The sequence below is a fragment of the Drosophila obscura genome, unplaced genomic scaffold, assembly GCF_018151105.1.
Source record: "Drosophila obscura isolate BZ-5 IFL unplaced genomic scaffold, ASM1815110v1 contig_180, whole genome shotgun sequence".
Taxonomy (NCBI): domain Eukaryota; kingdom Metazoa; phylum Arthropoda; class Insecta; order Diptera; family Drosophilidae; genus Drosophila; species Drosophila obscura.
The window spans coordinates 284,182-356,270 of NW_024542768.1; the positions used below are offsets into that span (position 1 = coordinate 284,182).

The following is a 72,089-nucleotide window of genomic DNA, read 5'->3' on the forward strand; positions in this document are numbered from 1 at the left end:
GGAGTGGGCCAGAGCAGTTAGAACACCTTGAATGGTGCTCTGAAGCTCTTTCAAGGCACGACTAGTCTCGGAACCCACGCGAGGCAGCAATAGCAGGATATTTATCTGGTTGGTCACCAGGAGTCGATTATTTTCATATCGACTACGGAGGGCTGACCATGCTGCCTCGAAACCGTCATTGGTAAGTGGGGACTTCTCTACTATGGCTTTCGGATCGCCACGGGTTTTAGTAGTGAGGTGGTACAGCTTTTCCACCGGGGACAGCCTCGGATTGTTTATATAAATCGCTGTGAATAGGTCGCGGAACGTCGGCCAGCGAACGTAATCCCCTGCGAAAACTTCAATGTCACAGGGGGGCAGCCGACAACCGCCCTGGGAGGTCTGCGGCCCGGGAGGTCTGCGGCCCGGGAGGTCGGAGGTCTGGGCGGTCTATTTGGGCTAGGAGGTCCGCCACGCACCGCTCATAGCCCTCATAGCACTCGCCATACATTTTCTGAATTTCCTCTTGGTCTTCAGGGGCCTCGCCCAGCATTGCCAGCGAACATGCCTCAAATTCAGCATCCACCTTGGCCCACATGTTTTTGAGCTGGCCACGACGGACCTGTGAGACCGCGGAGGATGGGGTGGCGGTCCCTGGAGTGGTGAGAGGTGACAATCGGCTGTGCCATTGGAAGTGTGGAGCGAGGATCGACTAGTTGCGGGTATGGAGGCGAAAGCACCTTAGTCGTGATCGGCGAAGGAAACAGCACCGATTTGGTCGTCGCCGCCGTGGCACTCGTGGAAGCCCTTGGAGTACCTAAGGACCTTGCCCTTTGAGTCCCCGAGGTCGGCGTTGATGGCACGGATGAGCTAGATGGCCTTGATCTACCAGGCGTAGGCACCGACAAAAACTTCTTGTTGTCTTCCACACCTGTTGGCATACTAAGAAGGACCGCACGCAGAAGCACAAATGAACGCCAAATGAGGACTGTGCGGATAAAGCGGAAATGGACACCACACCAGAGGCAGAACAACAAGGAATTCTTTTCCTGTCGAGCACGACTATCAGACGATATTCCTCAAGAAAATTGATATTTTCTTATTGGCAGTGGTTTTAATGCACGAAAAAGTCGAAAACGGAATCAGCACTAGACTACATTATTTGATATATCGGTATTGGATTTTATTTCGTCGTAGTGGGTGATGTGTAAGACGATCTTAGAGCGAAAACGGAAGTGTTCGGGAAAACTATCGGATGATATGACGCACGAAAAAAGGATATTTTTCTTGTTCCCCGCGGTTTTGGCGCACAAAAGAATCACAATCGGGATCCGCACTAGACTACGATATGTTTAAATATCGGTACTGGAATGGATTTAGTCGTAGTGGGCGATGGACAAGGTGATTTGCGAAAAAATATTAACTACTCGATGGATACGAGGCCCGTGAGCGATATTTTTATTTTTGCCACCACTAGGTTTTTTTTTGGTTTGTCACCTCTAGTTTTTTTAGGCAATTTGGAATTTGGCGCGGAAAAATGCAAAAAAGACTGCGGAAATGAGCTGTGCCTCTTGTTGGATGAATTTATCCCGGATGTGGGGGAAATTGCTCGGGCTGTGGGTCACTTTAGGGGCGCCTGGAATGCTTAAATTCTTGGTAATTGCGAAATTTGCATAAGCAGCGGAGTGCTGGCACCGCGTATCGGACGAACGCGTTCGTGCCTACATATACTAAGTGTGGTATGTAGATGTGGAGTAATCGGTATTTTTTAGGTATTTTCCCACCGGGATTAATGAGGTTTATTATTTATGAGAAGTATTGAGTGAAAATAAGATTGTAAGAATATACAATTCGATATACACAATAAACAATAAATACAATAAACAACGCCAATAAATTACTTCGGATGAGTGTTTTATTGGGGGCGGGGTATGTGTGTGCGAATCAGGCACAACATATGCACATGCATATATACATACGTGTCGGACGCCGGTATTGTGGCTGTGTAGCGGATAATTGCTAATAGCTAACGGAAAGTGTTAGTGAGATCGGACAATATGTACATAAGAATATATGTACATATGGATAAGTGGACACTCGGACGTGAATAGTGCGGAACGCCAATCGCGGAAGGAATCGATTGGCGGCACAATATGAGCGTACTTATCTGCAGTTCTCTCTGGAATCCACCGATGCTTGCTGGGACAATCTCGATTCAGCAAGAATCCGGCTCGAAGGACCAATGTTTGTAGTAGGGCGCTTCCTAGTGCTGCAGATAAGCCCTCAGAAGATCCAAAGTGTCCCGCAATGAATAGGCACAGTATGATGGTTAACAAATCGGTTTATTGGGCACTCGAAACGGCGCGGTTGTTTGATTACATGTGTGTATGTATGTGGGTGTGAATATAAACGATTCTATGTATCGACGCGTACCGGAATGTACGGGGGTGGGTAGAATACTAAACTCCCGCTTAGTGAGCTGGCTGCCCGCCAACTCGCTAGCGCCAGGCAAGAGAGAGCGCGCTCCGGCTGTTAACAACAGCCCCCTGCCAACTCGCTGCTGCTACTCTCAACACCCGTCTTGAATCCAGCTAACTATCCTTTCGACTCTGTATCGCTTATTTACTTCACCACAATAAACTGTGAATATATATATTGAACAATCATCGCCTTTTTAATAATATCGCAATACAACGGTACTGAAGAAGCTCAGTAGCTCAACATTTGGTGACCCCGACGTGATATAAACATTAACTCCATAATTTTATCACAAAAAACAATAACATTTGTCGTTCTTTTAATACGCATTGAACCACGGTTTTTTCGGTATTCGGCTGTGCACAAGCAACAAAAACGGTGCTCGCGTCGTCTGCTTTGCGATCTGCTTGCGGTTCTTGCTGCATTTACTGCAAGCGTTCGTTCTTCTTTGCGGTCATCTTCCCGCTAGGAACGTTTTCTAGCGCCTGCGCCGAAATGGGTGCGAGGAACTACGGTGCAGTGACCGCTGCTGGAAACAGTCTGGCTTTCCTAAAGCGGAAAGCACCAGCGTCATTTGAACGGATGAAGCAGCTAAAAGTTGCCTTGGAGAACGCTTCCCTGTTCGACCACTTCATGCTCGTTGGCAGGCTGAAGCAAATCAAGGAGCTGCACGGCACTTTTAAAACCGTGCACAGTGAACTCGAGGAGCTAGACTTCGACGAGATTGGGAGTGAACTCGCCGATGACTTTGAGGAGCTGTTTGTGACGCTCAATGGGATCATTCTCGGAGAGATCACTAAGCGGTCCACTTCCGTAACTCCGCATCCTGCGTTTGGTCACGGAATCACACCGGCCCCATTTCAAGTGGATTCGTGCGCGATTTTGGAGTCAATCGGACTGACCGACAGAAACCAATACCAATCGAAGCATCCGTTTCTTGTGCCGGCTCTTCATGGTGGAGCAGGAGACGAGGAATCCTATTCAAAGTTAGAAGGCGGCCTCGATTGCATCAACACAGGTGGACTTGCGTCGGATGTGGTTCCTGCTCAGCCTACGACATCGTTTACGGACCTTCAGGCCTTGTGGGTTCTCTGCAAACGCTTCGTTCCGGCCGATGTTCAACCGAACGAACCCACGCTTTCTGCTGGCGGACGTAGTTCTGGGCATCGCGCTGGACCTCAAGCTGTGCTGGGCCAAAGACCATCCCGACATTGGCCTATTGGGGGGAGGGCAGAAATTGCTAATCCCTCAGTCATTTCAGGAAATCATGCTGATCTTGACACATCACTTCCAGTGCTTGGTTTGAATGCGCTATTCTTTTTCGCCTCTTCTTTTGTCGCCGAGCATCACATGACATGGCTCAACTTCAACCAATTATATGTCGGACAACGCGTTGCTTCCTTGCAGCGAATCTACAGGTATCGACGGAAGGAAGAACGGCCCCATCAACAACAAGCTTTGTCTGCTGAACCCTGTATGCTGTTAAAGGAAGTTTGTTAAAGACCCGTGATCTTCAACGGGGGGAGTATGTTTGGTTACGCATCCAAATAGTGGCCAAATGCATAGACTATAGCCAGTGGTGCAGCAGTAGAGTAAATCCTTATTATTGTTCGTTGTTTGCACTGCCCACTGTACTAAATTGTCATTTACCTACAAACTCATGCACGCATTCATGCTCCCTCACGGCAGCAGCCTATGCAGCCGTTCTCTTTCGCCTCTTCATCCCGCGCCTTTCTTTCTTTCCTTTGCTTTGCTATCACTCTCTCGATCTGTCGCTCTCTCGCTCGCATTAGGGCACGAGCAATTCGGCCCGCCTGCCCTTTGAATTAGTCTTGATCTTGCAATCACTGCGCATCGTCTTGGAATCGAGCTATTCAATCCGACACCGTCTTGAACCGACCCCCGCATCTTCAATATGACCCCGTCTTGAATCCAGCTAACTATCCTTTCGACTCTGTATCGCTTATTTACTTCACCACAATAGACTGTGAATATATATATTGAACAATCATCGCCTTTTTAATAATATCGCAATACAACGCTACTGAAGAAGCTCAGTAGCTCAACAGAGGTCTCGAGATCAATAACTCGAGAACAAGAAGGCAGTTCCGTTTGAGACTTTCTAACATTGAGTTGGGGAATTCATTATCATATCCTATGTTCTGTTATATAAGTTCGGTTAAATAAAATATCTTTTTAAAAACCTACTTTTGAACTCGGGAATTCTTATTATATATATTTCTTAAGTATTGATAGTTCGTTGTTATGAATATGTCAAGTGCTTAACGTATGTGGGTGTAGGGCATTATGGATATGTTACTCCCCCGGCATTTCTTATAAGCCTGTCTTCACTTTAGGGTATAGGGAGGGAATTTCCTCTATAACTATTGGGGTACTATTTTCTTCTTCTTCTTAATCCATAAAAAAGGATCTATTTCTTGGGCGGCTATATCTCTCTCTAGATATTGTCTTTTAATAATAATTGCATCTGTTCGTGCGTTTTTTTGTTTGTTTGCTTATAGGCCTTTCATCTCAAAAATCTAAAAATGTGTCCTGAGTTTTGGTGTCCGTTGCTTAGTTCAACTTGACAGGGTTTTCTTTGACCGACAAATTCACAAGCTCGCTTTCAAAAGCTATTGATGCTTGTTCAGCATTTGAACACTGCTGGAAATCGTTTTTTTTTAATGGTGGATCCAATATTGTAGCCATTCTGGTTACTGACCGTTGCTCATAAATGGAAAGACGTTTTTTTATGGACTCTAATAAAGTATTTTGCATATTTTTTCCTTGCAAAGTTTTTAGTTGTGGTAGATTTTCAAGTTTGCGGTAGAGTCTATATGCTATCGGTATTATAAGCGAAGTCGTCACATATTTTCCACCAGAAATTTTTTCGCTTGCTTGTTGGAAAAAGGCCAATATTTTTTCGAAATCTTTTAATATAGTGATTTCTTTAGCAGTGCTTTTGTAGTTGATAATAAAACTGTAGCAACGTCATCATTTGTTGCTAATATACGCTGGATCATAAGGTAGAAACTGTTCCACCTTGTTGCGACTTTTTGTAACAAAATATAAGATTAGTCATCTTGTACCATTTTAAATTTCTAACCTGATATGGTGCTGTGCTTAAAAAACCGTACCATGGTCTTACACTTTGTAAACAAAGCTAAACCATCATGAACCACCAGATTCAAAGTATGAGCAAAGCATGGAAGATTTTTAATTTTTAATATTTCACATGCTTTCAGCATTGAGCTGGCATTATCCGTAATAATGCAAACTGTATTTTCGAGGACATTCCAATGATTTAAAACATCTTGCAAAGTGTTTGCAATATTATGCGCCGAATGGTTTGTTGTATCTAATAATTTTATTGTGGCCAATGATGCTGTTTTTAAATTATAATCATAAACAAAGTGACATGTGACGGTCAAAAAACTATCGTTGGCCCTCGATGTCCACAAGTCCCATGTGACTGATATATCCGAAATATCTTCTAGTATCGTTGACAATTTATCAGCAGTTTCTTTGAACATATTAAGCATCAGCACATCTCTCAAATATGTTTTGCTTGGGACCTTACATCTGGGATCCAATACCTGACTGTAGTTTACAAAGCCTTCATTGTCCACTAAATTATAAGGCTGCACATCCTTTGCAATCCTTTCGGTTAAAGCCCTGTTCATGTCATTCTTTCGCTTTGAATTGATTTCGTACAAAACAGTTCTCTTAAAGTAAGATGCTACAGAATGCATACTTGATCTACAACTGCTGCTTGTATATGTGATGTTGTCGGTATCCTTCGAAGTAGCTGCAGCTGGAGTGCTGGAGTTGTAACCTACCCGTAGCTGTAGGGCGTTAAATGTTTTAAAGTACCCAGTGGATTTGAAAGTGTGCGCCATCTAGTGGTCGAGTTGCACATTTTGGTGAAAAGAGACCAAAAGTTGACAGAAAAAGAGTTCGAAAAAGAAAGGCGTGCGGTGTGACTGCCATAATCCCTCCATCCTATTTTGCTGGGAATGTGACAAACGCGGCACACGGACCGTAAATTGCTGCCGCCAAAACACGTCGGGAAACGACATGCGTTCCCAACTGTCGATTGTGGCTTCCGTTGCGTGTCCTCCTATGGCCACCATCGCCACTATCCGGCCGTTGCTTACGTGTAGAGAGTTATTTAGTCGCGGGTTGGGGGAGGCGTCGTTCCAGGCTCACGGGATCTGCCGGGGCATCCAGAAGCTTTATCAGCGCAAACCTCGCCCGGCGCACATCAAGCTGGATCAACGAGAGGTTCAATTCCCGCTCCTGGTCCTGCCAAACATGTTGGGACAAGTTATTGTCGGCATGGACTTCCTAGGTGCCATCGAAACGACGATCCAATGCGGCTCCACGCTGCCCACTGAACCCGTGCTTACTACCATCCACGTACAAGACGCCGAACCCCGATGCCAGAAACCCCAACGAATCGAAACGAACCTACGTCCACGACCTACCACAACGCAATCGGCACCCAATAACGCAACGCAGCACTTGACACCCAAACCAATCGCAACGAATACGAAGCAACGGCACACTACGGAGAACACGAATTCAAGGTCAACACCAGCAAACCACAATCAAGCAATCGGGAAAACGAGTCCCACGGTCACTACGGAGCAACCGCGCCCTAGGCCAACAACACGATCATCTCACACACGAGACAAATACACTTGAACCCGGCGCTCGACACAGGAAGCCCAGGTCCAAGACAAGCAACAGAGCAAGCACGAACAGAATCCACAACGGAAGAATTGAACGCACGGACACCCTCAAAACCGATGATCAGCATCGAAAAAAGACAACGGCAACCACCATCCGACAGCCCAGCAACACGGGAAAAAGCTAACCCCACGCTGGTCGGGGCCCATAATCGAACTGAAATCCACAGAGCCCCACCACGTAGGCCCGGAAACCAGGACGATGACCCCCACGATGCACAGACCGCCGCCCTGTCGTACCCACGGCCGACGCCACACCGATCCTCGCCAACACAATGGAGTACCTTCCGCGTACTGATATATATAGTACAAATAGCGATGTGTCAGCAACTCCGGAAATAAAATAGTCTTAAGCAACGCACACAATTAATTAAGAACTCTCGATCAACAACTCTATACATTCTTGTCCACACAACACTTTAAAACATCCACCTGTCCCACCTCTTGGGACATTTCGCAATCGACGGCCTACATAAGAAATAGCATTTGCGTTATTTCACAATAAGTCAAGCCAGCATAAAATTATCGACTTACCACTCAACTTCAGCGATGCAGAGTTGGCGAAAACCCATTTTTTAAACCAAATACCCAATTCCCAACTGCACCTTCCGGGATGCAGCCTCAGCAAAACCACCCTGACCCACTAAAAATTGTCAACGAAGCACCAAGCTTCGACCTAATTACCACACCCCACAATTATTGTTATCCAATAACCTTAAGTCAGCAAGAATTAATTATTTCCGGGTCTCAGGTGCGATTAAGGGGCTTTTGAGAGTGAGACCCATCGCCTATGTGTTAGGGCGTTTGGGTTCTGCCTGAGTTCGGGTAAATGCCTGCTCAGCAGTTTTGGTAGCTGTCCGATCTGCGTTCAAGTCTTAGATCGTTGCTGTGCAAAAGGAATGTGTAACATAAACATAAGTTGTTTATGTCACTGCTCATATGTATATATGTATTTATATATATAACAGAGTGTTACATATATACATGCATGGGTTCACTACACCTCCCTTTTTAAAAAAAATAACGTAATATATGAAGTTATTTAAAACAATATTTGAATTTTGTGAACTAACATGTATGTTTATGTATATAAAAATATTTTTTTTTATTTATTTATATATTTATATATTTATTGTTTTTATTATTATTTTTTTTTTTTTTTTATTTCCGATGAACTATGTATCATGGTTATATACGTGTGCTTACTTAAGTCATGGTTACCTAAATCATGGCCATGACAGGATAAAATGAAATTATTATGAAATGAAAAGTTTTAATCTATCCTTATGTACTTTTTGTTTTTTGTCTTTTATATTTGATGTTATATTATCATTTTTTCCTATACTATCTACCTTATATGGTCCAGTATATTTAAAATCTAACTTATGACCTGTTTCATTTTTCAATAAAACCTGATCTCCTGTTTTTAATTTGAAATCCAAACAGTTTTTATCATAATTAATTTTTTGTTTCTGTTTATTAGATTCTATCATTAATCTTGCTCTTTTAAAAGCTTGTTCTAGTCTAAATTTTGATTCTTTAGCGTAATCATCTATATTATAAAGAGGATCTATTCTATCTATGCTATTAAAATGTATTGGTAAGTTCGAAGTCTTACCGAAAACTAATTCATATTCAATATACGAAGTATTGTAGCCATACATCCCAATCTGTTTTGTCAATTGAGATGTATGAGCGTATGAACTCATTAAAAGTTCTGTGGCTTCGCTCCACGGTTCCTACAGTCTGGTGATGATGTGCAGTGGATGTTATGTTTTAAATATTTATTGAATTTTTGTATTCCGTTCCCATGTCCGTAATGAACGTCTTCATTGGGCCGTACTTTAGAATAAAATCTTCAAATATAGCTTTAGCTACAGTTTTTGCACTTTTGTTCTTGATTGGTATGGCTACAAGGTATTTTGTCAAGTCACAGACTGACTGCATATTCGTTTCCTTGTTCTGATTTAGGAAGTGGACCGATCGTATCCACAATTACCCTATCAAACGCCATTTGTGGTGTTTCAGTTATAGTCAATGGGGTCTTGGTATGTTTAGTCGTTTTGGACTTTTGGCATTTGGGACACTTTCTCACATAATTTGTAATTTGACGTGTCATGTTTTTCCAATAATAATGCCTTCTTATTTTCGCTAATGTTTTAGCTATACCTGTGTGACCTCCTTGGATTGGATCATCATGGAATGTAGACAGTATCTCTTCTTTTTCTTTACTTTCTTTTATTGTGGTCACCGGCTTGAGTAGCGCTACTCTTAAATTCTTTAATATTTTATTGCCCTTTTCTTAAAAGAATCTATTGACATGTTCTCAAAGATTTCTTCGCTCGGTGCCATTTTAAGTTGGCTGATGTTATTTATACCGGCTTCTTTTTCAACCCTTTGGAAAAATTGACCTAAGTCGAAGGTTCCATTAGTATAAAGGTCGCTAACTTTAATTCTCACAAATATCTTTTTCCCATGTTTAAAGAAACATTTAGTCGAAGATAAATGTAAGGTCACTACTTTTTTAACATCATCATTTTGTATGACGTTGTATATATTGGGCTTTGAAGAGATCGATTGCTTTTGCAATTCTGTGTTTGAACCTGCGCAGGTTTTTTGTCTACTTTGATTTATTGTTGTGACTTTTAATACTGTATTGGTTGTTTGTATATTTTTTAAGTCTGTAATGGTTATTCTTGATAACGCATCTGCTATATGGTTGTCCTTTCCCTTAAGATACTCCACAGTAAAATCATATTCCTCCAAATCTAGTCTCATACGTGTTCATTTTGAGCTGGGGTTAATCATAGAAAATAAATAGGTAAGTGGCCTATGGTCAGTTTTGACAGTGAAATGTTTGCCATAAATGTATGGTCGAAAATGATTTATTGCCCAATGTATTGCAGCTAATTCTTGTTCTGTTGTGTTTTTATTACTTTCTCCCTTTGTAAATGATCTTGATGCATACGCTACTGGTAGCTGAGTTCCATTATAATTTTGTGTTAGAACAGCACCACATGCTTGTTTACTTGCATCCGTTGTTATACAAAATTCTTTGCTAAAATCTGGATATTGCAGTAAGGTTGGTTTCATCAATTGTACTTTTAAATATTCGAATGCTTTCTGACATTTATCTGTCCATTCGAAGTTAACATTCTTTTTACATAATCTTGTTATGTGACATGAATAATCGGAAAAATTTTTAATGAAACGTCTATAATAATTGCAAAATGCAACGAATCTTCTAGCGCTATCTGCGTCCGTTGGGACTGGGTATTTCTCAATAACGTCATATTTCTTGTCGTCTGGTAAAATACCTTTATCAGTACACTTATGACCTAGAAAGGTTACTTCGTGTCTGAAGAATGAGCACTTTTCAGGGTGCAATTTAAGGTTGTGTTTTCTACACATATCAGGAATGCCTGAGAAGGTTCGATACCTGAAAATGCAATTGTCATCATTCTTTGAAAAGAATTGGGCGCTATTTTTAAACCATATGGTAATCGCGTGAAGCGATAGGAGCCATTGTTCGTTGAAAATGAAGTTATATTTCTTGAACTTTCTTCAAGTTCTATTTGATGAAAACCTGACATCAGATCTAGGCATGAAAAGTATTTAGCTCTACCTAATTGATCAAGAATATCATCTATTCTGGGAAGTGGAAATTTGTCTGCTGCAACGCAGCACTTGACACCCAAACCAATCGCAACGAATACGAAGCAACGGCACACTACGGAGAACACGAATTCAAGGTCAACACCAGCAAACCACAATCAAGCAATCGGGAAAACGAGTCCCACGGTCACTACGGAGCAACCGCGCCCTAGGCCAACAACACGATGATCTCACACACGAGACAAATACACTTGAACCCGGGCGCACAACACGGAAGCCCAGGTCCAAGACAAGCAACAGAGCAAGCACGAACAGAATCCACAACGGAAGAATTGAATGCACGGACACCCTCAAACCCCGATGATCAGCATCGAAAAAAGACAACGGCAACCACCATCCGACAGCCCAGCAACACGGGAAAAAGCTAACCCCACGCTGGTCGGGGCCCATAATCGAACTGAAATTCACAGAGCCCCACCACGTAGGCCCGGAAACCAGGACGATGACCCCCACGATGCACAGACCCCCGCCCTGCGGGGTTATTTCACAATAAGTCAAGCCAGCATAAAATTATCGACTTACCACTCAACTTCAGCGATGCAGAGTTGGCGAAAACCCATTTTTTAAACCAAATACCCAATTCCCAACTGCACCTTCCGGGATGCAGCCTCAGCAAAACCACCCTGACCCACTAAAAATTGTCAACGAAGCACCAAGCCTTGGTCTTATTTACCACACCCACAATTATTGTTATCCAATAACCTTAGGTCAGCAAGAATTAATTATTTCCCGGGTCTCAGGTGCGATTAAGGGGCTTTAGGTGAGAGTGAGACCCATCGCCTGTGGTTAGGGCGTTTGGGTTTGCCTGAGTTCGGGTAAATGCCTGCTCAGCAGTTTTGGTAGCTGTCCGATCTGCGTTCAAGTCTTAGATCGTTGCTGTGCAAAAGGAATGTGTAACATAAACATAAGTTGTTTATGTCACTGCTCATATGTATATATGTATTTATATATATAACAGAGTGTTACATATATACATGCATGGGTTCACACCCCCCCCTCCTTTTAAAAAAAATAACGTAATATATGAAGTTATTTAAAACAATATTTGAATTTTGTGAACTAACATGTATGTTTATGTATATAAAAATATTTTTTGTTTTGTATTTTTTTTTTTTTTTTATTTATTTATATATTTATTGTTTTTATTATTATTTTTTTATTTTTTTTATTTCCGATGAACTATGTATCATGGTTATAATGTGCCTTACTTAAGTCATGGTTACCTAAATCATGGCCATGACAGGATAAAAATGAAATTATTATGAAATGAAAAGTTTTAATCTATCCTTATGTACTTTTTGTTTTTTGTCTTTTATATTTGATGTTATATTATCATTTTTTCCTATACTATCTACCTTATATGGTGCAGTATATTTAAAATCTAACTTATGACCTGTTTCATTTTTCAATAAAACCTGATCTCCTGTTTTTAATTTGAAATCGAAACAGTTTTTATCATAATTAATTTTTTGTTTCTGTTTATTAGATTCTATCATTAATCTTGCTCTTTTAAAAGCTTGTTCTAGTCTAAATTTTGATTCTTTAGCGTAATCATCTATATTATAAAGAGGATCTTTCATCTATATAAAATGTAGTGTGGGTAAGTTCGAAGTCTTACCAAAAACTAATTCATATGGACAATAATCATGTGCCATAGAGGGGGTTGTGTTGAAGCAATATACGAAGTATTGTAGCCATACATCCCAATCTGTTTTGTCAATTGAGATGTATGAGCGTATGAACTCATTAAAAGTTCTGTGGCTTCGCTCCCACGGTTCCTACAGTCTGGTGATGATGTGCAGTGGATGTTATGTTTTGAATATTTAAGTTTTTACATAAATCTTCAATTATTGAATTTTTGTATTCCGTTCCCATGTCCGTAATGAACGTCTTCATTGGGCCGTACTTTAGCATAAAATCTTCAAATATAGCTTTAGCTACTGTTTTTGCACTTTTGTTCTTGATTGGTATGGCTACAAGGTATTTTGTCAAGTCACAGATTAAAGTGACTGCATATTCGTTTCCTTGTTCTGATTTAGGAAGTGGACCGATCGTATCCACAATTACCCTATCAAACGCCATTTGTGGTGTTTCAGTTATAGTCAATGGGGTCTTGGTATGTTTAGTCGTTTTGGACTTTTGGCATTTGGGACACTTTCTCACATAATTTGTAATTTGACGTGTCATGTTTTTCCAATAATAATGCCTTCTTATTTTCGCTAATGTTTTAGCTATACCTGTGTGACCTCCTTGGATTGGATCATCATGGAATGTAGACAGTATCTCTTCTTTTTCTTTATTTTCTTTTATTGTGGTCACCGGCTTGAGTAGCGCTACTCTTAAATTCTTTAATATTTTATTGCCCTTGTTCTTAAAAGAATCTATTGAAATGTTCTCAAAGATTTCTTCGCTCGGTGCCATTTTAAGTTGGCTGATGTTATTTATACCGGCTTCTTTTTCAAGCCTTTGGAAAAATTGACCTAAGTCGAAGGTTCCATTAGTATAAAGGTCGCTAACTTTAATTCTCACAAATATCTTTTTCCCATGTTTAAAGAAACATTTAGTCGAAGATAAATGTAAGGTCACTACTTTTTTAACATCATCATTTTGAATGACGTTGTATATATTGGGCTTTGAAGAGATCGATTGCTTTTGCAATTCTGTGTTTGAACCTGCGCAGGTTTTTTGTCTACTTTGATTTCTTGTAGTGACTTTTAATACTGTATTGGTTTTTTGTTATTTTTTTTACCCCTACTCAAAAAAAATTGTGGGGTTGTTTTTTTTTTTTTTTGTTTTTGTGGTTTTGGGGAGGGAAGGGGGGCGACCCCCCCCCCCCCTTTTATTTTTTTTTTTTTTCCCCCATCCCTCATAGCCGAGTTGATAGAGCCATGTCTGTCTGTCGTCCCGTCTGCGTCTGTCTGTCTGTCCGTCTGTCTGTCTGTCTTTTTGATCTCAGAGACTATAAGAGCTAGGGCAACCAAATTTGGTTTCCACACTCATGTGATATCACACTGCTACAAGTGTATTTCAAAATTTCGCCCCGCCCCCTTCCGCCCACACAAAGGACGAAAATCTGTGGCAGGCACATTTTTAAAGATACGATAAAACTAAAAACGCAGCATCGTAGAGAATGCCCATATCTACCAGATTGCCGAATCTGAATCAGATCGGATCATAATTATAGCCAGAATGAAGAAATTAATTTTCAGTTGCTTCCCCTCCCCCTCCCGTTCCAGACAACGCGTCTCATTTTCCTTCTCGCTCGCACATTCTGCCGCGTTCAGTGCGCGAGCAACCCCTAGCGGAGGAGATGTAGAATCTAATTGGAACATGTAAAATCTACATGTTAGATGTAGAATATACATTGTATATGTAGATGTAGATATCATATGTAGCAAAAAAATGTAAAATGTAAAATTTTTTTTTTTTTCTAAAATTCTTAAAAATCATAAGCTCAAAAATGTATATACTGACTGAGTACGGGTATAAGTAGAGTCGCGTCCCCAGAAACGACTCACACGTTCCTTCTCGTTAAGCTTACGAATGACGTCTACTATTGTTGTTTCTGATTCTATTAAGTTCCTGGCATGTCCTTTATGTTTTGATTTAAGGACGGATACTGCTAAAACTTCATGAGTTCCTTTAATGGAATCTACTATTTCTAGTGCGTCTAGGAAACTTCTCAGATTTTCGTGTTTACCATCGAAATCTGGTATAAGCCTGGAGGCTGAGCTGAGAAATTCTATATTTGTTTGTGCCATTGTTGTTTCTATTTCTTGGTCAGTTTCTAGGTCAGTTTCTAGTATTACTTGTTCTGCTATATGTATTGTATCGGGCAGAAATGATTTATTAAAGCTGGCTAGACTGGTGTAATTGTTTGGTAAGGAAAGTTGCAAGCTATGTATTGTACTGATTTTAAGGAGTTTTTCTTGTAGGTTTGCTAATACTTCTATAATTTGGGTTTCATGTAAATCTGAAAGTCTTTCTTGGCAATTTTGATAGATAAGTACTATTTTATTATATTGTGCAATAAGTATTTCTGTGTGCTTTGTTATAGTTTGAATTGTGATATGCACATTTTTATTTAAACATTTTGATTGAGCGAAGAGGCTTTCGAAGTTCCACCGTTCAGAATCCCAAATTAAAGACGTTAGGCAATTCCAATTTCTTCTCGTATATATTTCGGGGTTGTTCTGGGCTTATATATATATGTATTTGTATCGCGTGCAAAACCGGCCGTTTGCTTGTGGGTGAAGAAGCGCATTGCCTAGATCGGTGGCACTCCAGCTGCCGAGGGCTGTCGGAGGCGAGAGCGGGAGCGTGGGCGGGAGCGCAAGCGTGGTGAATATGCGCGCGAGAGCGCGTCACCGGGGGGAAAAAAGCTCATAAGCGTGAGAGCGAGAGCGAGGGCAACAGCTTGCGTAGCTGGATTGCTAACATTGGTGTGGCTGGAATGCCCACAGAGCTGTTCCCCCCCCCTTGCAGGATTGCAAAGACTCTATATGCTCCGATTTGGAAGCAAGGAGGTTGCTGCTGGATTCGGAATTCCTATGCCGGGGCGGCTCACAGGAAGAGAGGGCGCACATCGACGCTGTACGCTGAAGATGAAGGCGGCGTTGCCGCAGAGGAGCCAGATGGGCGCCGAGACTCGGAAAGGTGGAGTAACGTGTGGTGGCTCCGGTTACACACCTTACACCGATCACCGCTTTGGCAATCGTGGCCGGAGTGTCGGTGAGCCAGGCAATTGGTGCAGTAGCTGAAGTGGAGGACAGCTTGGAGCCTCCTTTCGGAATCCAGGCGGAGAAAGCGGCGGCATTTCCGTAGAGGATGGATTTCAGAGCAGACTCGGCATTGGTAGGACTTAGTACCTCGGGAACGTCTGCTCTCCACGGTGCGGTCGAAACGGGATCGAGCAGCCATGTCTGTATGTGGAAGGCTAGGGCGAAATGAAAAAGTCGAAAAGGCATTAGAAGTGAGCTTGGAACGGATTACGGGCACATTTGGGACATTGGAAGCTTCTCTGGAAATTTGACAAGAAAAAGATGCAACTTGATGGCTCGCCGTATCGGACACGGGACCAGTGAGCACCCATCCGAAAATGGTTTCTTGGCCGAGAAGAGAGCCACATATGTTAGGCTGTAAGCCGCTTAACATGACCGATGGTAGGATATCGGCTCCAATCAGGACATCGAGTGGTGAGCTCTCGAAGAATGTAGGATCCGACAATGGAAGACTCGGCAGATCTTTCAATAAACTTGGCGAGAGGATGCAACGGAAGATTCTTTGCCAATTCCGGGATAACAGTAGGCCGAAGCGTTTAATCGTAAACCCGGCCTTGTTGGGGAGCGAATGGAAACTTGACAGAGCTTATCGGAATGAGCGGATACTGTCTGATTGAGGCTGGAGATCTGTGTCTGAATACGTTGGAATGGCAATTGAATCGTGTTGAAAAGGCGTTCCGTAATGAACGTTGCCTCGGAGCCCGAGTCGATCAGAGCGCGGGCGCGGAAATTTTTCCCAAGGTGGCAAATATTAATAATTGCCGTGCCTAGAAGGACAGAGCTTGTGCCGGAGGCGAAATACGTCTGAACGTTAGGATGAGGTTCGGGAGAGCTTGAATCTTCTGCGGACGGTACCGGTCGATCGACGTCTGGCCAAGCTGTGGAATTGGGTACGGATGTGGAATTGGGTACGGATGTGGAATGCAACTCGCTGGATGGTGGATTGCCACGATGCAGAAGCGTGTGGTGTCGTCCTCCACAAGTGTTGCAATTGTGGGAGCTTGAGCAGTCGCGAAGCTGATGGCCTCTTGCGAAGCAATTTAAGCACAGCTGCTTTTGCTTTATGCAGTTGGAGCGAACATCCACGGCCATTTGTAGGAAATGAGGACATAGTCGGATTGGGTGATTCTCCTTGGAACAGAGATCACAAGTGCTCTTGCTCGGATTCACGTGGCTTTGGAACGAGTGCGCTGTCCTTGGAACAGGACTGCCTTTTGAACGGCACGGATTGGACTGGCTTTGGGAGGATGGCGGATTCTGATTTCCTTTGCCGGGTGCCGGATTCGGAGCGCTTTGGGAAGTGGAGGGGTCGCTCTCGATAGCCTCTAGGGTTAGGTACCGCTGAGTCAGGAAAGAGTCGATTTCCTTCCAGGGCGGCACCTCCTTTTTGTCCGTTACGGACGCTTCCCATAACGCCCGGCTTAACTTTGGCAATTTGGAAGCGCAGATGGTCACTAGGAGACTATCCCAATTGTCGGTACAGACGTTGGAGACAGCTAGTGCATTTAAGACCCCCTGCATAGTACTTTGTAGATCCTTCAAAGCCCGACTGCACTCGGAAGTTACGCGGGGCAAGAAGGGGAGGATGTTTATCTGGTTGGTAACCAGAAGCCGATTATTTTCATATCGGCTGCGGAGAGCCGACCATGCGGACTCGAAACCGTCATTAGTGAGGGGGGATTTCTCTACGATGGCCTTCGGATCGCCCCGGGTCTTCTCGGTGAGGTAATACAGCCTCTCTACCGGAGACAATCTAGGATTGTTGATCACGACCGCAGTGAACAGATCCCGGAATGTGGGCCAGCGGACGTAGTCCCCTGTGAATGCCTCAATATTGACGGGAGGCAGTCGACAGCCGCCCTGTTGGACTGGCTGTGAAGGAGGAAGAACTGTGGATGTGGCCAGTTGGACATTGAGGTCACTGAGGCACTGCTCAAATACCCCATAGCATTCACCGAATGTGTCACGGATGTCCGCTTGGATTTCTGGCTCCTCGTCAGTCATCGACAGTCGGCCAATAGCGGCGGCCAATTTGGTCCGAGCGACTGAGGTGGCGGATTGAGCCATTGTGATGCAGTGGCGAGAGCTGACGAAGGAGCCCTTCGGATCTTGTTTGGTCACAGCTGGAACCTTAAGAGTGACAGGAGACGGGAACAGAATCGATTTGGTCCTTGCCGAAGGGCTGCTACAGGCTGCTCTCGGAGTGAGGGGTGCCTTGATTCTCTGAGTAGGCGTAGTTCCGGAGGTGGACGAGGTGCGTAGCCGGTTGGAAGAGGTCACAGGCAGAAGCTGGTTGCCGTCCTTGTGACCTGTTGGCATATTCCGAACTCACACACGCACAGAAAATCGGATTTGGAAGTCCTGGAGGGACAGAAGACTGATCTGAGTGGAATTCCAACAGAAAGACGCCAGGAAACAAATATAACCAACTTATGGAAGGCTGTCAGGAAAAAGGCCTCGAGCTTGTTGGAAAACAATAGTCGGGTCGACTCGGATTGTTTGAGATCACGGTGAAGTGAAATTTCTCAAACAATGAGTGACTTATATTGCGCTGAGCCGAGGAGAGGACCGGTTACACTGATTTTGGCAATATTTTGCAAATATTGTTAGTGCGGGCTCCTCCGTTTAACTCTTTGACGCAGTCGTGATCAGAACTGGGTTATTTGCGGATGGACGGCGGACGGAATGGCATTTATATCCTCGATAGTTGATTGGAATGGGCGATAGTTTGCTCTTGATGTCGGTTTGGATCGACAAAGTGCAGATAAACCTAGTCGCCGTAAGCGTTACCGGAAGCTACAGTCAAGAATATGACTGCGGAGTGGGCGCTGGAGAACTATCGGGAGAAATACCGAAGGAAAACAGAAAATATCGGAAAAAGGAGGACGAAACGGTTTAAATAAGAAATCGTGGATCGTTTAATTTATTTCTTGTAGTGTCGGTGTGTTTGTTTGGAAATTGTATTTTTATTTTTTATTAATTTATTTTCGGTCGAACGCAAGACTCGGTTACGATACCGATATTTTTGGATTGCGCCACCTCTGATGCACGGAACAAAAAAAACAACAACAAAGGACCGAAACACCAATTTGCCAATTGGCAGTGGAAATTGCCAAATAATTACTATAAGTGCGCCGTGCCTTGGTCGCGAGTAATTTATTTGGAAAGTGGAGGATGTTGGAGTTGGGGTAGCGATCGTGAAAAGTGGCTAGAGTGCACGAATTGTACGGAATCGCGAATTTTATATTAAAATTGGCACTTGCGCGGAGTATGTATGTAGTGTATGGAGCGCGGTATTTTTCTACGGGGAGTGGTATTTTTATGGTATGGAATTATGTATGTTATGCAGAGCTCGAAAAAGATGCTCAACCAATTTTTTGTATGCTGTCTGCTCGCGGAAAAGACAGAGAAAAATGAAACAGACGTGCTCTCTCTCTGAACAGAACACGTATTTTTGTTGCTCTCGTGTTTACGGTCTCGTGCTGAGCGGCGAACGAAGCATAAGTGTTTTCCTACAAAAACAGTCTGAGCGAGAGACTTTCGTTCGGCGCTCAACAACTGAGCATCAGTCACTGAGCAAAACGAGCCAGCTGCATGCACGAAGTGTCTTTTTGTTGTAGTTGCGTTAGGTATTTGTTGTTGCTACTATAGATTCCCTCGCAGGCAAAGCGTGGAAGAGGAAGGGATAACGAAGAACGAGAATGTAAATACAAAATCATAGGCAAATTTATAAACTTAAAAGATTTAATATCCATACTTCCACATATTCTTCATAGCAAAACAAAAGTGCACTTTATTATTTCCCTGACGGCTCATCGTAATTGATCCACACGCTTCAACGAAAAACGAGAAGGAACGTGTGAGTCGCTTCTGGGGACGCGACTCTACTTATACCCGTATTCAGTCAGTATATACATTTTTGAGCATGATTTTTTAGAATTTTAGAATTAAAAAAAAAATTTTACATTTTACATTTTTTTGCTACATTTGTTATCTACATCTCATCTACAATGTCTATTCTACATCTAACATGTAGTTTGTACAAGTACCATTTAGATTCTACATCTCCTCCGCTAGGGGTTGCTCGCGCACTGAACGTGGCAGAGTGTGCGAGCGAGAAGGAAAATGAGTTGCGTTGTCGTGTACGGGAGGGGGAGGGGAAGCAACTGAAAATTAATTTCTTCATTCTGGCTATAATTATGATCCGATCTGATTCAGATTCGGCAATCTGGTAGATATGGGCATTCTCTACGATACTGCGTTTTTAGTTTTATCGTATCTTTAAAACTGTGCCTGCCACAGATTTTCGTCTTTTGTGTGGGCGGACGGGGGCGGGGCGAAATTTTGAAATACACTTGTAGCAGTGTGATATCACATGAGTCTGGAAACCAAATTTGGTTTCTCTAGCTCTTATAGTCTCTGAGATCCAGGCGCTCATCAAGACGGACGGACGGACAGACGGACAGACGGACAGTCGGACAGACGGACAGACGGTCGGACAGACGGACATGGCTATATAGACTCGGCTATTGATGCTGATCAAGAATATATATACTTTATGGGGTCGGAAACGTTTCCTTCTCTGCGTTGCACACATCCACTTTTACCACAAATCTAATATACCCCTTAACTCTTTTTTGAGTACGGGTATAAAAACAAATGAGGCACGCGCGCAGAACACACACACACACATACATTCGCAAAAGACACTTTCGGCTCAACGAAGTGTCTCAAGTGAACGAATGCATAAAGAGAGCGACAAGAGACTCTCGTTGGTTGAGCAAAGAGCGAAGAGCGAAAAAACGAAGCGGAATGGTCTTTTCGATTCCGTTTTTAAGCGTGTCCGCGAACAACCGGTTTTTTCAAGACTGCTTTCAGAAAGGGACCACTTCTTGCGAGCTCTGATGTTATGTATATAGCTGGCAATATATTGCGGCCAACTATGGGAATAAATGTATGAATGTATGGAAATAAATATATATGTGTTTATAGGTATGGTATCACTTGATGTGATTGTAGTTGCACTCGGAGTGTGCCAAAGTATATTTTATTGGGGTGGGTCGTGCTGGAATGCACCTGTAGAGACACGGATGTAGATGTGTGTGTATGTACGCCGCTCTTATGGGCTGGAATGTACGTACATACATATGCTCGGAATGCACTTTTTAAATTAATTTTTAGTTATTTAATTTGTCCGCAAGTAATGGACAGACACAAGGAATTGAAGAACTACCGTATCACTGGTAGTTGGAGATGAACGAAGGGAGAACGACCGGAATTGCCGATTGCGGTGTCGAAAAAAGAAGAAACGGATAACGGATGGCACAGAATGAGAAATAAGTACATATATAAGAATATATATATGTACTTATATCGCGGAACTCGGACTTTTCGGAATTTTGGAACACAAATCGCGAATGGAAGGGATTTGTGGCACACGAAAATTGTACTTATCTTGGGATCCTGGTGGTGAAGGCGATGCCGTGCTCGAAGGCTGGATATGGTTGGGGAAGGCGAAGTATATCCGGCTCGAAGGACCAATGATTGAGCGAAGAGGCTTTCGAAGTTCCACCGTTCAGAATCCCAAATTAAAGACGTTAGGCAGTTCCAATTTCTTCTCGTATATATTTCGTGGTTGTTCTGGGCTTATATATATATGTATTTGTATCGCGTGCAAAACCGGCCGTTTGCTTGTGGGTGAAGAAGCGCATTGCCTAGATCGGTGGCACTCCAGCTGCCGAGGGCTGTCGGAGGCGAGAGCGGGAGCGGGAGCGTGGGCGGGAGCGCAAGCGTGGTGAATATGCGCGCGAATCAAATTCTGCTCTAATTCTTACAATTGCTTTTGTTATCGGTATCCAACCATTGTCCATAGATAATCGGATATTTTGAAATAAATTTATTTATTTAATTTTTTTTTTTTTTTATATATATTTGTGTTTATAAAGTGGTTGTTGCATACTTTTTCTTTAATATCTTATTGTGCATTGCATACAATTTTAGCAAAAGCATTGTGGATAGCAAAATAATTATTATTAGTTATAGTGTCCACAGTGAACCTATGTCTTCTGTGTGATCTACTATTTCAAGTTTATTGACGAAATTTGCCGTCGGATTTTCGATCTTTGATTCTGTTTTACCCATGATTGAATTATTGGGTGGTGGCGCAGCTTGTCGCGCTGGCGGTGCCGGTGCTGTTTTTTCGCACAGGCTAGTTGGATTGGGTGCTGGAGCTGGTCATCTCGCAGGCTGATGGGGTGCCGGCGCTGGTCATCTCTTTCCGTTTCGGCAACACCCATATGCAAGTGTAGTTGCACGTCGGGCTGTAGAGTGGTCCTTGGCAGTCTCCAGGGCACTTCTTTTGTTGTTTTGGTATGGCTCTGGGGGCAGGACGGTGATTAACAAGTTGTCTATTTTGTTTTTGTGTTGTGGCACAGGGTGAGCTTTTACTTTTTAATAGCGACTCGAGCTGTTCGAGTTCGCTCTGTAACTTCACTGCGACTTCCCAGTTTGGGGGGATTGTCGTTTTTATACAGAAGTTTAACGATATCAGACTTTCTCTTTCTGATCCGTTCTTTTAAACCACTTCTTCTGGGTTTAAGTTTAATTTGGGTGCTCATCCCTGTACTCACTCAGATATTTCTTTGCTGTTTCTGTCCTTATTATTCCAGTTGGGCCAGTTGTTCATCACTGTCCTTGTTGTTCCAGTTGTTCCAGTTGTTCATCATTGTATTTATGCAGCAGTAAAACCATAGCACGGAACACAATAATGCAATCACACAATTTAACTGTTCCTTTGGCATGGCCACAGCTTTTAATATGATTTGATTAAGTTGTTTTAATCGAGCAGTGTCGAATTTGTCACGGTCGCCATGTTATGTTGAAGCTCAGCGAAGTCATACCGCATCGGTTGGTGGCTTAATTAAGAATGTTTATTGAATATCTTTTTGTTCGTATCCTAGGGTACAATCGTTCTTATAAATAACGGAGAGCGAGATTTCTCCCATGCATTATATGAAAAGAGTACCACCGCATAAGTATTAGTGCGCGTGGTCTCTGCCTGAGTCTAATGGAAATGCAAGATCAGCGTTAAGGAGCTTTTGAGAGAGAGACCCATCGCCTCAGTGTTAGGGCGTTTGGGTTCTGCCTGAGTTCGGGTAAATGCCTGCTCAGCAGTTTTGGTAGCTGTCCGATCTGCGTTCAAGTCTTAGATCGTTGCTGTGCAAAAGGAATGTGTAACATAAACATAAGTTGCTTATGTCACTGCTCATATGTATATATGTATTTATATATATAACAGAGTGTTACATATGTACATGCATGGGTTCACTACAACCGGACTTGGCCCCGCAGACCCAAGCATCCGTCCCCCAAACAAGCCATTGGTCCAACAAAAGAGACATCGTCGAGACCAGCCAGTTCATGCACCAATCTGGAGACAATACCACCCAAGTGTTCCACCAGAGCTACAAAACTACTCTACCCACGTCCAACGCCTCCCCGATAATCGCCCACATAAGCGATTACCACCGGAGCATCGAACCGTCAAGCACATTTGACAAACCGATCCTTCCGAAAAACCCGATTCAAACCTTTGATCCCGGAGCCACCGAACCCACCGAAGACGACCCAGAACTACCGACGGATCCTTGGCCACCCGACATAGCACCGCAGATTCGAGAATGGAGTGGGTGGGGGGGGTGTAACGAACCATGGTTCTAGCCATGTCTCGTCACAAACGGCGGAGGGTCAGCGCATCCACGCTGGCCGGAGACAATAATCAAACTGATATACACAGAGCTAACGAACCATGGCTCTAGCCACGGTTCTCCACAAATAGCGGTGTGTCAGCAACTCCGGAAATAAAGTAGTCTTAAGCAACGCTCACAATTAATTAAGAACTCTCGATCAACAACTCTATACATTCTTGTCCACACAACACTTTAAAACACCCACCTGTCCCACCTCTTGGGACATTTCGCAATCGACGGCCTACATAAGAAATAGCATTTGCGTTATTTCACAATAAGTCAAGCCAGCATAAAATTATCGACTTACCACTCAACTTCAGCGATGCAGAGTTTGCGAAACCCCATTTTTTAAACCAAATACCCAATTCCCAACTGCACCTTCCGGGATTCAGCCTCAGCAAAACCACCCTGACCCACTAAAAATTGTCAACGAAGCACCAAGCTTCGACCTAGTTACCACACCCAACAATTATTGTTATCCAATAACCCTAAGTCAGCAAGAATTAATTATTTCCGGGTCTCAAGTGCGATTTCCAGCTGCATAAAAGGGCCAAGATCGGTCGAAAGAGCAGGCAGTCCATCGGCCCGAATACAAGACACAGGCAGTCAACCCGAATACAAGACACAGGCAGTCCATCAGCCCGAAATAACGCACAAGACACTGTACGAGGCAGTCCATCAGCCCGAACACAAGACACTGCACTAGGCAGTCCATCAGCCCGAACACAAGACACTGCACTAGGCAGTCCCTCAGTCACACACCCAAGACACCCTAGACAGTCACACACCCAAGAAACCCTAGACACGCAGTCCACCAGCGCACCATTCAACTACGAGTCAGAGTAGCAACGTAAAAGAATTAAAGTGAATAAACAAAATAAACAAAGAACAACCAGAAGAAAAACTCTCGCATCATCATATCTCGCTTGCCTACTGCATTCAAGCCAGCCCGACACCTGAAGTCACCTACAATCTACAAATTTTCTGTAGCGGACCTCGGACAGACTGATGCATACCTCAGCCTGAAATAGGACCTCACAGTATATAGAGGTATGTTTCAAGTGGAAATTAGTGGGAAACAACAAAAAATAATGTAACGAACCATGGTTCTAGCCATGGCTCGTCACAAACGGCGGAGGGTCAGCGCATCCACGCTAGTCGGCAACAATAATCGAACTGATATACACAGAGCGAACGAACCACGGTTCTTCACAAAAAAGCGGTGCGTCAGCACATCCGGAAAATAAAATAGTCTTAAGCAACGCACGCAATTACTAAAATTAAGAATTCTCGATCAACAACTCTACCCATTCTGCATTATTTCGCAATCAGCGAAAAAAACAGCACGATATTGGCGATATTTCGCAACCACTCGGCCTCGGAACATTGACCGAAATTCAGAAAAACCCAAGTCCCAACTGCACCCCGCACCTACTGCGATGCAGCCTCTGCTAAAAACACTCTCATCAAAACACACTGACCCTGACACTAAGCAACTGTCAATGAAGCACTAAGCTCCGACCCACTTCCCCCGCCCCACAATTATTGTTACCCATAAGTTAGCAATAAGCAATTATTTCCGGGTCTCAGGTGCGATCGCCAGATACATAAAAGGGCCAAGATCGGCCGAAAGAGCAGGCTGTCCATCAGCCCGAACACAAGACACTGCACTAGGCAGACCACACTACGCAGTCCAACAGGGCACCACACAGTCAATCAACAAGTCTCAAACGTAAACAATTAAGTGAATGAAAGAGTAAAGAATAAACCAAGAATCACAAAAGCAAAAACCACTGCATCATCATATCTTCCCTTGCCTACTGCATTTCAAGGCCAGCTCAAACCTGAAGTTCTCCAACAATCTACAAATTTAGATGAGGCGGACCCTGGACACACTGATGCATATCCCAGCCTGAAATAAGAGCCTTACAACAACAACAAAAAACAACAAAAACATATTCTCAAAGGTGGACTTTTAGCCTGAAGCGAGTGCGCTATTAACGGATACTCTTAGCAGTCGAACGGAAGGAACTTCACAATTTCTATGGTGCCAGTGCCACGGGTAAGTGGAAGGAAGTCCAACAGAAAAAAAAGAAGAAATTTCTAGGGGTGGGACAGATAAGAATTTAAAGAAAAAAATATTTTTTATTTCCATCCAGGTTTGGCACCCAATTTAGAGTTTTACTCATGCAAAGGGCAGCGACAAGCAGATAAATATCAGCAATGCATCCGATCAAGAGAGGAATGTAAAGCTGCGGGGAAACAAAAACCAGGGGAACGGCCATCGAGAGCGAGTTCGAAAATTCGAGCTAGGCAGAGGGGCTCCAAAGAGTGGGACAGACGGCAGCGTGGAGCCGCAACGATCTTTTTCGTGGCTACGACGGGGCAAAATAGTGAATATTTTATGATTTAAGCATAAATTAAAAGAAAGATCCTCTCGTGTAAAAAGTGTGAAAGTGTAAATAATTGTTCAGTGAGAGAAGAGAGGAAGAGAGAAAACAAATTTTCCTAACCTAATAGGGGCAAGAGAGCTCCAGATTAACGGGTTACTTTCTCGCTCACATTAAGTTTGGGAATATAACAACCCCAATGTTCAAAAACCTTTAAAAGATTAGTTTATCAGAAGTTTTAAATGGAAATTGCAACGTAAGAAAAAGGTTTTGTGTCCCACGGTGCCACCGAGCGCATATAGTGAGAGAGAGCATTTCGAATTTTTGGTATACGAGGGGAGCTGAAAGAGGAGAAGGAAAAAGTGCGAAGAGAGAACGCGAAATTAAGAATTTTAGTGCATTAGATTACGGTAAACATTTAAGTGCACTAGTTTCTTTAGTTTTTTTATTTATTTTTTTTGTGTTTCTGAGTTAGAGGTTGACGCCGACTGTGTTAGCTTCGGCGGCGGCGGCTTAGCCTACGAACTAGTCGGCGGCGGCGGCGGCGTAAGCAATAAATAAATAACACTTTTCTTTTTTAACTTAAAAAAATATCACTTCATGTGTTTATTAAATATTCAAAAAAATTAAAATAACAACAAATTAACAGTAGTCCTTCATGGACTTTCCTTACTAATATAAAAATTTAAGTCTTCATTTATATTTGACATCTGAATTGAGATCTAAATTTCTTTTTGCAAAGTTAAAAAAAAATAATAAATTAAGATAAGTTTTCTTTGCAATGATCATAGTTGTCATGAATGAAAACAATTTTATTTACGTTGTGAGGACTGAGCTGCGACCGTTTATGTGTTATTGTTAGACCTGCTATAGAAAAGACTCGCTCACTGGGTGTGCATGTTGCTGGAATACACAGAACTTTTCTTGCTAGCATAGATAATAAGGGCATTGCAGATGCCTTTTCCCTCCATAAACTTAAAACGTCTTGGCATGAAGACAAACTTAAAAGTAGATGGCATTCAGCTTCCAAATTGCTATTTTTGGTATTTGTAGAATGTCGCTGAGCAAGCTTTAATATTTTGCTTACAGATGGAGATTCACTTAAACTATCCTGCTGATCGCTAGCTTGTTGTACATCGCCAATCAGCTCTTTAAACATTTTTAGCAAAAAATCAGATTTTGTTAAATTTTGGTCTTTACAGTACTCTTAACACACAATCTAGTGAGCTAAATCGCGGATCTAGTAAGGATGCGCAGACTAGAATATCTGATATTGGGAATCTCGAATCCAATTTACTCTTTATATTATTTTTCATTTCAAACAAAGAAAGCGGTTCATTGCTCTCAGCTTCACCCAAAATTGAGACGATCTCTCTTCTGATAACTAACGCAAGGCTTATGGATGAATACAAATCTCCAGACAGAATATTTACTGCGTCTTTAAATTTTTGCAAGAAGTCACGAAGTTTATAAAAAAGCTGTACTTCAGTCTCTAAATCAATCTTGTTGCTGCTAGTGAGCAATTTATTTATTGCAGCTCTTTGGCACCCAAGACTGTGAAGCATGGCTAAAACGCTGTGCCACCTAGTTGGGACCGAGTTTTTAAGAGAAACATTCCTCTTGTCCACCATACTATTGCGCAAGTCATTAGTGTTGTTAATGTTTTTATAAGTTTGCAAGGGAACATCATCCAACGGTCCAAAATCATCATCGTAGTCAACCCATTCAGTGTCTTCGGATACAAGCAGCTCTTCTAAATTGTCGATATTTGACAAAACTTCATTTTGAAACATGTGTCTTAAATCGTAAAGCTCTCACAATACTTTTGCACTTCACAATTAAGTTTTTAATTTCCGACACGGAATTGTAGCCATCTACATTTAGCAAATTGTGTAGTCCATGTCCAAGGCAGAAATGGTTGTTTAAACACCCCAAATTAATAGCTTTTTTGATATTGCTACCTTGGTCGGTTACGACGAAATTAGATTCCATTTGCAAGTTATAAATTTGAGTTACATCTTGAAGCTCTGTTAAAATATTACTTGCGGAGTGAGATTTTGACAAGTATTTTGTTTCCAGCGTGAAATGCTTCATACCAAAATTCGGTGACAGATAATGGAATGTAAATGTGATATAACTTCTTCTTCTATAATTGTCCGTCCACAAATCAAAGGTTAAGGCAAAGTGTTTTTGTCCAGATACTATCCGTGTAACTACTTTTAAAACGCATTCATACACATCGTCTAGTGCAGTTGTTGAAAGTGTTTTGTAATGTGGAATATCATCAGCAGTTACCACAACTTTATATTTGGTTAAGAAGTCTTTGATTCCATTGTGGCTAATTGTATGAAATGGGAGCAGATCTCTAGCCATCCACAAAGCTAGCTCTCGTCCCAGCGCCCATTTACTATCTCTTAGAGACCTTATTGGCGTGGATTTGTTGAAAAAATTTGATATCGTTCCACCTGTAGCTAATGAAGTACTAGAATCGATATCGCGAACATTGTGTTCGTTTTTAAGGTGACGAGTTACGTTCCCTGTTGAACAGTTCTTGGAATACGACTGAATTTTAGCACTGAAACAATTGTCAAACACTTATATTGAACTTAAAAAAGTGAAATTAATTATTACCATGACAATATTATTGTTTCGTCGTTCTTTTTCTGCTCATCCAAACATAATTTACAAAAAACCTTGTCCTCTTCAATGCATTTGCTTTCGGTTGTCGTTGTCACTTGCAAGATGCCAAAAAAACTCCCATACTTTGCTTTTGCGATTTGCATTACGCAGAATTTTTATTGAGTACATCCCCAATGACTTATCCATCTGTTTGTTGTGAGAATATTGAACTAATTTATTTCTAATACCAATAATAATATTGTGAAACTTACTTTAAGAAATTATTTATGCACATAACAAACCAAGTAAACAACACATGAACTACAGCTGTTCTAGAGATGGAACAGGCAGATGGGAGACGACTCTTTTGCAACTTTATACGATATATTTCAAATTTTTTAATTTTTTTTTATTTGTGTAATGTCCTATTTCAGGCTGAGGTATGCATCAGTCTGTCCAGGGTCCTGAATTACAAGATAATTATAATTCACGAGGACTTTATCGGGAAACCAGGAACTTTGCCAGAAAACTGAAATAGAAATCACAACACTTTTTTTTTGTTCTTTTAATTTTCAATGGTTTTCTTTATTCTTCCGTATTCTTCCGTATGATTATTCTACCCGGTTATGTTATGTTTACTTGCACTACGACGCGGATGTTGATTTGACTGCCTCTCGCGATGGCTGATTGACTGCCTCCGACGATGGCTGGTGGACTGCCTCCGACGATGGCTGGTGGACTGCCTCCGACGATGGCTGGTGGACTGCCTCCGACGATGGCTGGTGGACTGCCCTTTTCTTCATGCAAGGCAGTGCCTTTTATAGATCGGCCGGCCTTCGATTTTCCCATGAATGTCTTACAGATATCTTATTTCTACTCCAGAATGTGGGAAGGGTTCTTACATAAATATATATTGCCGAATTATAGTCTGCGCGTACAGACGGGCTGATCGGTAACAGAAGGTTACCTAATCATTAGCCCTGCAGTCAGTGTCCAATATCCCCGGTAAGGAGAGTCGGAGACTGCTGACTGGCTTGCGCATGTGGGGGTTTTGCCCGGTAATCGAGGGTTACCTAAGCAATCGCCTCCCAACAAGTGTCCAATGTCCCAGGTAAGGTGATCGGTGTGCACCGGTACCGTGGGAAAGGAATTTCGTTGGCACTTCGGGAATATATATTGTTAGGAATATTTATTTATTTAATATTATTTTAGGTACTTATTGCGTAAGCCCCTTTTGCTGGTCTCCTGTCTTTTGGCGTGTGCTGAGTTTGCATTTTTGCTGGGTGTTGATCGCTTCACCTGGGAGTAGCGTTGGCTGCGTCATCTGCTTGTGACGAACCATGGGATCCATGGGATCCATGGTTCGTTACACCCCACCCTTTCTTCCGGGTGGGTGATGGAGAGATTTGTGGCGTCGCTTGGCGGGTGCTGGGGTTCGCCTTTTTCCGGGTTATCCTGTCCTTTGGCTTGTGCCGAGTCTCCGGATTCGTCGCTGTTAATCTCGTCATTTTAGCGTGGCGTCGGTAACGTTATATTTTCTACTGCTGTTGTGATCGTGGCCTTTCTGCTGTTCTGGGTGCTTTGTAGTTGGTGTAGTAGGTGCTTGGTGGGTCGAATTTCCCATATGACGATGGTTTTCTCGGCAGTTTTCTTTGGTAGTTAATTGTCCAGGCATTCTCGAATCTGCGGTGCTATGTCGGGTGGCCAAGGATCCGTCGGTAGTTCTGGGTCGTCTTCGGTGGGTTCGGTGGCTTCGGGGGCAAATGTTTGATTCGGGTTTTTCGGAAGGATGGGTTTGTCAAATGTGCTTGACGGATCGATGCTCCGGTGGTAATCGCTTATGTGGGCGATGATCGGGGAGGCGTTGGACGTGGGTAGAGTTGTTTTGTAGCTCTGGCGGAACACTTGGGTGGTATTGTGTCCAGACTGGTGGATGAACTGGCTGGTCTCGACGATGTCTCTTTTGTTGGACCAATGGCTTGTTTGGGCGACGGATGCTTGGGTCTGTGGGGCCAAGTCCGGCGGCCACGGCTCCGGGACTGGTTCGGGCTCATGTTCGGTTCGATCGGCGGCTTTGGAGTCAAATGGCTGGCTGGGGTCTTCGGGTAAGAGGGTTGTGTCGAAGGAGCTGTGCGTTTCGATCCTCCGTTGGTAGTCGCTTATGTGGGCGACGATGGGTGTGGTGTCGACCATGGGTATGATGTTTTGGCACGCCGGGTGTAGTACTCATGTTATACTACAGCCAGACAGGTACGTGAACAGGTGAGTCGCGATGACGCCTCTGGTATCACAACAACGACTTGTATGGGCGACGAAGATCTCGGACATGGCTCTAGGCATGGCTCGGTGCATGACGCTAAAAATCATGTCAGTACGCGGAAGGTACTCCATTGTGTGGGCGAGGATCGGTGTGGCGTCGGCCGTGGGTACGACAGGGCTGCGGTCGGTGTATCGTGGGGCCATCGTACTGGTTTCCGGGCCCGCGTTGAGGGGCTCTGTGGATATCAGTTCAATTATGGGCCCCGACCAGGGTGGGGTCAGCGTGGCTGTTTCCCTTGTTGCTTGGCTGTTGATCTGTTGCTGCCGTTGTCGGTGTCGATTTTGTTGTCTTGGTTCAGGGCTGATTGTCGTCTCTGAGGGTGTTTCTATGTTCACTTTCTCCTGGGAGGAGAGGGTACTTACATGCTCTGTTGCTGGACTTGGACCTGGGCTTCCTGTGTCGAGCGCCGGGTTCCAGTGCGTTAGTGCTTGTCTCGTGGGTGAGATTCTCGTAGTTTCTTTGGGGTATGTGTCCCCTGTGGTTGGCCTAGGACGCGGTTGCTCCGTAGTGACCGTGGGACTCGTTTTCCCGTTTGCTTGATTGTTGTTTCGTGTTGTTGGTTTCGGCTTCATGTTCGTGGGCCGGCGCTTTGCCTCTGCTGGGGCTGGGCTGGGTGTCGTGTTCTTCGTGGCGATCTGGGTCGTTTTGTTCGTTGGGGTAGGTCGTGGTCGTGTGTTCGCTGAGGTTTGTATGGGTGTCATGTTGGCGTGGCTGGGTGCCGAAATTGTTGGGATAGGTTGCGGACGTATGACGGCCGCCGTTGGCTTCAGTTTCTGGTGTGGGGTTCGTGGCCTTGTACTCTGTTGGTCGGAACGGTGTGGATATGTGGTGTGTGGCACTGATCTCGTAATTGTAGAAGTGTGGTACCGCACTGGATCGTTGTTTCAATGGCGCATAGGAAGTCCATGCCGACGATAACTTGATCCAACATGTTTGGTAGGACCAGGAGGGGTATTTGAACTTCTCTTTGATCCAGTCTGATGTGCGCCAGTAGAATCTGGGTGATCTCTCTGACCGAGCCGTCGGCCAGGCGTATGCGGACGCATGCATCTTGGAGGTTGGTGTTGTTGTCTAGTTGTCGGGCGAGGTTTGCACTGATAAAGCTTCGGGATGCCCCTGTGTCGACGGTGGCTTCCGTTGCCTGTCCTCGTATGGTTACCATTGGTCCGGGTGCCGCGCTTGCCACATTCCCAACAGAACAGGATCGAGGGATTTTGGCATTCATATGCCGCATGCCCTGCTTCGCCACACCGGCGACAGGCTTCGCGTGGGTTGGCGATGGGGGTCGTAATCATGCGATGTGCTACCTCGGGCTTTGTCGTACTCACTGGGTTGGATGGCTGTCTTCTTGGTGAGTCTGCCGAGTTCCAATGAGGCTTCCGGAATGGTGTCCGATTGGAATCGTCGCTCCTCTGATCTGTCGTAGGCCGTGCGTATCTGGGCGTGTGTCGTGGTGGTGCGAGAGTGCTCGGGATGGTCCGCTCTTGAATACTCTCAAACTCTGTGGCCAGCAGTGTTAGCTGTGACAAGTCCTGCAGTTCGTGGCGGCGCACGTACATCTGGTAGGCTGGGAGGGCGTTGTCGTAGATCCTGGTTAGCTCCTTGGTTGCGTCGTACCCAGCGTGGTGCATAAGTAGACGTATCTCGATGAGGAAATCTTTGAACAGTTCCCCAGCCAATTGCTTTCGGGCTCGGATCCGGTCTTCCAATTGTTCAAAATACCGTGGTGGCAAGAAGAACGTTAAGAATTCCTGGCGGAAATTTTCCCATGAGGAACTTTGTAGGCGGCTGGTGCGGAACCAACGACTGGCACGGTCTGTGAGAAGTTCGGCCATGGCCCGCGGCAGATGGTTTGTGTCCACCCCATACGAGAGCGCGCGTTCTTCGAGCAGTTCGATGAATGATAGAGGGTTATCTTGGCCGTCAAACTGGATTCCCCACTTTCGGATGCGTTCCGCCATTGGTGCAGCGTGGTTGTAGTGGTGCCCTTCCATGGGTCGGTCGATCGCTGGCAAGATCCTTGGCACGGGTGCTGGGTGGGTCTCTGTAGCTAGGGGCCTTGGAAACGGGGCAGCAGGAGTGCGGTATTCGGTGGCTGCGGGGACTCGTAGTCCAGTCTTAGGATCCATTTGGAGAGTGTCGGATGGTCCAGGAGTAGTGGGCCGTGGTGACTTGGAACGAGAGCGTGAGGCTGGCTTGGCATAGTGCCTCTCGAACTCTCCTAGGCGGACCCAGGCTTCTTGCGCGAGTGGCCCGGCGACTAGAGCGGCAAATTTCCTTCGGCGTTCATCGACCGTTCCTTCGCTGCCGAATCCGAATTCTTCGGCGAGGACTTCTAGTTCGTCCCGACGGAGTTTGTGGATCCAGCCGGTGCTGACCCCTGGATTGGGGAGGAGGTATGCCTCCTCTGGTTGTTCATCGTCGTGATGTTCCATGTTGATTTCTGTTGATTTTTGGCACTGAGTCACTGTTAAACGGCACTTTTAGGATCGGCACTGCGTATACTTTCGCGTTTGTTTTCGCGCCCGGATTATGTAAGTGCGCGGACTTGTTATCGATTCAATTTCCTTTTTGATGGCAGTGGGTCTTTAATCCACGAAGTCCCTGATTTCGGTTTTCTTGAAGTTTCCACGAAAAATCCTTTAAAGTCCCTGCTCGGGCGCCAGTTGTAATGTCCTATTTCAGGCTGAGGTATGCATCAGTCTCTAGGGTCCTGAATTACAAGATAATTATAATTCACGAGGACTTTATCGGGAAACCAGGAACTTTGCCAGAAAACTGAAATAGAAATCACAACACTTTTTTTTGTTCTTTTAATTTTCAATGGTTTTCTTTATTCTTCCGTATTCTTCCGTATGATTATTCTACCCGGTTATGTTATGTTTACTTGCACTACGACGCGGATGTTGATTTGACTGCCTCTCGCGATGGCTGATTGACTGCCTCCGACGATGGCTGGTGGACTGCCTCCGACGATGGCTGGTGGACTGCCTCCGACGATGGCTGGTGGACTGCCCTTTTCTTCATGCAAGGCAGTGCCTTTTATAGATCGGCCGGCCTTCGATTTTCCCATGAATGTCTTACAGATATCTTATTTCTACTCCAGAATGTGGGAAGGGTTCTTACATAAATATATATTGCCGAATTATAGTCTGCGCGTACAGACGGGCTGATCGGTAACAGAAGGTTACCTAATCATTAGCCCTGCAGTCAGTGTCCAATATCCCCGGTAAGGAGAGTCGGAGACTGCTGACTGGCTTGCGCATGTGGGGGTTTTGCCCGGTAATCGAGGGTTACCTAAGCAATCGCCTCCCAACAAGTGTCCAATGTCCCAGGTAAGGTGATCGGTGTGCACCGGTACCGTGGGAAAGGAATTTCGTTGGCACTTCGGGAATATATATGTGGTGATGAACTGGTTCTCTTCGATTAAGACTCTCTCTCACTGTGATAACGTGCTGCTTGAAATTAGGCTTACGCTTGAGTTATTTAAAATAAGGTTTTGTCTTTATTCGTATATATATAAATGTAATGGTTTTTAACTTAAGTTTTCACAATTTCTCAATTCTGTTCTCAATTTTCATCCGAGCTGAGCACACACAACCTCTTTCTCTCGTAACCAGAACTCTACTCTTTCGATTATTCGATTCCTCTTCTTTGCTTGATCAACTCGATATTCATCTACTCGATTATTAATATTAGGGATATTCTTGCTTATGACTTTCCTACATTCGGCCATCCGCCCTCCACATTCGTCCCGAATGCTGGACTCCATTTCTTCATGTATTCTGCTACAGTATTAGTCCTATTAGGTCCCTCTTCTTCACCCAACTTTTCGACTAAATATCTACCATACCTCAATTTACGGACTACTCTATAAGGACCTAAATATTTTTTCTTCAACTTTAAACCTGCCCCAAACTGCGTTCGCTTGATGGCAACCAAATCATCAATCTCGTACTCGCTTTCTTTTTTTCGCTCCTTATTATACGTCTTACTATTCTCTTCGTGCAGTTTAGCTATATTTTCTTTCGCTGTCTTACGTATTTCATCCTTCTCACTCTGTAGTTCAGCTAGAAACTCTTCTTCCAAGATGGCTTTCAACTCCATATCATACTCCTTTCTCATTTCAATACCTGTCAATATCTTAAACGGCGACACTTTCGTACTCCTAGGCGGTGACGAATTTATGAATTGTTGAACCCTCCCGACGTTCTTATACCAAACCTTAGGATCTTCCGCACACAATTTTGTTAATAACGATATAACAGTCCTATTCAGACGCTCAACTTGCCCGTTTCCTCTCGGCACTCCCGTAGCAATGAGCAAATTCTGTATCTTTTGCGAATCGCAGTATTCCTTAAAGACGTTGGAAGTAAACGCAGTACCCCGGTCGGTAACGACCCGTTTTGGATTTCCAAACAACTCTGATTGCCTTTGTAACCTTTCAACAACTTCTTCTGAACCAGTGCTCCTTGTTGGGTACAACCATACATACTTCGAGAAAGCATCCACAACTACCAAAATATGATTGTAGCGTTTTTTTGTTAACTCCATGGGGCCCACATGGTCAATATGAAAAGTACTCAATGGTTTGTCGCCCTTATCAATGCAATTAAGAAAACCTTCTTTCCGACCCTGTTTAGCCTCACTCACAATACACTCCAAACATGACTTGACAATCATCTCCACTTTACTCGTCAAACTCGGTATATAATAATCTCGCTGTACTAGATCGGCAGTCTTCTTTATCCCAAAATGACCTTGTCTATGAGCCATAAGAATAATCTCCTTTTCCATGCTGGAGGGTATGACAATGAGTTCCTTAATGGGATCTTTATGTAAAATACCATACTGCATATAAAAGTCGTCATAAGTTCCTTGTTCTAACACCTTACCTATCACGCTTGTCCATTCGTCCAATCTTTGAGCATTCTGTATTTTACTCTTGATCAAATCTTCTAATAAAAGACAATGCACCCTGCTAAGTGCATCGACGTGTTTCATTCTGACGCCCGACCGATGCTCAACATCAAACTCAAAATCTTGCAAAAATATCGCCCAGCGGGCCACTCTTAGCGGAACGTCTCGTTTTTTCATGGTCATTGCAAATGCATTGCAATCTGTCACAATCTTTATTCTTATTCCCATTACGTATACTCTCCATTTCTTCAATGCCTGGATTATCGCCAGTACCTCCAACTCATATGAATGATATTTTTCTTCGGCTGGCGTAGTTTTCCTACTCATATACTCTACTGGGTGAAACTGTTGATCTTCCGAACTTCTTTGTAACAAAATGGCTCCGTAACCAAACTTGCTAGCATCACAATGAATCTCAGTAATCCCTTTTGGATTGAAAAGACGCAAGACTGGCGGATTGGTTAAACAAACCTTTAGCTGTGCAAAAGAGGCCAATTCTTCCGCACCCATTTTAAAAGACACATCTTTCTTTAACAGATTCGTCAGCGGTTTAGCGAGCGTGGCGAAATCCTGAACGAACCTACGAAAATATGATGTGAGACCCAGATAACGCTGGACAACTTTTTTATCTCGTGGCACTGGAAAATTCTCAACTGCTCCCGTTTTCTCTCTTGACGGCTTAATCGTCCCGTTCTCTATAATGTATCCCAGAAAATTGACTCTACGCTGCAAAAACTGACACTTACTCCATTTTATTTTTAATCCTGACCGTTCTGCCAACACCAAAACCCTTTCCAGCTTATCGATTCCTTCTAGTTCACTCTCTGCTGGTATGATAATGTCGTCCATATACAACATCAAAACGCCCTCATTTATAAGTGGCCTCAAAATCGCGAATATATACCGCGTGAACACCGCTGCCGAATTATTGATCCCGAATGGTACAAAATTAAACTCGTATTGGCCATTCTGAGTAACAAACGATGTAAACTTCTTAGAGTTCTCCTCTACGGGTACGTGAAAATATCCATTACGCAAATCGAGTGTCGTAAATACTTTTGCTTTCTGCAATTTGTGTAACACTTCATCAATAACAGCCGTCGGGAAATTGTCTCGTATAATCATCTGGTTGAGTTTTCTATAGTCACAACACAATCTCTTTTTACCATCTTTCTTTGGAACGAGCACAATGGGTGAAGAGTATTCCGAAAAACTTTGTCGAATGATTCCTTCTTCTAACCACTCCTCAATTTGCTGATCCACCCTTTTCTGTTCTTCATACGGTAAGCGTCTCGGTCTCTGGTACACAGGCACTTCGTCCGTGAGTATAATCTTCATTGCTACTGGACAATAAGCTGACTTCACTGGATTATACTTAGTAATCATATCCGTTAATATCTCCTTCGTCTTGACACCCAAATGTGAAAAATCGACTTCTGACGACAAATCTTCTATCGCTTCTATCGTCATTATCTGCTCGAACGTATCTTTTAACTCCGCTACCTGGATTTCTGATGACACAGGGATAGAATTACGAATATTACTATGATGAGCCATATTGGTTCGAACGCTTTCCTCTATATCAGATTTCTTATCTTTTCCGAGTGCCCTATTGTCGTTATGGAAAACTACTCCTTTTTTTCCAATTGTAACGCTTACTACTTCTAATACGTCACTACCGATTACTGCGCTATATAAAGTATCTCTATCTTTGACCACGTGAAAACACATCTCAATCGGAATGCCATCCAGCTCAGAATCGACCATGAAAAACCCAAGTGTATAAATTCTCTTTCCTCCGATTCCAATTAATTCCTTCACCTGAGCCGTCAATGGGATCGGACAGACTCGCTTATATGCACTCTCACTCATAGTGCATATATCGCTACCCGAATCGAACAGTGCCGGTATCACCTCGTTCTCGAATCGAATATCCTTAAATACACGGTTGTACAGTTTCTGAACTAGTTGTTGTGGAGTCGATGCCTCGTTCTTTATATCTTTCTTTTTCTCTTTGCACTGATTCGCCTTATGTCCCAATTGATCGCATTTAAAACATTTGATGTCCTTCTGACCACAATCTCTAGCGAGATGATTTTTTTCTCCGCATTTGAAACATCTAGGATCATCTTTCTTACTTTTCTGCTCCCTATTCTCGATCTTCTGCTTCAAACTTGACTCTTGCCTATACGATGTTTTCTCATATATCTTCATTTTCTCTCGCAACTCTTTGAAACCTGTAGCCTGATACAACACACTCTTGTTTAGCTTCGTGTCAGGGATGCCTTCTATTATATACTCCATCACACTTTCTTCATCCAAATTACTCTTTTTTGCCAGACTCTTCATTTGATAAAAATATTCTACTAAACTCTCGTTTGATTTCTTCTTCCTATTCTCAAGTTGCTTGTGTACTTGCTTTGCAGACAATTTCTCTGTAAACTCTTCTTCCAAAGCTGCTTTGAGCGTATCCCAATTAGTAAGGCCCTCTTGACTGCTTACGAACAACTTCGCTGCTCCTTTCAGCAACTGTCTACTATATACGAACTTCTGTAAAGCGTTCCACTGTACTGTCTCTGCAGTGCTCTCAAAATCTGCCAGCCAGTCATTAATATCCTTATGTTGGCTGCCATCAAACTCGACCAATGAATCTCGAATATCTTTGAGCGTAAACGCCATTGTATTTTTTGTTTCGCGTTGCTTACTGGGACTCTCTAAACTAAGATCTGTTGTGTCCTCATATATGGACTCTTCACTAATTCCCGGCTCAAAATACGAAATTAATCTCTCTTGTAATTCCGCTTTGTTCCCTTTTGTTTTTAACTTGTATTCTTTTAATCTCTCTTTTAGCTCGGCTACGGTGAGTTGTGTGATCTCGTCGGTCAACATTAATATCGTAATTACTTAGCAATATTCTTAAAATTAGTGTTTAAGTATTTTCATTAGTATTTACGAATTATATATAATATAAAATATGTTTTATCCCTTCATTTAATCTCAATTATTCTATCCTTATTTATCTTACTCTGTCCCCTGTAAATACTTGCGTCGACTTCTTCGTTGGGTTACACCTTCTTGACGTAGTTACTTCTCACGTCGTTTGTCTTGCCTGCACCCCTACACACGTCTGATGGATGATGCCGTCGCCTGTGTATGTGAATGCTCTGAATTTTGCTCTGGTTTCTGATCTGCTCTGTTGGTGATGGTGCCGTCGCCTGTGTATGTGAATGCCGCGCTCTGGATTTTGCTCTGCTCCTTGTTTGTATGTTCCCGCTCGTTCACCACGCCGCACACATACACAAGTACGCTGGATGATGCCGTCGTCAGTGTATGTGTAAGCTGCCTCTCGATTCTGCTCTGCTCTCTGGATTCTGCTCTGCTCTGTTTTTTCTCTTGGTTTTGATCCACTGTTGCTAATACTTGCTTCCCTGTATCTCAGTTTCTCACAGTTATACGTAGTAGTTTTCAACACACTTTGGTGCACTCTATACAATGTGCCTCGTTATCATTTGCTTCACTGCCTCTCACAGTTTCACACAATAGATATTTCTCGTCTCTTGCGCACTCTCCGTGTGCTTCTTTCTCCTTCTCGTTGTCTTCTTTGATTTTTCCTTCGCTCACGCGTGCACGAACATAACGGATAATGCTGTTACTGCTCTTCTGCTTGCGGTTGCTGTCATATTCCGTCTTCGCCGCTCTCGTAGTATTTCACCATACTCATAGGCTATTGTGAAATTACCATTTTGGTGTGTGTGTGTCGCTCAATGCGCTGTCTCGCCGAATTTTTCTGCACATTCGGCAATCTGCTTTTCCTGGGTGTTTTGTATATTGCAGTAATGTTGCAACAATTTAATGATTGATGTACACCATTGCTTTTAAATTTCTTGGACGAGCCCCCATTAATGTGGTGATGAACTGGTTCTCTTCGATTAAGACTCTCTCTCACTGTGATAACGTGCTGCTTGAAATTAGGCTTACGCTTGAGTTATTTAAAATAAGGTTTTGTCTTTATTCGTATATATATAAATGTAATGGTTTTTAACTTAAGTTTTCACAATTTCTCAATTCTGTTCTCAATTTTCATCCGAGCTGAGCACACACAACCTCTTTCTCTCGTAACCAGAACTCTACTCTTTCGATTATTCGATTCCTCTTCTTTGCTTGATCAACTCGATATTCATCTACTCGATTATTAATATTAGGGATATTCTTGCTTATGACTTTCCTACATATATTGTTAGGAATATTTATTTATTTAATATTATTTTAGGTACTTATTGCGTACGCCCCTTCTGCTGGTCTCCTGTCTTTTGGCGTGTGCTGAGTTTGCATTTTTGCTGGGTGTTGATCGCTTTACCTGGGAGTAGCGTTGGCTGCGTCACATTTGTTACATTTGTCACATCTTTACAAAAATGTAAGACGTCGAACACCGCCGCCGCCGCGCCGATATTTTCGTGACTCGGCGGCGGCGCATCAGAAAAGTAAAAAATCGGCGGCGGCGTGGCGCGGCGCGGCGGCGTACACGTCTATTCTGAGTGGTGTGTGTGAAATAAATATCTAGGTAGACCTTGTCAAAAAAGTACATAACCTTTCTTCCAATTCGCCGATGGACCGCAACGAGTGAGTAAGATTTTATTGTTGCATATTGTTTGTCGTACTCGGTTACATCGAAGTTATTTTTATTTCACTTACACATTTTGATTGGAGCCAGGAATTTGAATTTGATATCGAAAAATAAAGAATTTCGAAGAAGGGGAAATAGCTTGTAACTTTGGTGATGCAAAGATGTTTCCAGGGGAATTGTTGTAGTTTTAAATGTTTAGAGTTAAGATTTTTCCTATTTAAATGTCATTTTTAATATCAATAAATATCGTTTATAATGTTTGATCTCCGATACCCAGCCCCTGTAGTTGTAGGCCCTGAGAAAGGGGTCATTGATTGGAAATTGGCAATAAATGACCAAGGAAGGGTGGGCGTGTTCCTCCATACCATCTGAGGACGTGTACGTTCGTTTGTGTTACGTGTGTTACGTATGAGTGAAGTCTATTGGCCAAAGGTTTTCTTTCTCTCCGGTTCTGTAAATGTTCTTTTTTATGGCTTTAAATATTTTCGCACGTTTTTTTATTATATATATCACACGTAGGTCTCAGAGTTGACTATAAAAGAATACCACCCTTTTGCCGACGAGACAGTAGCCGGAATAACAGTGTTGAGCTACTGAGCTTCTTCAGTAGCGTTGTATTGCGATACTATTAAAAAGGCGATGATTGTTCAATATATATATTCACAGTTTATTGTGGTGAAGTAAATAAGCGATACAGAGTCGAAAGGATAGTTAGCTGGATTCAAGACGGGGTCAGATTGAAGACGCGGGGGTCGGTTCAAGACGGTGTCGGATTGAATAGCTCGATTCCAAGACGATGTGCAGTGGTTGCTAGATCAAGACTAATTCAAAGGGCAGGCGGGCCGAATTGCCTGTGCCCTAATGCGAGCGAGAGAGCGACAGATCGAGAGAGTGATAGCGAAAGGCGATAGAAAGAAAGGTGTGGGATGAAGAGGCGAAAGAGAACGGCTGCATAGGCTGCTGCCGTGAGGGAGCATGAATGCGTGCATGAGTTTGTAGGTAAATGACAATTTAGTACAGTGGGCAGTGCAAACAACGAACAATAATAAGGATTTACTCTACTGCTGCACCACTGGCTATAATCTATGCATTTGGCCACTATTTGGCTGCGTAACCAAACATACTCCCCCCGTTGAAGATCACGGGTCTTTAACATCCTTCTTTGGCAGCCACATTTCCTTTGTTGATCCAGGTGACGTCTTTAGTATAGCCACTCCGGAAACCATGCCTGACTCGACGAAGAGGTCCAATACTCGTGCGAGGGGGCACTTTAGACTGGTTAACTGAAAATAACACAGGAGAACGTGGATCTGATGCGCGAGACTGAGACACCTTTCCTGCAATTATCCATCCTAGCCTGGTTTCCTGAAGACGTGGCAGACCAGCTCCCAATTGGATTTGGCCAATGCAGAGAAGCTCAAAGAACAGTCCCGCTCCAATAAGAATGTCCACAGGTTGAGACTTGTAGAACTTGGGATCCGCTAACTGTGTGTTGCAGGGAATGTTCCAGCTGTTTAGGTCGATATTGCAGTTAGGTTGACTGGACGTAATGGTGGGAGCAACTACTGCCGAAATGGTCGTGGCATAACTTGATGTGCGTGATTCCAGGTTGATATCTACGCAGCATCCTTCCGATGTGGCACGCGACTCGCCGAGACCAGACACCAAAACATCCGACACTTTCCTTTGAAGCTGCAACTGCTGAGCCAGGCGAGAAGTAATGAGATGCACCTGCGATCCAGAATCAAGCAAGGCACGGCATGGAATGAGTGTACCAGAGCGATTCCTTACGCTGATTATGGCAGTGGCAAGAAGAACGATGTCCTGCCTGTGACTCTGGGCCAAAAGCGATGTGGCTGACGCTGTTGCAGTATGTACAACGCCAGAGGGTCCCGCGGGCAATTGCGGAGCTGATGTAGAATGTGACAGTGATGGCAGAATGGATTGAGAACCGAAAGACGGGGACTCGAAGTGAAGTAGAGTGTGATGTCTGGCACCACATATTCGGCAGGATCGAGAATGACATGCACCCTGCGTGTGGCCTGCTCGGAGACAGTTGGTGCACAGTGACAGCTTCCTAGTTTCCTGAAGCCGAAGTTGAGCGGAAAGATTCCCAAATTGTGAACACGCATAAATGGAGTGTCCTGGATCACCGCAGAATGTACAGACCTTGGAGCTGGTTGCGATTAGACAGTGTTTCCGACTGCTCTGGGTGTACATATCATTTGCGTGCTCTTAGGTTTCCAACCTCTGGCATCTCTGCTCCAGAAACGTGGCGAATTGCTGGCTGGAGGGTATGCTATCCAACGACGAGCATTCCTCCCACTTGGTTTGTGTGGCGCTGTCCACCTTCTGTAGTAGGCTGTGTATTAGGATGCAGTCAGCAATCTGCTCCTTTGTCCCCATACTTTGTAACGCTCGCAGATTGGCATTAACTGTATCCGAAAGGGACCGTAGTTGGGAAACAGATGAGGCCTCGACACGCTGCAAGCTCAGAATGTCTGTGACATGTGCCTGAAAGATGAGACGCTTGTTATTAAATCGTTTGCTGAGTAAATCTAGAGCAATAGGATAGCTGGCGTGGCTAAATTCCAGCGACGAGATCGTGTCCAGCGCTGGTCCCTTTAGGCATGATCGTAAATGCTGCAGCTTCTCGACATTCGTAAGGTCAGGGTCCTTATCTATAATGGAGGAGAACATGCCCCAAAACGAGGAATACTGAGCGTAGCCCCCACCGAACTCAGGTAGCTTCAACTCCGGCAGGCGTGGGCGACTTTGCACGACGACCGTAGTTGGGGCCTCTCCTACATGGTCCGCCCGCATTGTTGAACATGGTAGCATTGTGGGCTGCCGCTTGTTTAACTCTCGCTTCATGCGAATCTCCAGCATGACCACGCACTCGTCAAACTCATCCCTCAAGGGACTACCGATCTCATCGAGATCAATCTTCTCCAGGGCATTATGGTGCTCGTTGAATGAAGCTACAAGATCCGCTAGCAGCTTCAGCCTCACGTTCAGCTCCTCCTCACTGAGCTCGCCAATCCTCTCCTTGCCGACGGCCGTTTCGATTCTCCGTGCCGCCCCTAGCATGGATTGCACCTTGCGCTTGTAGAATGCAGCTTCCGAATCAACGAACAATGGTGAGGGGGGCAAGATCGAAGGGGTGCTATTAGAAGCCATCGTGTATGTTCAATAGAAAAGCTGGGCTTAGAGTCACTGAGAGAGTGTAGAGGTTAACAGCCGGTGAATAACCTCGAACAGTTTTACACGAACTGTACAATCGATCGCAGCGTTTAAAAACACACAGTCTTGCAGTTTTACAGAGCAGCAGCGAGAGCTAACAGTTTGAAACGCACTGCACTTGTGCATCCGACAACAACAAAGGCATGCACACTGAGAGCACGAAACCGAAACGAAACAACAGCAAGCAAGCAGACCGCAAAGCAGATGACGCGAGAACCGTTTCTGTTGCTTGTGCACAAACGATGAACCGAAACACCGTGGTTCAAAGCGAATTTATCCAACGAAAATGTTTTTTGTGATACAATTTAAAGAGTTTATGTTTATATCACGTTGGGGTCACCAAATGTTGAGCTACTGAGCTTCTTCAGTAGCGTTGTATTGCGATACTATTAAAAAGGCGATGATTGTTCAATATATATATTCACAGTTTATTGTGGTGAAGTAAATAAGCGATACAGAGTCGAAAGGATAGTTAGCTGGATTCAAGACGGGGTCAGATTGAAGACGCGGGGGTCGGTTCAAGACGGTGTCGGATTGAATAGCTCGATTCCAAGACGATGTGCAGTGGTTGCTAGATCAAGACTAATTCAAAGGGCAGGCGGGCCGAATTGCCTGGCCCTAATGCGAGCGAGAGAGCGACAGATCGAGAGAGTGATAGCGAAAGGCGATAGAAAGAAAGGTGTGGGATGAAGAGGCGAAAGAGAACGGCTGCATAGGCTGCTGCCGTGAGGGAGCATGAATGCGTGCATGAGTTTGTAGGTAAATGACAATTTAGTACAGTGGGCAGTGCAAACAACGAACAATAATAAGGATTTACTCTACTGCTGCACCACTGGCTATAATCTATGCATTTGGCCACTATTTGGCTGCGTAACCAAACAAACAGCGTGCGGGTTATCCATTACAATAATGATTATAAAATATTAATTATATATATTGTAACGAACCATGGTTCTAGCCATGGCTCGTCACAAACGGCGGAGGGTCAGCGCATCCACGCTGGCGGGAGACAATAACCAAACTGATATACACCGAGCTAACGAACCATGGCTCTAGCCACGGTGCTCCACAAATAGCGGTGTGTCAGCACCCCGGACATAAAATAGTCTTAAGCAACGCACGCAATTACTAAAATTAAGAACTCTCGATCAGCGAAAAACGCAGCACGAAATTCTCGGTCACCCACTTCTGGGCGATATTTCGCAACCACTCGGCCTCGAAACATCGACCCAAAATCAGATATCACCTTCGTGATGCGGAGGTAGCAAAAACCCAATTCCCAACTGCAGCCCGCACCTACTGCGATGCAGCCTCAGCTAAAAACACTCTCATCAAAACACACTGACCCACTAAGCAATTGTCAACGAAGCACACAGCTTCGACCCACTTACCACGCCCCACAATTATTGTCACCCAATAATCAAAATTTAGCAATAAGCAATTATTTCCGGGTCTCAGGTGCGATCGCCAGCTGCATAAAAGGGCCAAGATCGGCCGAAAGAGTTGGCAGTCCATCAGCCCAAACACAAGACACTGCACAAGGCAGTCCCTCAGTCACACACCCAAGACACTGCACTACGCAGTCCCTCAGTCACACACCCAAGACACTGCACTAGGCAGTCCATCAGCCCGAATACAAGGAAGGCAGTCCATCAGCCCGAACACGAGACACTGACTAAGCAGTCCACCAGCGCACCATACAACTACAAGCCAGAGTAACAACGTAAAAGAATTAAGTGAATGAATAAATACTGAATAATCCAAGAACAACAAAAACTCTCGCATCATCATTTCTTGCTTGCCTACAACATTTTTCAAGCCAGCCCGACACCTGAAGTCACCTACAATCTACAAATTTTCCTGTAGACTGGACAGACTGATGCATACCTCAGCCTGTAATATGATCTCACAAGTGGCGCCCGAGCAGGGACTTTTTGGTGACTAACGCCTTAATACGGAGCTTTGTGGAGTAAAGACCCACGGCCACTGAAAGAAACTAGGCTAGCAAGGACTAATACCCGTCCAGCACAAAACCAGGCACCCTCGCAAAATCCGGTCGCAAGCAAAAGTGCTACAGTACAGAAGTACCACAAACAAAACGTAAGTCAGTGCTACTAACCGCAGAAACACACCATGGAAGCCCACGGAGCCGGTCAACCCGACGAATTTTACCCGGAGGGACACCATACCAATCCAGGAGTCACCACCGGCTGGATCTACAAACTCCGGCGGGATGAGCTGGAAGTCCTGGCCGAGGAATTCGGATTCGGCAGCGAAGGAACAGTCGAGGAACGACGAAAGAGATACGCCGCACTAGTCGCCGGAACACTCTCGCAGGATGCCTGGGTTCGACTGGCCGACCTCGAACGGCAATACGCCAGACCAGCAGGACGCTCCAACTCGCCCATGCCCACCACTCCTGGGCCGTCTGACCAGCGGAAAACCGACCCAAAAGCCGGGATACAAGTCCCCACAGCGGCCGAATACAGCACTCCCTGCCCACCACACATCGTAACGCCAGCCGATCTGCCCAGACCTCCAGTTACGGAGACCAGCCGCTCGCCCACCCAGAGGATCGTGCCAGCCATGGACTCTTGAACCGCCCACATCGCGGAACAGATTCGGAAATGGGGGATCAGAATCGACGGACAGGACGATCCACTCGCATTTCTGGAACTACTCGAAGAACGTGTTCTCTCATATGGGGTGGACACAAATCAGCTACCTCGGGCCATGACAGAGCTTCTCACCGATCGGGCCAGTCGCTGGTACCGCACCAGCCAACTACAAGGCAGCTCATGGGCATATTTCCGCCAAGAATTCTTGACTTTCTTCTTGCCGCCACGGTATTTTGAACAATTGGAAGACCAGATCCGAGCCCGCAAGCAAGCGGTAGGAGAATTGTTCAAGGATTACCTCATCGAGATACGTTTACTCAGGCACCACGCCAGGTACGACGCAGCCAAGGAGCTGAACAGGATCTACGATAACGCCCTGCCAGCATACCAGATGTACGTGCGGCGACACGAACTACAAAGCTTAGCACAGCTCACAATGTTGGCCACCGAGTTCGAGAGCATCCAAGAGCGGACCATCCCGACCACTTTCGCACCCCCGCGGAACACTCCAAGATACGCAAGGCCGGCTTCAGAGCAGAGGAATTGCGACTCGCACCAGCCGCCATTTCTGAGTCCCCATTGGGAATCGACAGACACACCAGGGAGACCACCAGCTCATCCCATCACATGATCACGACCCCCATCATCAACCCACGCGCTGCCTGTCGCCGGTGTGGTGAAATCGGGCATGCGGCATACGACTGCCATAATCCCTCCATCCTATTCTGCTGGGAATGTGGCAAACGCGGCACACGGACCGTAAATTGCTGCCGCCAAAACACGTCGGGAAACGACATGCGTCCCCAACTGACACGGGATCAGCCGGGAACGACGCCTCCTTCAACCCGCGACTAAATAACTCTATACACGTAAGCAACGGCCGGATAGTGGCGATGGTGACCATAGGAGGACACGCAACGGAAGCCACAATCGACACCGGGGCATCCAGAAGTTTCATCAGCGCAAACCTCGCCCGACAACTAGACAACAACACCAACCTGCAAGATGCATGCGTCCGCATGCTCGGTGGCTCGGTTAGAGAGATCTCACAAGTTCTACTGGCGCACATCAAGCTGGATCAACGAGAGGTTCAAATCCCGCTCCTGGTCCTGCCAAACATGTTGGGACAAGTTATTGTCGGCATGGACTTCCTAGGTGCCACCGAAACGACGATCCAATGCGGCTACACGCTGCTACAGCTACGAGACCGTCACCCCATGCCCACTGAACCCGTGCTTACTACCATCCACGTACAAGACGCCGAACCCCGATGCCAGAAACCCCAACAAATCGCAAAGAACCTACGTCCACGACCTACAACAACGCACACGGCACCGAATAACGCAACGCAGCACTTGACACCCAAACCAATCGCAACGAATCCGAAGCAACGGCACACTACGGAGAACACGAATACAAGGTCAACATCAGCAAACCGCAACCAAGCAATCGGGAAAACGAGTCCCACGATCACTACGGAGCAACCGCGTCCTAGGCCAACCACAGGGGAGACACACCCCAACCAAACAACGAGGATCTCCCACAGGAGACAAACTCACTTGAACCCGGCGCTCGACCCAGGAAGCCCAGGTCCAAGACAAGTAACAGAGCAAGCACGAAGTGTACGCTTCTCCCCAATCTGTCAATCTTTAAGTATTCCGCTCCATGAGAATGGTAGCAAGTCTGATGCAAATAATTATAGAGGTATATCTAGGTTATCCGCTATCCGGTTATCCGGTCGGTTGGGCGGGAGGAGGGCTGCGTTTCTGCCTGGGTAACAGGCTTCGGCTTGGTGTCGCATGGGCCACTTGATGGTGCAGTCATTGCATATCAACGTCCAGACAAATCGTTAAATGAACACCTCATAACAGTAGGTAGAGTATTAAGAATTCTCGCTGAATATCGATTAGAAATTAAGATTAGTAAATGTCAATTTGGTTATAAAAGTATCGAATTCTTAGGATATACACTTAGTGGAAAAGGAATAAGCCCAAACTGCGAGCACATCGCAATAATTAAAAACCATCCGTTGCCAAAGGATCGCCATGAAATGCAGGATTGTTAAGGATTATGCTCCTATTTTAGTCGTTTTATTCCGGCGTACTCAAAAATAGCAAAACCATTACAGGAACTTACGAAACCAGGGGCTAAGTTTGAACTTCAAGACAAGTGCATACAAATTTTTGAACATCTGCGAGAGAAACTAATTTCGTTCCCAGTATTGGCTCTTTATAATCCAAATCGAGAAACAGAGTTGCATTGTGAATCAAGTAGTGAAGGTTTTGGTGGAATTTTGTTGCAGAAATAAAATGATGACAAGTTTCACCCAACGGCATTTTTTCACAGAGAGCAACCAAACTAGAAGCAGTGATTTATTCATTAAAGAAGTTTAGAATTTATTTAGAAGGAATTCCGTTTGAAAATTATTACGAATTGTAACGCAGTAGTCTTATGTTTAGGAAAAGGACGCCTTAATTCAAGTATTGCCAGATGGGCCATGGAGTTATCTAATTATAATTACACTCTGAAACATCGCAGTGGAAAATATATGGCCCACGTTGACACGCTTAGTAGATATCCTTCATCGCTTAATGAAGATTTTGAATATGAGCCATTAGTTACAATTCATGAAAGCGATAACAAAGACCGAATAGTTTCTGTAATTGACAGTGCCGACACAAAACAGAGACAGCTATATAGAAATATTAAAAGAGCAATTGGAGCATGGACCTGTTAAGAAATTTTCTTTGAGTGATGGAATTGTGTATAGATTAGGTGAGAATGAGGTCGAGTTATATAATGTCCAGCTGAAATGGAAACGCATATAATCAGGAGAGTTCACGAAAAGTTATGTCATTTTGGAACTGAGAAATGTATGAAAGAAATCTTAAGACATTATTGGTTTCCGAATATGAGATCTTAAATTGATTAATTTATAGGAAACTGCTTAAATTGCATAATGTATTGAGTTCCCACACACGCAAACAATCGAACACTTCTCAATATTCCTAAGCGACCAATCCCATTTGATACATTACATCTAGATCATTTTGGACCACTTCCCGCTGTTATATCAAATTTGTCAAATTGTTTTCTGTAAATACGACAAGCACGAAAGAAGTCAACAGTTGTTTTTTTAAATATTTTCAATTTTATAGTCGTCCACGTAGAATTATAAGTGATAGAGGATCATGTTTTACATCATTAGAGTTTAGCAAGTTTCTGTTAGAAAATGATATAGAACATGTGAAAGTAGCAACTGCGAATGGTCAGGTAGAACGAGTGAGCAGAACCATAAAAGCTATGTTGGCCAAAATAACTGAGCCAATAAAACATGAAGAATGGAGTAAACTCTTGATAAAGGCTGAATTTGCAATTAACAACTCAGAGCACTCGTCCACGAAAGAATTGCCTAAAGTGTTGTTATTTGGAGTTGAGCAAAGGCGTTGTAATATTGCCGCTTTGACAGAATATTTAGATGATAAACAAGACCAACCGCAAGGTGATTTAGATTCAATACGTAAGAAATCTTTAGATAAAATTGAGCATAGCGAGCAGAAGAGTGAAGAGTATTTTGAAAGGAATCACAATAACACATTGCGTTCTTAGCAGTAGATTTCGTTGTAATGAGAAACATAATGAGAAACACCACAATCGGTACAAATAAAAAATTTGTTCCAAAATACAGGGGTCCGTACATCGTCAAGAAGGTATTGCCGAATGACAGATACGTGTTAAACGACATTGAAGATTGCCAGATAAGTCAAATCCCTTATGACGGTGTTGCAGAGACATGTCGATTAAGGAAATGGGCCGATTGGCGTAATCAGTGTGAAAATAACTCCAACCTAAGTAGTTAACATTTTATATATACACATACAATTAAAAACTAACCTTAATTACAAACTCACGATCGAGGACGATCTAATTGTCAGGATGGCCGAGCTGTTAGATTGTATTACTATTATTATCGTTTACCTACAACTGCATTTACATTTACTCTCCCACCTTGTATAAAACATCGTAATAAGATTGTAACGACATGGTTCGTTCCCCATGGTTCGTCACAACACAGGAACACCTGTCTTTAAATATCTCTACATGTATAACCGCATAAATTAACACTAAGTAAAACCTCTTTAAATATCTCTACATGTATAACCGTTAAATAAACGCTAAGTAAAACCTCAAATTTCCCTAAAGTTACATTCCTTTCCCACGGTACCGGTGCATATCGATCACCTTACCGGGGACATTGGACACCTATTGGGAGGCGATTGCTTAGGTAACTCTCGATTACCGAGCAAAACCACCCACATGCGCAAGCCAGTCAGCAGTCTCCGACTTTCCTTACCGGGAATCTTGGACACTGACTGCAGGGCAAATGATTAGGTAACCTTCTTTACCGATCAGCCCGTCTGCACGCGCAGACTATAACTCGGCCATAGATATTTATGTAAGAACCCTTCCCACGGTCTGGAGTAGAAATAAGATATCTATAAGACATTCATGGAAGGCCGGCCGATCTATAAAAAGGCAGTCCACCAGCCATCGGGGGCGGCAGTCGAATCAAACTACCATACGCGTCGTAGCACAATTAAAACATAACATAACCGGGTAGAATAATCATACGGAAGAATACGGAAGAATAAAGAAAACCATTAAAATTAAAAGAACCAAAAAGTGTTGTGATTTCTATTTCAGTTTCTGGCAAAGTTCCTGGTTTTCCCGATAAAGTCCTCGTGAATTATAAATAACTTGTAATTCAGGACCCTGGACAGACTGATGCATACCTCAGCCTGAAATAGGATATTACAAGTGGCGCCCGAGCAGGGACTTTAAAGGATTTTTCGTGGAAACTTCAAGGAAACCGAAATCAGGGACTTCGTGGATTAAAGACCCACTGCCATCCAAAAGAAAATTGAATCAATAACAAGTCCGCGCACTTACATAATCCGGGCGCGAAAACAAACGCGAAAGTATACGCAGTGCCGATCCTAAAAGTGCCGTTTAACAGTGACTCATTGCCAAAAATCAACAGAAATCAACATGGAACATCACGACGATGAACAACCAGAGGAGGCATACCCTGCGGGACACTTTTCCAATCCAGGGGTCAGCACCGGCTGGATCCGCAAACTCCGTCGGGACGAACTAGAAGTCCTCGCCGAAGAATTCGGATTCGGCAGCGAAGGAACGGTCGATGAACGCCGAAGGAAATTTGCCGCTCTAGTTGCCGGGCCACTCGCGCAAGAAGCCTGGGTCCGCCTAGGAGAGTTCGAGAGGCACTATGCCAAGCCAGCCTCACGCCTCAGCGTCCACTACTCCTGGACCATCCGACACTCGCCAAATGGATCCTAAGAACGGACAACGAGTCCCCGCAGCCACCGAATACCGCACTCCTGCCGCCCCGTTTCCAAGGCCCCTAGCTACAGAGACCCACCCAGCACCCGGACCGAGGGTCTTGCCAACGATCGACCGACCCATGGAAGGGCACCACTACAACCACGCTGACCCCACCCTGGTCGGGGCCCATAATTGAACTGATATCCACAGAGCCCCTCAACGCGGGCCCGGAAACCAGTACGATGGGCCCACGATACACCGACCGCAGCCCTGTCGTACCCACGGCCGACGCCACACCGATCCTCGCCCACACAATGGAGTACCTTCCGCGTACTGAGATGATTTTTAGCGTCATGCACCGAGCCATGCCTAGAGCCAGGTCCGAGATCTTCGTCGCCCATACAAGTCGTTGTTGTGATACCAGAGGCGTCATCGCGACTCACCTGTTCACGTACCAGTCTGGCTGTAGTATAACACGAGTACTACACCCGGCGTACCAAACCATCATACCCATGGTCGACACCACACCCATCGTCGCCCACATAAGCGACTACCAACGGAGGATCGAACCGCCCAGCGCCTTCGATACAACCCTCTTACTCGAAGACCCCCGCCAACCACTTGACTACGAAGCCGCCGACCCAACAGAACATGAGCCTGAACCAGTCCCGGAGCCGTGGCCGCCAGACTTAGCCCCGCAGATCCAAGCATTTCTAGATGAGGAGCTACCAAAATTTGATGGCCTCCACGGGACGTCGGACATCGCCAAGCACACTATTGTCATGAGGGATAACCGGCCCATAAAACAGCGGTACTATCCTAAGAACCCAGCAATGATGCGAATAATTGATGAACAAGTGGACCAATTGATTTTGGAAGGCCTCATCGAGCCCTCCCGTAGCCCCCACAGTGCCCCAATTGTACTCGTCCGTAAAAAGAATGGGAAATGGCGCATGTGCGTGGACTACCGGCAACTCAACACGCATTCCATCCCCGACGCGTACCTGCTGCCGAGGATCAACTATATTTTGGAACGGTTACAAAACGCGCGGTTCATCACCACCCTCGACCTGAAAAACGGATACTGGCAGATCCCAATGGCCGACGGAAGTAGAGAAGCAACAGCTTTCACCGTACCGGGCCGGGGCCTCTACCAATGGAAGGTGATGCCCTTTGGACTGCACTCGGCACCGGCAACATTTCAGCGGGCTCTCGACACCGTGATTGGTACAGACATGGAGCCATAAGCATTCGCGTACCTAGATGACATTGTCATCGTGGGGCGAGATTTCAACGAACGCAACTTGAAAGTGGTTTTGTCCCGACTCCGGAAAGCGAACCTAAGGATAAATGCGGAAAAATGCGCGTTCTTTCAAACCCCAAACCCATTTCAACGTCAAGTTCTCGCTGCAAACAGATGCGAGCAATCTAGGAGTTGGCGCAGTTCTCACCCAAGAAATCGAAAGCAAAGAACGAGTCATAGCATATGTCAGCCGACGACTGAACCAGGCGGAAGAAAACTACTCCGCTACCGACAAAGAGTGCCTGGCGGTTATTTGGGCCATTTGAAAACTACGCTGCTACGCTGGAAGGGTACCGATTCGATGTAATCACCGATCATCTCGCGCTAAAATGGCTAAATACGCTTGACAGCCCATACGGTAGAGTGGCGAGATGGGCCCTCGAACTTCAGCAATACCAATATGACGTGCATTATCGAGCGGGCAAACAGAACGTAGTTGCAGATGCACTATCCAGGCAGCCATTAGGAACACTCGCACGGATCGAAGAGGAGAAGACAGCCTGCCCCTGGCTCCAGCACCGGATAAAACAAGTCCAGGACGAGCCTCAGAAATACCCCGACTACAACTACGCTAACGGGGAACTATATAGACATCTGGGCCATGGCGCCGATAACGACAACCATATAGCATGGAAACTCTGCGTAGCAAAAGATCAACGAGCCAGAATACTTCACGAATGCCACGACCAACCCACAGCCGGCCACCTAGGGGTCAGGAAAACCATCACCCGAATATCCCAACGGTACTATTGGCCAGGTTTCTACCGAGACGTGAGGAAATATGTCCGTGGCTGCGTAAGCTGCCAGAAGTTCAAAGCTCAACAACGCAAGCCGGTGGGCCAGATGCTCACTCGCAAAGCCGAAGAGCCATTCGCTACACTATGCGCTGACTTCGTTGGACCACTACCTCGATCAAAGAAAGGAAACACGATGCTGCTCGTCTTCTTTGACACTTTCACGAAATGGGTCGAATTGGTACCACTCAAAAAGGCCACCACCGCTACCCTGGAACTGGCTTTTCGAGAACGAATCCTGAGCCATTTCGGCATACCCAAACGCTTTGTGTGCGACAACGGCACGCAATTCACAAGTCGATCGTTTCGGTCATTTCTACAGACAGCAGGAGTGGAACTGCAACATACCGCACCATACTGCCCCCAGGAAAATCCAACGGAAAGGGCAAATCGGACGGTCAAGACCATGATTGCCCAATTCGTAGGGGATCGTCAAAATACCTGGGATGAGCTACTACCGGAAATATCCCTCGCAATAAATTCCAGCGTCTCGGAGACAACGGGATTCAGCCCAGCTTTCATACTGCATGGAAGAGAGCCCCGTTTGCCTGGAGCCCTCTATGACGAAGTCACGACAGGCACCGGAAGCCCCCCAGAGACCGCTCTCGGCAAGGCAACCAAACTCAGCGAAGTATTCACCATTGTCAGAAATAACATCCAGAGGGCAAGCCAAGAACAAGGAAGGCATTACAACCTCCGCCGCCGGCAATGGCGCCCCACTATTGGATCCCAAGTACTCCTACGACAGCACCACCTCTCCATCGCGGCTGACGGATTCGCCGCTAAGCTGGCACCGAAATACGATGGACCCTACCGAGTCAAAGGTTTTGCATCACCGAACATTGTAAAACTACAGCATCCGGGCAGCCGAAAAACGAAGGTTGCTAACATCAACGACCTGAAGGAATTCCACAAGGACAGGGATGCCACCGACGAGGCAAATACTACCACTAGCCCCCCGCAATCCCCCTAGCACCGACTTTGGTTTCCATATATTGGCAGCTGACCAGCCAAAGCCAACGAACCTAAAGAGGAGAACGCAGCACACGCGCAGCCAAGAACCAAAAACCCACGGGCTCAGAATATGTAACCAACCCCCACTACAACGGAAGTAACGTACGCTCTCAAATGACGAGTTCAACACCCAAAGAAATGAAAACTCAGCACATGCGCCACCAAAATCCACAGCAAGAGACAAGACAAAGAAAAATAAATATCAACCTCAGCACACGCGCGGCCGGCAGACAGAAAAAGTTGAGGACTCAGCACACGTGACATCGAACGGAGATCACCCCCCGCAGCTAAATACCACCAATAACCTGGAAAAGTGTCGCTCAACCCGCTAAGACCTGAGCCCTGTTCGAAGAAAAGCGGCTACGTACGGCCGCAACGGCCCTATCAAGAAAGGGAAAACGCTATATATAGCTGAGTTCTCCAGTTACTAAATCAGTTCGCTTCTTGATTTGAGTGAAAGTTATTATTCGAGACACCCATCACTAAATTCAACGAGCCCATCAACACCACACAGGATGGACACTAAATTGATCCTTTTCACCATGATCACGACGGCCCAGGCACTAGTCAAGTTACACGACTATACGAACGCCGACTACATTCCCCTCGTGGATGGAGAAGCCGTCATCTGGGACAGCTACGGATACCTGCGCCACACAACAAACATAACATCTTACGAGGAGTATGTGGTTCAGACGGAGCAGGCCACCGAACTATTCGCCGTTGACCGGATGACCGAGGTAATCACCACAGACTTAGGCCACATTCGCAACTTGATAGCTACCCTGAAAATCCACCATCGGGAAAGACACCATCAATCTACTTGGGACGGCCCTTAAAGTCATTGCCGGCACGCCTGACTTCAACGATTGGGAGCAAGTACGCTTTAAACAAGGCCAACTGGTGGAAGCAGAGGCAAACCAGATGGAGATCAACACCAAGATCCAGGGACGGCTAAATAAACTGACGCATTATATAAACACCATAAGCAAATCCGACGACGCCGAGAGGAACCAACTGGTGGAGATAATCCTTTCTAAAAATAGGATTATTATCACCGATCTGGAAAACCTCATCCTCGGACTAACGTTGGCACGGATCCATATAATCAGCCCATCCTACTAGACGGCGCCGACATCCAAGAATTTGAGGCCCAACATCTCACAAACATCAGCTTGGTGGAACTTTTAGGAGTATCAAAAGAGAGCGTCTTTCAGAGCCGCGACCTACTCACGTTCCTGATAAAGTTCCCCCAACCAAAACGATCGTGCCGAAAACTACTGATATTCCCAGTACAACACCACCGGAAGATACTGGACTTCGGCGAGGGAAACATTTTAGCCGAATGTGGAACAGAAGCCGTCAATGTTGGCAACTGCGAGGCTACCGTCGGCGCGACATTTTGCCGACAACATCAAGGGACCACCTGCGCCCAGCAGATGGTAGCAGGGTTGGTCGCCCACTGCGCAACACTGCCCGGACATCTCGAGGCGATCAGTCACGTAGATCATGGAACTATCATAGTGAACGACGCACAAGTGACCATTCTGGAGGAGACCGGAGCTAAACAGAACATCTCTGGGACCTATCTGGTGACATATTCCAACCGGATCGCGCTCAATGGGACCTGGTATGTAAATCACCTAGGAGACTCGAGACGAAAAGCCGTGGTGTCCGCGATGACCCAGGTAAATGTGACGTCCCATCGAGAACGGCTGAGTCTACCCTTCTTGAGGGAACTCAGCCTGAAAAACCTGAAGCACATCGGCCACCTACAAGAAGTGCTGACGGTGAGGAACACCACCGTGTATATTCTCGCCGCGAGCATCGCAATTCCACTATGCATCATCATCTGGGTATTACTTCGCCGATTGAATACCAAAAACCGATGCAACACGAGACCCACCGACCCACCGACCGCAGGCAAGGAAACCGACACCAACCAGGTACCCAACAACGCCGCGGGAACTGACAAGACCCCCGGAAATTTGAAGACCCCCATTCGCGGCCACCCGAATAGGTCCAGCCCCACGTCCACAGGGCCAGGGAACACGGATCACTCCCGTGCTCAACCACTAGCCGCGTCTCAAAAAAAAAAAAATGCTGACCACGGCTTCTGCCCGCCGCTCGACGGACTACAGGTCGAAAACCGAGGCAACATCAGTATGTGAAACGGTAGTGCCCACCAGTACTACCAAACATACTCCCAAAGGAAGTCCAAAAGCTGCGACGCAAAGTCTACGAAGAAGGAAGAAAAAAAAGATAAGAAACGATAAGAAACGATGAACAACAATAACAACAACAACGACGATATTATCGTCATCTCCTCTGACGAGGAATCAGAAGCCTCCACCACCAGCACCGAGGATGACAAGTACCATAGATTCCGACGGGAGAATCTATGCCCCCCCCCCCCACCACCCCCCACCAAGGCCGAGGACACCAACCGCCAACCGCTCCCCAAGGCCGACCACGCCTTCATACTCGCCAAGGCCGTACGACGCCGAGGAGTGGCCAGCAGCCCCGCCAATGAAGACAACACCACCCGGGCAGAAGAGCCCTTCTCTATTCACCCGTAGACCGGCGGGACATCGCTACCAAGGCGACCGTATATAGCCGTATAAATAAACGCTAAGTAAAACCTCAAATTTCCCTAAAGTTACATTCCTTTCCCACGGTACCGGTGCATATCGATCACCTTACCGGGGACATTGGACACCTATTGGGAGGCGATTGCTTAGGTAACTCTCGATTACCGAGCAAAACCCCCCACATGCGCGAGCCAGTCAGCAGTCTCCGACTTTCCTTACCGGGAATCTTCGACACTGACTGCAGGGCAAATGATTAGGTAACCGTCTGTTACCGATCAGCCCGTCTGCACGCGCAGACTATAACTCGGCCATAGATATTTATGTAAGAACCCTTCCCACGGTCTGGAGTAGAAATAAGATATCTATAAGACATTCATGGAAGGCCGGCCGATCTATAAAAAGGCAGTCCACCAGCCATCGGGGGCGGCAGTCGAATCAAACTACCATACGCGTCGTAGCACAATTAAAACATAACATAACCGGGTAGAATAATCATACGGAAGAATACGGAAGAGTAAAGAAAACCATTAAAATTAAAAGAACCAAAAAGTGTTGTGATTTCTATTTCAGTTTCTGGCAAAGTTCCTGGTTTTCCCGATAAAGTCCTCGTTAATTATAAATAACTTGTAATTCAGGACCCTGGACAGACTGATGCATACCTCAGCCTGAAATAGGACATTTCAAGATCGATAGTTGTAGTTCTGCGAACTAGAACTATTCGGAATTAGGTCAGAGAGAAAATATCACCAGTATTGTTAACTCGACTCTTGCACCTTGTATAAAATATCGTAGTTAGTTCCGATAGTTCTGGTTCTGCGAACTAGAACTATGCGGAACTAGATCAGAAAGGAACTAGTGATCGGAGCTAGTTCCACAGAGCACTTTTTGCTGAACACCTGAACGAGAGAAGTTCGAACATTTGGAGCTGCTAAATAAATCTAATAATTAAATAAACATCCGTGGATATTCTGCGACAATACCATGGGAATTTTTGTAGTTTTAAATGTTTAGAGTTAAGATTTTTCCTATTTAAATGTCATTTTTAATATCAATAAATATCGTTTATAATGTTTGAGTAGAGAAAATACTCTAATTATCTCCGATACCCAGCCCCCGTAGTTGTAGGCCCTGAGAAAGGGGTCATTGATTGGAAACTGGCAATAAATGACCAAGGAAGGGTGGGCATGTTCCTCCATACCATCTGAGGACGTGTACGTTCGTTTTTGTTACGTGTGTTACGTATGAGTGAAGGCCAAAGGTTTTGTTTCTCTCCGGTTCTGTAAATGTTCTTTTTTATGGCTTTAAATGTTTTCGCACGTTTTTTTATTATATATAGCACACGTAGGTCTCAGAGTTGACTATAAAAGAATACCACCCTTTAGCTGACGAGAAAGTAGCCGGAATAACAGCGTGCGGGTCAATCTCTAGGTTAACCATCTTGCCTACCAGTCGTTATCCATTACAGAGTCTGATACATGAACCAAGCCAGGATGAAATCTTTTTAGATGATCGTGCAAATTGTACGTATTTCCGCTCGTTTTATAATCCTTTCCACAGTTAATGCAATTTGCAAATTTTTTTTTTTCTTCGTGCCTTTTAAAATATTTCCAGACTTGTGAGATTTTCTTTTTATGTGTTTGCCTCTCGGTCGTCAAATTTCTCTCCGAACCCGGGCTGCTGCAATCGCATGCTTGCCTTTCAGCCCTCGACACACTGAGTGTGAGGGAGCTCCGACGTTTACATTAAATACGACAAAAAGTCAAAACAACTTATAACTACTTTAAAAGTAAGTGTTTGAGATGCCAAGCTTTTTTGGCACCTATATTTATCCAAATCAGTTAAAGACTTTGATTTAAACGTTATAATGCTTAGGTTTCGATAATCTTATACAACTAGTTACAGCCACATTTAATATTATGATAGACGCTTAAGTAGCCGCTGGCCCGAACATACTCCCCCCGTTGGAAGCTCGCCTTTCAACTGACTTCTCAAGGGGCAGCAAACACAGCCGAGTAACGGCCCTCCTGATGGTTCCTGAAGCCGTCTTCAAATCAGCCACGCGGCATACTCCATCCTTGCCTTTGACGACGTCGACCACTCTAGCCAGTGGCCAACGCATTGGAGGAAGATTCTCATCCTTCACCAAGACGACATCGTTGACGCAGAGGTTTTTCGCAGGCGTACGCCACTTCGAGCGCTCTTGCAAAGGAGTCAGATACTCTTCGCGCCAACGCCTCCAGAATGTCTGCTGCAGTTGAGTGACCCGCTGCCAACCATCCAGACGGTTGTAGTTGAGCTTCGTTAGGTCAGGCTCGAGAATTGACTGATGCGGGCCTTCCAAAAGCAGATGAGCAGGCGTCAACACATCCAAGTCATCAGGATTTTCTGAAAGCGAGAGCAAAGGGCGAGAATTAACAATTGCCGAGATCTGGCAGATCAAGGTGCGGTGCTCGTCGAAGCTAAGGATGGATGGCCCAACTGAGCGGTACAGGTGATACTTTGCGGACTTCAATCCGCCAAAGTGCGGAGAGCGCGGGGGGATGAAATGCCAGTCGATGGTGTCAGCCAAGCAGGATTCATGGACTTCCTTCATGTGCGAGTCGCTCAGGAAAAGCTTCTTCAGCTCCAGAAGCTCATTCTTAGCGCCAACGAAATTTGTAGCATTGTCCGACCAAATATGACTTGGCCTTCCTCGAGTGGACGTAAAACGTTTCAGTGCGCCTAGGAACGATGCGGTGGTCAGATCTTTAACAAGCTCCATGTGTATGGCCTTAGATGTGAAGAAAATAAACACGCTTATGTAGCACTTGATCGGAGGCCTCGTGCGGATTTCTGATCGGTAGAAAAAGGGTCCACAATAGTCCACTCCAGTTACTTCGAAGGCCCGCGATCCTTCAGACGCTCCTTAGGCAAGTCCCCCATTATGTGCTCAACCATGCGCGGCCTCGTCCTGAAGCATCTTACACACTTGCTAACCGCTTTCGAGACGTCTTTGATTCCTCCAATAGGCCAATATTCTAATCGAATTTTAGCAAGCAAGGCGCGAGGTCCGGCATGGAGGTTCCGTTGATGATAATAGCTTATCATTGCAGATGTTACGGGATGTCCCTTGGGCAAAATAAGCGGGTGCTGAGCATTAAACGGGAGCGATGAGTTGCCGAGACGACCTCAAACTCGAAGTAAACCTAACGGATCGATGAACGGAGATAGCGAATTGATAGAGCTAGACTTCCTGACTTGCCCATTGTGTCTAATCTCCTTTATGTCCGACCACAAACTTGCCAGCTGAACATGTCGAACAAGAAGATGCGTTCCTTGCTGTATGTCAGAAACCGTGAGTGAAGGATGCCTAAGACGATGAACGAATTTATGCATGTAGGCGAATGTGCGCTGCATGCCAAAGAAAGAATTAGCAAATTTGCATCCGAACGTGAGGTCGGCAGACTCGATCAGCAATACACGCTTGCGAAGCTCAATGGTCGGAGTTTCAGAAACGGCAGATACAGGCCACTCATCCTTAGTACCTAACAAAAACGAGGGGCCGTGAAACCACAGCTCTGACTGGATAAGGTAGCTGGGAAGCGAGCCTCTGGAGAGGATATCAGCGGGATTCAACAATGTGGGAACATAGCGCCATTCCATGCCTTGCGTCAACTCCTGAATTGTTGCCACTCGATTTGCCACGAAAACCTGAAATTTGGCTGGCTCATCCCGAATCCAAGATAACGCCGTAGACGAATCCGACCAGCAGTAAAACTGACCTGGGAAAATTCCCGTCTCCTTTAAGTTGCGCATAACCTTCGCAAGCAAATGGGCTCCACTCAATTCCAGCTTTGGAATCGACAATGATTTTAGTGGCGCCACTCGAGACTTTGAGCACAAAACATTGCTCGACGACTCCCCTTGCCTGGACACGACATATATGCAAGCACCATATGCTTCCATGTTGGCATCACAAAATCCATGAACCTCTACAATTGTGCTGGAATGATGGACAACGCGAGGAAAGGAAATGCGAGAGATGCTTGCCAAACTGTTTCTCAGGTCAATCCAAGTTGAGTGCAGCGCTGTCGGTAGGCTTTCATCCCAGTCCAAATGTTCTCTCCAAAGCTGCTGAAGAAAGATCTTGCACCTGACAATAACAGGATTAATCAATCCAAGAGGGTCGTAGAAACGCGCAATAGTTGACAAAACCGACCGCTTGGAGGGCCTTGAATTCGAGTCCAGCGCGGACAAGGCAAACAGCTGCTGATCCGAAACAGGGTCCCAAGCTAAACCAAGAGTTTTGGTAATGTCGCTTCCATCATGAAACCGTAGAAATTTCTCCACGTCGTCCTCCGGAATTCCATCAAGCACCTCCTGGTTACTCGAGCACAATTTTCTTGAAGACTTGAAGTTTGGCGCATCTTTTCCATGACCTCTGCGACCGAGTTGCCGCCAGAGATGAGATCATCAACATAGAACTCCTGTTGCAGAGCAGCTGAGCCAAGAGGGTAGGGATTACCCTCGTCGATGGCCAGCTGGTACATTGCGCGGACCGCTAAAAACGATGCAGCCCTCGTACCGTATGTGACGGTGTCTAATGTGTAGACCTGAACCTCGGACTGGATGGAATCTCGCCATAGGATACACTGGAGAAAATTGTCGGGCGGAGATACCTTTACGCAGCGGTACATTTTACAAATGTCACCAGTGAGAGCGACGCGATATGTGCGGAACCGGATCAGTATGTTAAACAATGCTGGCTGAATAACAGGACCAGTCATCATCACATCATTTAAGGAGCATCCAGTTGATGTAGCTGCACAGCCATCGAAAACGACACGGAGCTTTGTCGTCGTACTATCCTCCTTTAAAACGCAGTGATGAGGCAAAAAATACTTGCAGAGGCTACGTGAGTCAGGATGGACTTTGGACATATGCTTTAAATCAGTATACTCCTTCATAAAAGCTGAGTAACGCTCCTTGAGCGCGGGATTACGATCCAGTTTTCGCTCCAAGCTGAGAAATCGTCGATACGCCTGAGTATAGGACTCTCACAAGTGATCAGCATCATGCTTTAAAGGCAGTCGAACAGAGTACTCCCCTGATGGCAACCGTGAAAAGTGGCTTACGAAATGCGCCTCACAATCCGCTTGTTCCTTTGTACTCACACTTCCGCACAATTCTCAACTTCCCAAATTATACGAAGAGTTCGATCCAACCTTGCATTCATTCTATCCTCCCAATCCGGAGAATTTTGGGTTGCCAAAAGCGACGAGCTAGATACCCTCTGTCCACCACCAGATATGATCCACCCAGGCCGGGTCTTCTGCAGAAGAGGCAATCCATCTATGAGCTTGATTTGCCCTACGCAGAGAAGGTCATAGAATATGCTCGCGCCAATGAGACGATCTACTCGCTGAGGATTAAAGAATGCAGGATCGGCAAGCTGAATGTTGGAGGGAATGTTCCAATCGGCTACATTAACTGCCAGACTTGGTTGGGTATCTGTGATTGTGCGTGCGATGAGAGCAGTGAGTGTGGTCGAATAGTCCGAAGTGCGAGACTGCATGCAAATGCTGACGGTTGTAATGTCCTATTTCAGGCTGAGGTATGCATCAGCCTGTCCAGGGTCCTGAATTACAAGATATTTTTAATTCACGAGGATTTTATCGGGAAAACCAGGAACTTTGCCAGAAACTGAAATAGAAATCACAACACTTTTTGGTTCTTTTAATTTTTAATGGTTTTCTTTATTCTTCCATCTTCTTCCGTATGATTATTCTACCCGGTTATGTTATGTTTTAATTGTGCTACGACGCGTATGGTAGTTTGATTCGACTGCCGCCCTACGATGGCTGGTGGACTGCCTCTGACGATGGCTGGTGGACTGCCCTCTCTTCATGCAAGGCAGTGCCTTTTATAGATCCGCCGGCCTTCGATTTTCGCATGAATGTCTTACAGATATCTTATTTCTACTTCAGAATGTGGGAAGGGTTCTTACATAAATATATATTGCCGAATTGTAGTCTGCGCGTGCAGTCGGGCTGATCGGTAACAGAAGGTTACCTAACCATTATCCCTGCAGTCAGTGTCCAATATTCCCGGTAAGGAAAGTCGGGGACTGCTGACTGGCTCGCGCATGTGAGGGGTTTGTCCGGTAACCGAGGGTTACCTAAGCAATCGCCTCCCAACAAGTGTCCAATGTCCCAGGTAAGGTGGTTGGTGTGCACCGTTGGCACTTCGGGAATATATATTGTTAGGAATATTTATTTATTTACTATTATTTTAGGTACTTATTGCGTAAGCCCCTTATGCTGGTCTCCTGTCTTTTGGCGTGTGCTGAGTTTGCATTTTTGCTGGGTGTTGATCGCTTCACCTGGGAGTAGCGTTGGCTGCGTCGTCTGCTTGTGACGAACCATGGGATCCATGGTTCGTTACACCTCCCCCCTTTTTTCCGAGTGGGTGATGGAGAGATTTGTGGCGTCGCTTGGCGGGTGCTGAGGTTCGCCTTTTTCCGGGTTATCCTGTCCTTTGGCTTGTGCCGAGTCTCCGGATTCGTCGCTGTTAATCTCGTCACTTTAGCGTGGCGTCGGTAACGTTATATTTTCTACTGCTGCTGTGATCGTAGCCTTTCTGCTGTTCTGGGTGCTTTGTAGTTGGTACTTGGTGGGTCGATTATCCCATATGACGATGGTTTTCTCGGCAGTTTTCTTTGGTAGTTATTTGTCCAGGCATTCTCGAATCTGCGGTGCTATGTCGGGTGGCCAAGGATCCGTCGGTAGTTCTGGGTCGTCTTCGGTGGGTTCGGTGGCTCCGGGGTCAAAGGTTTGATTCGGGTTTTTCGGAAGGATGGGTTTGTCAAATGTGCTTGACGGATCGATGCTCCGGTGGTAATCGCTTATGTGGGCGATGATCGGGGAGGCGTTGGACGTGGGTAGAGTAGTTTTGTAGCTCTGGCGGAGCACTTGGGTGGTATTGTCTCCAGACTGGTGCATGAACTGGCTGGTCTCGACGATGTCTCTTTTGTTGGACCAATGGCTTGTTTGGGCGACGGATGCATGGGTCTGCGGGGCCAAGTCCGGCGGCCACGGCTCCGGGACTGGTTCGGGCTCATGTTCGGTTGGATCGGCGGCTTCGGAGTCAAATGGCTGGCTGGGGTCTTCGGGTATGAGGGTTGTGTCGAAGGAGCTGTGCGTTTCGATCCTCCGTTGGTAGTCGCTTATGTGGGCGACGATGGGTGTGGTGTCGACCATGGGTATGATGGTTTGGTACGCCGGGTGTAGTACTCGTGTTATACTACAGCCAGACTGGTACGTGAACAGGTGAGTCGCGATGACGCCTCTGGTATCACAACAACGACTTGTATGGGCGACGAAGATCTCGGACCTGGCTCTAGGCATGGCTCGGTGCATGACGCTAAAAATCATGTCAGTACGCGGAAAGTACTCCATTGTGTGGGCGAGGATCGGTGTGGCGTCGGCCGTGGATACGACAGGGCTGCGGTCGGTGTATCGTGGGGCCATCGTACTGGTTTCCGGGCCCGCGTTGAGGGGCTCTGTGGATATCAGTTCGATTATGGGCCTCGAACAGGGTGGGGTTAGCGTGGCTGTTTCCCGTGTTGCTGGGCTGTTGATCGGTTGCTGCCGTTGTCGGTGTCGATGTTGTTGTCTTGGTTCAGGGCTGATTGTCGTCTCTGAGGGTGTTTCTGTGTTCACTTTCTCCTGGGAGGAGATGGTACTTACATGCTCTGTTGCTGGACTTCGACCTGGGCTTCCTGTGTCGAGCGCCGGTTTCCAGTGCGTTAGTGTTTGTCTCGTGGGTGAGATTCTCGTAGTTTCTTTGGGGTATGTGTCCCCTGTGGTTGGCCTAGGACGCGGTTGCTCCGTAGTGACCGTGGGACTCGTTTTCCCAGTTGCTTGATTGTTGTTTCGTGTTGTTGGCTTCGGCTTCATGTTCGTGGACCGGCGCTTTGCCTCTGCTGGGGATGGGCTGGGTGTCTTGTTCTTCGTGGCGACCTGGGTCGTTTTGTTCGTTGGGGTAGGTCGTGGTCGTGTGTTCGCTGAGGTTTGTATTGGTGTCATGTTGGCGTTGCTGGGTGCCGGAATCGTTGGGATAGGTTGCGGACGTATGACGGCCGCCGTTGGCTTCGGTTTCTGGTGTCGGGGTTCGTTGCCTTGTGCTCTGTTGGTCGCAACGGTGTGGATATGTGGTGTGGGGCACTGATCTCGTAATTGTAGAAGTGTGGTACCGCACTTGATTGTTGTTTCAATGGCGCATAGGAAGTCCATGCCGACGATTACTTGGTCCAACATGTTTGGTAGGACAAGGAGGGGAATCTGGGTGATCTCTCTGACCGAGCCGTCGGCCAGGCGTATGCGGACGCATGCATCTTGTAGGTTGGTGTTGTTGTCTAGTTGTCGGGCGAGGTTTGCACTGATAAAGCTTCGGGATGCACCTGTGTCGACGGTGGCTTCCGTTGCCTGTCCTCCTATGGTTACCATTGCCACTATCCGGTTCTCGTTCATGTGTAGCGGGGTTTTTATTCGTGGGTCGGGGCAGACGTCGTTCCCGGCTGATCCCGTGTCAGTCGAGGACGCGAGTCGTTTCCCGACGTGTTCTGGCGACAGCAATCGATGGTCCGGGTGCCGCGCTTGCCACATTCCCAGCAGAATAGGATCGAGGGATTTTGGCATTCATATGCCGCATGCCCTGCTTCACCACACCGGCGACAGGCTGCGCGTGGGTTGGCGATGGGGGTCGTAATCATGCGATGTGCTACCTCGGGCTTTGCCGTACTCACTGGGTTGGATGGCTGTCTTCTTGGTGAGTCTGCCGAGTCCCAATGAGGCTTCCGGAAGGGTGTCCGATTGGAGTCGCCGCTCCTCTGATCTGTAGCCGGCCGTGCGTATCTGGGCGTGTGTCGTGGCGGTGCGAGAGTGCTCGGGATGGTCCGCTCTTGAATACTCTCAAACTCAGTGGCCAGCAGTGTTAGCTGTGACAAGTCCTGCTGGTAGGCTGGGAGGGCGTTGTCGTAGATCCTGGTTAGTTCCTTGGTTGCGTCGTACCCAGCGTGGTGCATAAGTAGACGTATCTCGATGAGGAAATCTTTGAACAGTTCCCCAGCCAATTGCTTTCGGGCTCGGATCCGGTCTTCCAATTGTTCAAAATACCGTGGTGGCAAGAAGAACGTTAAGAATTCCTGGCGGAAATTTTCCCATGAGGAACTTTGTAGGCGGCTGGTGCGGAACCAACGACTGGCACGGTCTGTGAGAAGTTCGGCCATGGCCCGCGGCAGCTGGTCTGTGTCCACCCCATACGAAAGCGCGCGTTCTTCGAGCAGCTCGATGAATGATAAAGGGTCATCTTGGCCGTCAAACTGGATTCCCCACTTTCGGATGCGTTCCGCCATTGGTGCAGCGTGGTTGTAGTGGTGCCCTTCCATGGGTCGGTCGATCGTTGGCAAGACCCTCGGTCCGGGTGCTGGGTGGGTCTCTGTAGCTAGGGGCCTTGGAAACGGGGCGGCAGGAGTGCGGTATTCGGTGGCTGCGGGGACTCGTAGTCAGGTCTTAGGATCCATTTGGCGAGTGTCGGTTGTTCCAGGAGTAGTGGGCAGTGGTGACTTGGAACGAGAGCGTGAGGCTGGCTTGGCATAGTGCCTCTCGAACTCTCCTAGGCGGACCCAGGCTTCTTGCGCGAGTGGCCCGGCGACTAGAGCGGCAAATTTCCTTCGGCGTTCATCGACCGTTCCTTCGCTGCCGAATCCGAATTCTCCGGCGAGGACTTCTAGTTCGTCCCGACGGAGTTTGTGGATCCAGCCGGTGCTTACCCCTGGATTGGTAAAGTGTCCCGCAGGGTATGCCTCCTCTGGTTGTTCATCGTCGTGATGTTCCATGTTGATTTCTGTGGATTTTTGGCAATGAGTCACTGTTAAACGGCACTTTTAGGATCGGCACTGCGTATACTTTCGCGTTTGTTTTCGCGCCCGGATTATGTACGTGCGCGGACTTGTTATTGATTCAATTTTCTTTATGATGGCAGTGGGTCTTTAATCCACGAAGTCCCTGATTTCGGTTTTCTTGAAGTTTCCACGAAAAATCCTTTTAAGTCCCTGCTCGGGCGCCACTTGTAATGTCCTATTTTAGGCTGAGGTATGCATCAGCCTGTCCAGGGTCCTGATTTACAAGATATTTCTAATTCACGAGGACTTTATCGGGAAAACCAGGAACTTTGCCAGAAACTGAAATAGAAATCACAACACTTTTTTGGTTCTTTTAATTTTTAATGGTTTTCTTTATTCTTCCGTCTTCTTCCGTATGATTATTCTACCCGGTTATGTTATGTTTCAATTGTGCTACGACGCGTATGGTAGTTTGATTCGACTGCCGCCCTACGATGGCTGGTGGACTGCCTCTGACGATGGCTGGTGGACTGCCTCCGACGATGGCTGGTGGACTGCCCTCTCTTCATGCAAGGCAGTGCCTTTTATAGATCGGTCGGCCTTCGATTTTCCCATGAATGTCTTACAGATATCTTATTTCTACTTCAGAATGTGGGAAGGGTTCTTACATAAATATATATTGCCGAATTGTAGTCTGCGCGTGCAGTCGGGCTGATCGGTAACAGAAGGTTGCCTAATCATTAGCCCTGCAGTCAGTGTCCAATATTCCCGGTAAGGAAAGTCGGAGACTGCTGACTGGCTCGCGCATGTGAGGGGTTTGTCCGGTAACCGAGGGTTACCTAAGCAATCGGCTACCAACAAGTGTCCAATGTCCCAGGTAAGGTGATCGGTGTGCACCGGTACCGTGGGAAAGGAATTTCGTTGGCACTTCGGGAATATATATTGTTAGGAATATTTATTTATTTAATATTATTTTAGGTACTTATTGCGTAAGCCCCTTGAGCTGGTCTCCTGTCTTTTGGCGTGTGCTGAGTTTGCATTTTTGCTGGGTGTTGATCGCTTCACCTGGGAGTAGCGTTGGCTGCGTCGTCTGCTTGTGACGAATTATGGGATCCATGGTTCGTTACACGGTGGATCCCTCAGTGGACACGCTAGTATCGCCCAGACCAGAAACAAGGGCAGACGATTGAGTTTTCCTAAGCTGAAGCTGCTGGGCGAACCTGGAGGTAACGAGATGAAGCTGAGATCCTGAATCTAGAATAGCGCGACAAGGAACCAAAGCGCCAGATCGATTCTTCACCAAAACAACAGCTGTGGCCAGCAGCACAATATCGGAGTGGAGACCTTGGGCAGCAAGAGAGGTAGACGCATGAGACAGCACACTGCTGGCAGAATCCTGAACCGGCGTAATAGCTCCTGGTTGTACTGCTCGTTCTGTAGGAGAACCAGCTGGGGAGCTTTGCGCTATAGATGAGTCGAAGTGCAACAAGGTATGATGCCTCCTTCCGCAAACTCTACACTGGCCACCCGTGCATGCACGAGTCCGATGACCCAATTTTAAGCAGTTAAAACACAGTGACAGCTTCTTCACTTCTTTGTGACGCAGAAAAGGAGATAAATTTGTGAAGATGCTGCACGAGTATATTCCGTGGCCCGCTGAATAGCAGAAAGGGCATCCAGACGGGTCGGCGGAAGAGTTAGAGGCAACAAAGGTTTTCTTAAGGTGTGTAGACTGGCTTTTTCCCACCTGAGCGCTACCAGCGTGTGTCGCTATAGCGTATTGCACGTTCTCCATCTTCTGGCATCGCTTCTCCAGGAAATCGTAGAATTCCCCAGCTGTGGGTATCCTGTCCGATGACGCAGTCTCTTCCCATTTGGTTTGGGTCTTCTCATCTAGCTTTTGCAGCAGCATGTGGATTATCATGCGTCCAGATATCTCCTCAGCACTTCCTAATGTCTGCAGGGCGCGCGTATGCAAGTTGACTGGGTCCGAAAACTCCCGAAGCCTTTTAGCAGAATGCGAATCTACCTTCTTGAGCCCAAGAATCTCCTTGATGTGTGCCTGGAAAACAAGTCGTTTATTATTAAAACGTCTGCTAAGTATGTCCAGAGCCACACGATAATTGGCACTGGCGAGCTCCAACGATCGAACCGAATCCAGGGCCGCATCCGAGAGACATGAGCGAAGATGTTGGAACTTCTCGATTTCACTGAGATCTGCATCACCTTCGATGACCGAATTGAACATGGCAATAAAATCCGCATATTCCACATAGCCACCGGAGAAGCTAGGTAGCTTCAGCTCAGGAAGCCGCTGCTTGTGAGCCATGATGATGGTATGACCTCCAGAGCTATTTGGCATGCTAGTGGAATGAGCAGCTACGCGCAAATGTCCTAGTTCGAGAGCAGACAGCAGCTCGGCTTTCAAAGAAATGAACAGCGCATCGAAGGTTTCACGCAGCTCACTTCCAATCTCGTCTTCATCCTGCGATTCCAACTCATGATGGGACTTGTTGAACTCCTCAAGCATTTCCGCCAACATATCGAGGCGCACATCTATTTTAGACGAACTTAGTTCGTCTAGTTTATTCCCCGAGTGTGGTCGTGCAGCCGATCATGCAGAGACTGAACTTTACGCTTGTAAAGCCTCAGCCTGTATTCGGTTCTTTGTCCATGCCAACCGGTGTGATGCAACGAAACAACGGAAAATGTAAGACCGCTTAAGCGACGGCAAAAGAACGGGAGTGAGAATAGAAGACACGGAAAGTCAAGGGCCGCGGCTGCAGCGGCGCAGAGCAAGAGAGAATCGGCGATTAAGCAACGGAATATTCTCGGCTGCAGTCTCACTGAACTTGCTACTTTAACTGTTCTTATTTGCACAAAATGTATTTGTTGGTCGTTAAACGGCACAGCAACGAATATCTTATTCGAATTTTATAGTTTTTAAACGAAACGCGATTAAAAATTGTAGTTAAATCACTTCGGGGTCACCATTGTTTGAGATGCCAAGCTTTTTTGGCACCTATATTTATCAAAATCAGTTAAAGACTTTGATTTAAACGTTAAAATGTTTATTTATACCGGCGGCTAGCTGAAGCCAATTGCTCGCTCTTTTGCCCAGCCAGATAAATGTTCACAAGCGGGGGTTCAGTATGCAACCTATGCGGCGAGAGATTAGCATAGAACTACTTGGGCCACGACGGCCGATCAATGCAAGAGCCGGCGCAGCAGCAGCACTGCCGAACGCTGGGGACATACATAAGCTTAGGTTTCGATACTCTTATACAACTAGTTACAGCTACATTTAATATTATGATAGACGCTTAAGTAGCCGCTGGCCCGAACAGTAAGCATTATACCTCTTTGAAGAAAGCGGTTCATTTCTCTGGATTGTATCACTGATTTTAATCATAAATGTTTTCACACAGACAAAACAAACAAACGCGAGATTTTTTTTTTTGGTGATGTGATGTAAATACTATTGATGGTACGTCGGGCACTATCGAAAGTGGTTGGCTACCATCGATGGCGCAGCGATAGTGACCTACCATCGATAGTGCCGATAGTGCTATCGATAGTTCTCCACCTCAACTTGAGACAGCGTGGCTACGCGTGGGCTGCACTTGGCACATGACCAAACAATGTATGTAGAATGTAGCAATGTCTATTATGGTTGAAAGCTACAATACTTACTCGATGTAATTGTCACGAACTTTCTCTAATACTACCATGGCTTGGCGTACATCATCTAAATCATTAATTGGTTTATCCAATATATTATTTTGCTCAGTAATAAATTCTATCATTTCATCTAATTGTTTCTTGTACTGAACACTTAGCAATTGTCCTAATAAAACCTTCCATTTCTTTGACTCCACAACCAGTTTATCAAGAGTATTACTCATGCGTACCTCGATAGGTCCTATAGTACGTTTTGGGCTCATTGTTTCAAGCTTTTGAGTAATGCCATCGTAATGTATAAACATATCTCGAATATCAACTGTCAATGGATTTGTTAAAACAAAAGCATTAATAATATCTTCGCGATCTTCAGCCCATAAATATTTGTATTTTTCAAACATATCACGTTGAAATTCCTCCATGTCCGACTTGTAACTTAAAAGACCATTGGCCAAATTTTGAACTGCGCGTATAACATCCTTATGTTCCACTACATATCGAAAGTAACTCCTTTCATATTTATTTTCATCTTTAAAGATAATTAAAAACGTTCATTCGCTAACACGGTCGGACCAGTGATTTTGCGGTAGTCACACACTAACTTTTCGACTTTATACGTGTATAGGCTTTTATAAATTATAATGCTTATTAAATATTTTTTTCGGATTTTTAGTATGTGCTCTGGTGAGACTATACTGTACTGCCAAATATGGCTTTATAAAAGCTTTATAAAGTGTCTTAAATATATACTTCTTCTATATTTAAAAAAAAGTCGAGTTTTCTTTAAAAATGGAATAGCGTAAAAACCAGAGACAATCTTAACAAATGTTTTACATATGCAGTGTATTTATGAAACCTATACACGTATTACTCTATAAAAGTTATTAAGAAACATACTTCAATCAGAAATTTGTTTTTTCGAGATGTGTCAGTTATATGGAAGTAAGAATAACTCACCAACAGTAACTCGCCTATCTCTTCGGTCTTGAGTCTTTGCTTGTTTGCCCCAGGTAGATATAAAATAATTAATTTCTGTGCAACAAAGAATAGCATTATTAAAATCATTTTGCATTACATCTAAATTAGGTTGTATATAGCATCCATTAATAAAATCCATTTCCAATTCAGTATATAGTATAGGCTTCATAGGATTAGTACGCCAATTTGTCCTATATGCAATAGGTTACAAAACCGGAAATAGATTATTTTTATACCCGTACTCGAAAAGACAATGGGTATATTAGATGTGTGGTCAAAGTGTATGTGTGTCACCTATGCAATGCCTAGGGGGCAAGGTTCGAGGGGTGCATTTGACCCGGGCGCCTTGACTT

At 45.4% G+C, this 72,089-nt stretch overlaps 1 long non-coding RNA gene and 1 pseudogene across 1 annotated transcript; both read right to left on the minus strand.

Moving 5' to 3' along the window:
* LOC121404019 overlaps positions 1-577 on the minus strand; it is a 4,648-nt pseudogene extending 4,071 nt beyond the window's left edge.
* Positions 578-28,347: 27,770 nt separating this feature from the next.
* Positions 28,348-28,779, minus strand: LOC121404031. The gene is made up of 3 exons (XR_005967648.1): positions 28,694-28,779; positions 28,434-28,628; positions 28,348-28,377 (listed from the first exon to the last, which is right to left on the minus strand). It is a non-coding gene; the product is annotated as an uncharacterized LOC121404031 (long non-coding RNA).
* Positions 28,780-72,089: the final 43,310 nt, after the last annotated feature.